A 70,448-nucleotide genomic window follows, 5' to 3' on the forward strand; every position below is an offset into this window, starting at 1 on the left:
AGGGATCCCCTCGGGTGTCCTGGGGCATGATGTCGCTGGAGGGGCTTGTGTCCCTGGAGGGGGTGGTGTCCCTCGACAGATGTCACAGGGGATTGTGTCACGGCGGGTGGTGTCTCTGAACGGGTGGTGTCCGGCGGGACGGTGTCGGTGGACGGATGCTTTCCCGGGAGGTGGTGTCTCTAGATGGGGCGGTGTCTCTAGATGGGGCGGTGTCCCGGGCACCCTCCGCGGGTCCAACCAGCCGGCTGGCAGCCCGTGGCCGTGCCGCCCCGGAGCCGCCCAGGCAACGCACCGTGGGGGCCCCCCCAGGGCCGGGCGAGTTCCCCGCTCCGCCGTGCGCGGTTCGGGCCGGGCCCCGCCGCTCCGCGCCGCCCGCGGGGGCCACTAGATGGCGCGGTTGTACCTGGGAAGCCGCGACGCGGCCGGACGGCGCGGCCGGGGCCGGGCGGGGGCCGGAGCCGCCGCCGCGGGGGTGCTCGGGCTGTGCCCGCTGGACGGCTGCACCGGCGAGGCGTCCGCTCGGGGCCTCTGCCGCGGCAGCTCCGCCCGGGTAGCTCGTCCCACTGCGTTCCCCGCCGCGGCGCCAGCTCGCCGCTATCGATCCGCGGGCTCCCGGGGCGGTTTGCCGCAGGGACGCGCCGGCACCCGGCGCCTTTTTTAATCTGGGAGTTTGCAGCTGAAAGGCTCCAAGCTGAGCGCCGCAAGCCGGAACCCGCCGGGAGCAGCACCGCCCCCGTGCCCCAGGCACGGCGACATCTTCCCAGTGCCCCGTGTAATTAGACCACGGAAACGTGAGTGCCGTGCGCTGGGGACTCGAGGTAAGGCACTGGCACACGGACAATGGAAGTTTTGTTTCATTTTTAAGAGAAGACGTTACTACGGTGCTTTCCCCAATAACTAGTAGTGAGCAGCCAGCGCTGCCGCCGCTGGAACCGCCCGGGCGACTCTGCAGTCCCGGGTCCCACGCCGGTTCTCGGAGGACCCTGCCCGGCGGGGTGGGGTGCGGTAAAGCCGGAGCGGGGCGAGCCGACTCCTGCCCCAGAAGGAAACGGGGGCCTGGGGGCGCTCGGGACGGAACCGGGGGTTCCCCGTTCCCGGCCCCGCGGCACCCACCCCGGTGCCCGCAGGGACCCACCGCCGCCCTCTGCGCGCCCGCGGCGCTGAGGAAGGAACCGCCGGTGACCGCGGCCACACAGCGGCTGCCGCGGCGGCCCAAAGCGCCGGTGGGCCCACGGCTCCCGGGCACCGAGCCGGGCTCGGCGCTGCGGGGCTACAGGCTCCCGGCACGGAGCAGCCTCCCCGCGCGGCTCCGCACCCCGCTCGGGCTCCCGGCCGCGCCGCTCCGCGGGCCCCGCCCCGGCCCCGCCCCGCCGGCCGGGAGCACGTCTCAGCGCGACCCCATTGGCAGCGGCGCTGCGCGCCGGCCCCGCCCCCGAGCACCCATTGGCCGCCACTCACGGCCGCCCGCCCCCGCGCCGCCCGCCGGCGCTCCGGACTGCGGGCAGTGGCGTGCGGCCGCCGCAGCGAGCGCCGGCGGGAGCGGGCTCGGCTCGGCACAGCTCGGCTCGGCGCCCCTTGGCTCTGCACCCCGCTCCAGCTCCTGCTCCCGCACGCCATGCCCGGCCCATGCGCGGCGCCGCCGGCTCGGAGCACCTGAGCGGGCGGCGTGGGCGCGGGGGACCGCGGCTCCGGTGCCCGCACCCGCCCGCCGTCGCCGGGGCAGCCTGGCGGGCGCTGCCCGCATGAGGACGGCGGGCCGCTGAGGCGGGCGGCCAGCGGCCGTCGGGGCGCGGCTGGTGGCCGGTGGGGGCGGCGGCGGCGATGGGGGCTCTCCCGGCGCTGCTGGGGGCCGCCTTGCTGTGGGCCGGCGCCGGGGCCCTCGTCAACCTCAAGTACTCGGTGGAGGAGGAGCAGCGGGCCGGCACGGTGATCGCCAACGTCGCCAAGGACGCCCGGGACGCCGGTTTTGTGCTGGACCCCCGGCAGCCCACCGCCTTCCGGGTGGTCTCCAACTCGGCCCCCCACCTGGTGGACATCAGCCCCGGGTCTGGGCTGCTGGTGACCAAACAGAAGATCGACCGGGACCTGCTGTGCCGGCAGAGCCCCAAGTGTGTCATCTCGCTGGAGGTGATGTCCAGCTCCATGGAGATCTGCGTGATCAAGCTGGAGATCAAGGACCTCAACGACAATGCACCCAGCTTCCCCACCGACCAGATCGAGCTGGAAATCTCGGAGACGGCCAGCCCTGGCACCCGAGTGCCGCTGGAGAGTGCCTATGACCCGGACTCGGGCAGCTTTGGTGTACAGAGCTATGAGATCACTCCCAATGACCTCTTTGGGCTGGAGACCAAGACGCGAGGCGATGGGTCCCGCTTTGCCGAGCTGGTGGTGGAGAAGAGCCTGGACCGCGAGACCCAGTCCCACTACAGCTACGTGATCACGGCGCTGGATGGTGGTGACCCGCCCAACTTTGGCACGGTGGAGCTCAGCATCCGCGTCATCGACTCCAATGACAACAACCCGCTCTTCGAGGAGCCGGCCTACACTGTCAGCGTGCCTGAAAACGCCCCACCGGGAACCCCGGTGATCCGCCTCAATGCCTCCGACCCGGACGAGGGCACCAATGGCCAGGTCCTCTACTCCTTCCACAGCTATGTCTCTGAGCGGGCCCGGGAGCTCTTCCAGATCGACCCCCAGAGTGGCCTCATCACAGTGAGTGGTGCCATTGACTATGAGGAGGGTCATGTCTATGAGCTGGACGTGCAGGCCAAGGACTTGGGGCCTAACTCCATTCCTGCCCATTGCAAAGTGACCATCAGTGTCCAGGATGCCAACGACAACCCACCCCTCATCAACCTGCTCTCTGTCAACAGTGAGCTGGTGGAGGTGAGCGAGAACGCCCCGCCGGGCTACGTCATCGCCCTGGTGAGGGTCTCAGACCGTGACTCTGGGGCCAACGGGCGGGTGCAGTGCAAGCTCCTGGGCAATGTGCCTTTCCGGCTCCAGGAGTACGAGAGCTTCTCCACCATCCTGGTGGATGGGAGGCTGGACCGGGAGCAGAGGGACCAGTACAACCTCACCATCCAGGCCAAGGACAATGGTGTCCCCTCCCTGCAGGCCACCAAGTCCTTCACTGTCAAGATCACTGATGAGAATGACAACCATCCTCACTTCTCCAAGCCTTATTACCAGGTCATCGTGCAGGAGAACAACACCCCAGGGGCCTATCTCCTCTCAGTCTCGGCCAGGGACCCTGACCTGGGCCTCAATGGCAGCGTCTCCTACCAGATTGTGCCCTCTCAAGTCAGGGACATGCCTGTCTTCACCTATGTCTCCATCAATCCCAACTCTGGAGATATCTATGCTTTGAGGTCTTTCAATCATGAACAGACGAAGGCCTTTGAGTTTAAGGTCTTGGCAAAAGATGGGGGTAATCCCTCACTGCAGAGCAATGCCACTGTCAGAGTGATCGTCCTGGATGTCAATGACAACACCCCTGTGATCACAGCCCCACCACTGGTCAACGGGACCGCAGAGGTGTACATCCCCAGGAACGCGGGGGTCGGCTACTTGGTGACGGTGGTCAAGGCAGATGACTATGATGAGGGTGAAAATGGCAGACTTTCCTACGAAATGGTGGAAGGAGACAGAGGATTTTTTGAGATAGACCAGGTCAATGGAGAGATAAGGACCACCAGAGCCTTTGGGGAGAATGCAAAGACAGCCTACGAGCTGATTGTAGTGGCTCATGACCATGGAAAAACATCTCTCTCAGCTTCTGCCTTGATTTTGATATACCTGTCTCCAGCCCTGGATGCCCAGGAGTCCATAGGATCTGTTAACCTCTCCCTGATTTTCATTATTGCCCTGGGGTCTATCGCAGCCATTCTTTTTGTCACCATGATCTTCGTGGCAGTCAAGTGCAAAAGGGATAACAAGGAAATCAGGACCTACAACTGCAGGTAAAGACATCTTTGTTTCTGTGCACCTGCTGGGTCTGCTTTGATTTTTGCAGTCATAGTAACTTTTCAATTTGCTGCTGTATACTTGTGGGGGGGAGGCTGGTGGGGTGATGTTAAATTTGCTTTCGGAACACAAGTGAGGTTTGCGTCCCTCTGAGAAAATTTCCTGCAAAGCTTTAAAAAAATTCTTCTCTGGGAGAAGCACAGAAATCTGTGCTGAGTAGTGAATCGACTTAATTGTGTAGCTCGACAATCTGTTGCAGCAGCATCTCTGATTTTACGCGCTCCGTCGCCGGAACGGGGGGAGAACAGTGTTACGGTGGCGTGGCTGGTTCCCCTGGGCAGCCCCTCCGTCCCCAGCACGGCTCCCCGGCCTCGTGAGGGGGGAAAAGCCCCCCCAGCCCACCGCAGCAGACGGGGCGAGCGGCCGCGGTGGCACCCGTAAGCCCTCGCTCGCCGTTCAAAAGAGCCATTGTGCACCCGATGCGGCTCCTCGCCATGGCTGGTGATGGGGCCAAGCGGATAAAATAGTGGTTGAAAATCAGCCGGTTTCCCCCCGACGCGCAGCTCCAGCAGCCGCTTGGGCTGGGAGCGATGGGGCGAGGGAGGATTTTTGCAGCGCTGCGTTATTTTTTGCCCTGGCTGGATGCGTGTTCCCGGGTCCGAAATGCCGGAGGGGAGGTCAGCCCCGCGCCCGGAGCCGCTGAAAGGCTGGTAGGGGAAATCCAGTCCCCTGAATATGTAACAGCCTGGCGATTATTGTCTCTCTTTTACTATTCTCTGTGTTACACAAGTTAGGAGACAAATGCTAACCACACATGAATATCAATCAGATGCCATAAAAGAGCAGCTGCAATGCCTCATAAATGGTTTAATCCTGTTACTAGTGAAATAGCCATGACTTCTCCATTCCTTCGGCACCGAGTCGTTTCAGAGGGGAAGGATGGAAATTAATTTCGCTCTACCTTGGAAACGCATGCTGGCCCCCGGCGATTCTGCGGCGCAGGGGGATGTGCGGTCTTTAAAGTTTTATTTGCGCAGAAATAATGCCGGACGGTTTGGTTTTTACACCGCGTTTTCACAGCGTAAACTCCATTTATAAACCTTTTTGCTCCATGGGGGGAAAAAATCTGCAAATAAAGGTCGGTCTGTGTTGTATTATGGGATGTCTAGCTTCAAGTGAAAGGTAATATACCAGATTTCTTGCCAGCTCGGCCCATTAAATGAGAATAGGACATGAATGGATAAAAATCACATTGTGGTGGTGCCACTAACAGCTTCTCACATATGTATAAGCCTTGGGTTTACTGTGATGGCTTAGGGATTAATGAAGTGCAGTTTAATTAAATAATTGGTCAATAGAGAAAGGACAGCAAAATGAATGCCTGCAGGAAATAATTGGGCTCTTGCATTGCCAAACTTAAACATTTAGGTAAACAAAACAATTAAAGCTTCATCAAGCATTGTTAGAGGAGTCAGCAGCATATAGATTGTTGGCACAACAGAAATCCCTGCCTTCCTCTGATTTATTTGCACGCTCAGGGGGATGCTTGGGCTGTTATCAGGGTGCATCTGAGCAGGAAGAATCAGCTGTGGAGGTGGAGGAGCACCAAGTAGGCTCAGCCGTGGCCGTGACCGTGGGGCACCCTCTCCCCGGGCTGGGTACGTGCCTTTAGCCTTTGCCAGTGCCTTATTTTAGAGGTTCTTCACAACAGCTGCTGGAGAGTCTTCATAAAATGTGTTAATTTATGAGGCACATAAGGTTATATGAGAGCTGTTCGGCTTGGTGGCATTTTCATGCTCAGGCAATTAGCTTTCTGGAACAAGAATATTTGTCCAATATTTGCCTTTCTAGATAAACTGTATTATTTATTCATCCCATTATTTCTGTTGCAGCTATTGGATTTTCTTTTTTTTTTTTTTTTAATGCTGTTATCATAACAAGAAGAGCAGCAAAGTCCTGACTTTCAATTGTGTATTTCTGACTGTGGGTAGCATTTGATGTGCTTTCCTGGGAGCTGCCCAGCACTGAGCACGCACAGATTTGTCTGTGGGGCATTGGCTGGGGCTATGTTGCTCCCCATGGAAAGAGGAGTCACAGTCACTCTGAGCAGAGCACACCCAGTGAATGCAAGGTGCAGTCATATTTGTCATTATTTGCTTGGGTGGTGTTTTACGATAACTTTTTTCCTCCGGTGTTTTTGCAGAAGACAAACAAGGCACTTCATCAGTGGATTCTTTTGATAGGTGGGAAGCAAAGAGGAAAAGAAAAGCAGAGAAAAACAAGCTCGCAGTAAAAAAAAAAGAAAAAAAAAAGAAAGGTCAAAAAGGATCGTTTCTCTTTGCAAAACACAGTTGTCGTTCTCCAGTTTCTAGAAGGCGAATACATTTCCCAGCAGAAAGGGATGTGCATGTCAAGGGGTGAGGGAGGAATAGGATGCGGTTGGAGAAAAGATTTTGAGTTATCAGGTATTATCAGGAGATAGTCAAAACACCAGCAACTTGGATAAAGCATTAATAAACAAACAGCCTTTGGAATGTGAGAGAATAGAGCTTGCCAGCTAGGACTGCTTCTGGGTCTGCTTTATTTACTGCTGTGGAAAATGAACTGGGAGAAAAATCTGCTCTTCATTCTGAATTTTCATTAGGGGACCAAATTAAATCACTTTTAAAATCCTTATTATGCATGGAAATGAATGCAGGTACCCTTTTCAGCTAATGTATTTCAACATCTTCGTTTTTCTCTTCTGCAGGCTGGACTTCACTCCTAGTAACTAATATCAGCAATTATAAGCACTAGAAAATAAGAGAGACATTCTCCCTTCCCGTTATTTTTCATATTTGACCTGAAAACTTAATTCATATGAAAACAGGCTAAAGACCGTGTTGTGCCACCAGACCCAAATCATGACGTAATGTGCGTGACTAAGAAGCCCATATGGAGATGGGGGCCAAGCCCTCTGGGTTTCCGCGTGTGTATTTAGCGGGGCAGGGTTCGAGATGCTCTCAGCTATTCATTTTCCTTCTATCCCCCAGAATCGCAGAATACTCCTACGGGCATCAAAAGAAATCAAGCAAGAAAAAGAAAATCAGCAAGAATGATATCCGCCTGGTACCGCGGGACGTGGAAGAGACGGATAAAATGAACGTCGTGAGCTGCTCGTCTCTGACTTCATCCCTCAACTACTTCGACTACCACCAGCAGACCCTGCCGCTGGGCTGCCGCCGCTCCGAAAGCACCTTCCTCAACGTGGAGAGCCAGAACAACAGGAACGCCGGCTCCAACCACATCTACCATCACACCTTCACGGGGCAGAGCCCCCAGCAGCCCGACCTCATCATCAACGGGATGCCGCTGCCGGAGGTGAGTGCGGGTGGGCAGCCCGTGCCCCTGGGGCATCTCTAATGACTCGGCACGTGGACCGTGGCGTGCGGGTTTGTTGGTGTTATCGGTGCCGAAACGGGGCACCGAGCGAACGGGCAGCGGTGGTTTCCATGTGTGCGACGCTCCGGGGCGAGGGAGCAATGGAGGACAGGCTTGTGGGTTCTGGGGCAGCCCCGACCTGTGGTCATGGGTGGATGTTTCACCCCCAGACACCACAGAGACCCCCAGAAGTGTCCAGGCAGGGATGCTGCCGCTACCGGGCCAGGTCAGGCTCTCTCCGTGCTGCTGGGAGGCTGGATGTGGCTGTTTTGCAAGTGAATTTTGAGCGTGGTGATGCTCGAGGGAAGAGACACTCATTGCCTTCGTCAGAGTTTTTTTTAAAAGGTTGTTGAAAGTGGTGTTGGTGGCTGTTGCTCTGGAGGCAGCGGGTTGTGCTGGGACACAGGCAGCACAGGGTGCCCTGGCGTGACCGCCTGGCCCGGTGCTGTCCCCTCGCCACGCAGGGCTGGGGCGCACGCCCATGCGGGAGGGATGCGCGGTACCTGCCAAAGGCCGCTAAGATCCACGCCATCCTCATCAGGTTCGTCTAATTCATGGGCTTTCCTGTACATCACAGGCATCATTTAATGTTGCTTGTTTGTCTCTCTTTGAATTATTGTTTGGTATTAAGCAAAACAATCAAAGGTTTGTCATGTTTCCTGCTTTGAAGAGAATAACAAAGCTGAAAAAGCAGCTGAAATATTTATGGCTTGCTCTGTTTTGTGTTCAGTGTGCTGGTGTAAATGCAAAATGATGCTGCTGAAGACAGTGGAGCTGCTTCAGATTTATACTTGTGCTATGAAGAGCAGAGCCTGGCCCTGCGGGAGTCTGCAGGGCTGCTGGAGAAGGCTGGTGCCGGCGGGCCCAATACTGCCACATTCGTATTGGCAAAACACTCGCTGAACTCTGGTGTTTAACCTCCGCTAAGGCTATAGACCCAGCTCTCGAGAGATCATGTACTGGCGTTAGCCCAGTTTTGGGGTACTCCCAGCCCAGATGCCCGTCACTCAAAGCAGAGACGAGGCTTTTAGTGACTGAACGGTTGGGAAGGGATTGTTGGGATCTCCGTGGCAGATTGTGGGCACTTGGCTCCTTTCTTCTCCCCAACCTGCGTTCCAAGCTTCTCCTGCCCTGGGGTGTGCTGGTTCCTCACTGTACAGCGTTGCCTTTTCCAGGTTACCTGCTCAGATGCTGTGTGAAGGCAACTTCTGCACCACAGGTGCAGCAGCACGGACCAGTGCAGCCGCCTGTGGCTGCGGGGCTGGGAACCCGCCTGCCTTTGGGAGGGTACAGCAGGGCCGACTCAGTGCTGGTCCAGAGAATTAAAGCTCAATTTAACTTCTGGTGTTGGGATAAAAGCTGTAATAGAGTTTCTTAGCAATAACTGAATGGGAATGATGTGGGTATAAGAACTCATATGTTCTGCTTGCATGTATCCAGCCATAGAGCTGAGTGGGCTCTGCTGCTCCCAAATGCCATGATGGGGAGAGGCTGGGACTTTGCATCCAAGCAGTTTGGGTTAAGCCTGTTTCTGGTCAAATAAAGCAGAAGAGCTGCTGCATAAGCCACCTGCTCCTTGTGCTGTGCCCGAGCAGGCAGAGGGTGGGAAACACCACCTGTCCCGTACTGAAGGATCCCCATCGATGCTCAGGTTTGCCTGAGCTCTTTGCCGAGTACCAGCTGGGGCTCAGGCTGCCCAGTTGTCTAGAGGGCGCGTCCCAAGGCTGTGGGTGACCAAAGCTGTTGGGATGCAGGGGACAGTGGTCCCTGAAGAATTCTCAGCCTTCCTGGAGCTTTGTCCTTTGGAGAAGGGTCTTGAGTGCGTCTCTGGCTGGTGCCTTGCTGAGGGCACCGAGCGGTGGAGCACCCTGTGAGCCTGTGATTCACTGACACAGGCAAAGTTCAGTCATAAAATCCGTCACACATCGGCGTTAGCCAGAAGTGCGTGCTGGCAGCGGGAGGTCTGTGGTGCCGGAGGGGAGGGAAGGACCATGGGGAGCATCATATCTCAGCCGATTAAAGCTAACAGGCAGCTGCAGGCAGAAGGCAGTGCTGCCCGTGTTCCTCCCCGACACAGCAGTTAGCCCGGGGTCCAGTGGAATGGGCTCCCCAAAGATCCCACCGCCTTGTGCACCCTCCTGTGAGGGAGCTGGGACGCTTGTTGCTTCTCCCCGTACCTCCAGCTTGCCCCATTTCCCCATCACTCGTGCAATTGGGATGCGCTACGAAGAGCTGGTGCCTCGCCTGAAGAAATATGTCTCTTGGAACGAGTGCCGTGGACTGTCAGCTTAAAATGTGTCCTCCAGCAGCCCCGTGAGCACGCAGGAGGGCAGCCGAGGGCTCTCCAGTCCTGCTCAGGGACCAGCATCTCTCGGGTGGGTGCTCAGGGAGATAGCAGCATGTCCTGGCGGGGTCTGCTCGGTCCCTGAGGATGCTTTAGGACAAAAGAGCAGGGTCAGGGCACAGGGAGGAGAAATCCCAAAGGGAAGTGTCTTGGAAGTTTGGTTTAGGGTGGGAACTTTTTTTTGGCAGAGAGCTTCTGTGTAACGCTTCCAGCTGTTGCAAGGGAAGTTATCCCACTGGCGGTGTGGGCTCAACTGGCTCCTAAAAATCCTGAGGGTTTGGAGGGTCAGCAGTGACCAGAGTGACAGCCCTGGGTGACACAGAGACTCCACAGAGGAGCATCGCAGCCTTGTACCCACTGCGGCTGTCGCTGCCTTAGCAGGTGCTATTGGTGTGATGATAAGCTTCTAAAGTGTGCTGTTGGTACAGCTCCAGGTGATGAGGATTTAATAAATTACATTCCTGCCCAAGTCTGGAGTTTCCAGAGCCAAACCATTCCCTGCAGTGCATCCAGCGGGACTTTGTCTGGGCTGGTTTGAATCGCCTCCACTGACAAGGCTGGTGTTTCCCCTGGGAGCCTTTACGAGGTGTCAGCATCGGGGACATATCGCTGCTGCTCCACCTAGGAGTGACTTTTCCTGATGGGAAGGCAAAGTATCGGTTGATAAAAGATAAAATCTGGAGGTAAACATGTCGCTGGCGGTGTCACTTAGCATATGATGGTTGTGGCTGGGAGTAAGCGATTGCCTCTGCAGACACGCGCTGTCCTCGCAGCGGTGGGTTTGCATTGGCTTGATGTGTAGCTGGTCTTTAATGTGAGGCTCGTTTACTTTAACAGTCAGGAACGTTGAAATAAAAGTCCCTGAGGACAGGTTGTTTGTGGAGCTTCAGGAGCCGTTTCCTCGGCGGCAGGTCAGCAGTGCCGTGCTGGCGGTTATTGGGTTCGTCAGTAATTGGGTTCGTCGGTGCTCCCCACCTTTCCCTGCTGATCCAGAAAGGATTAAACAGCGGCATCTGCAGGGGCTGCAACCCCACTGTGAGGATGCAAAAAAAAGTTTGAGACAAGCCTTGGAAAGCTTTTCCCTTCCAGTGGGGGCCGGGCTCGGCTGCCGGCTCTGCCTGTGCCAGGGCACGGCTGCCAAGAGAGCATCGGGAGGTGGCAGGGGACATCCGGGGGGGTTCCTGGCCCCGCTGGGGTTCGGTGGTCCCTTGGGTGCTGGGGTACCTCTCCAGGATCCCTGCCTGTGGCCTTTTAGCATCCTCATGTCTGTAGGCAGTGATGGCAAAAAGCGTTTGTGAGTGTCTCTGGTGAACGTGGCTGACAGCGGGAGGCTTGGCCCCCGTTAGCGTTTCAACTTGTTTTGCAGGAGGGAGAGTGGGACATGCTGGAGCTGCGAGGGCATTGCCGGTCAGAGGCTTTGACTCTGCCCAGGGCTTTTTATTTCTTCCTGCTGAGCTGGAGGAGAAGTCAGCTCTGAAACTGAAAGGGCTTGCTGTCAGTTTTTGCATGTGTATTACTGGAAGTTGTACCAGGAGATTAAAAATCAAAATTAATAGGAGCCATTAGGCGGCTTCCTTGATAAAAATGCACATTGCACTGGGGTGGTGTGGAAACCGGTCTGAATGCTGAGCCTTTTAGGATCCCTGGGACACGACTTGCATGTAGAGCAGCCGCCCTTGGGTAACACATGCCTGAATTTTTACTTTGCGGTTTTCAAAGACAGCAATCTGCATGTAATGGCTGCATCCGTGTTTTCAGAGGTGGTTTTACATCCAAAATCTGCAGTGCTTTTGGAAACGGTGCTGAAGCATCATGTGCTGCCCCAGGACGGGGAGCATCCCCAGGGCACGGTGGCTTCTTCTGCCCTGTGGTCTCAGCCGGGGCTGTGGTGGTGGCCGGTCCCCGGCAGGACCCAGCGCGAAAGGGGCGAGGAGATGTGAAACGGGAGCGGGCAAGCCTCGTTTGAGAGGTTGGACATCCAAAGGTGGAATTAACATGGCGGTTCAGGGGTGCCCGACGGCTCCCAGACCTGGGTCCGGCGCTGGGGGGGATCGTGGCTGTGATAATCCGCTGCCTCCTGAGCTGGTGGCCACCATCAGTAAGATGGGGAATTACTGGTTTTAGTGATAATCCTGGTCTAATCCCCCAACCTTGATACACTCCTGCGTAATCCTCACTCACACTGATTTCGTTTGGGCTCCTTGTGGCAGCGGGGATTATTTGAGCGAGCAACAATTGCAGGATAGGGCCCCGGTGGTTCCAGATATGCTTTTTACTACCTGGAAAGCCTCCTCCTTGCTGTAGGAAATGGTTTTCTAAGCACAATGGAGCAATTTTCGTTTCAGGCAGCTCCGGCAGTTTCTGCTCTGGCTATCTGCCGGTGTTAACTAAAGCACATTTCTACAACACACAAAGATTTTTGTTTTGTAAGAAATGAAATCAGCATGGCTGTTCCTCTTTCTCTGTCCTTTCTCTACTTGTCAATTTTTTCTTCCCCTCCAGCTTATCCTCCTCTTCTCCACTAGCCTTAAAAAGCCCCCAAAGTGTCTGTTATAATCACATTTTGTGTGTTACAACCAGAATGAATGTACTCGCTTTAATATGCTGGGTTTGAGGAAATCAGTTTCTGTCTGGTATAACAGACAATTTGTTATAAACCATGCCATTTAGAAGTGAAGGGCCTTGCTTTAGTGTAACGCTAGGGAAACGTCAGGATACATAATTGGAATGGATTTGGCTTGCTTCTGAGTAATACTGTGTATAGAGCAGGGAAAGAAAAAAAGAAAAAAGGAGATAATTTCCAACCCGGAGAAAGTTTGTGGTGCTGAGGCATGCCAGGCTGTTGAAATAAGGCTTATTTTCAGCAGAGATAATAATTAAAGCGATATCAGCAATGATGTTCGACTGGTCGGAAGGCTGATTTCGCAGCGAGCGTTGCCAGTCTTGTTTTCTCCTTGGGAGGTCACTGTAACTCAGCACTTTTTGTGCCTGCGATGCACAGCGATGGGTAAGCACAGGTCAGGGCTCCCATCAGTGCCCTGCATTTCCCTGCCCCTGCATCCCTGTCTGGGAGCTACTTGCAGCTTTTATTCTCTGTGAGGCAGCCAAAGAGGAGCGATGCTTCCAGCTTTAGGTAGCGACTGAAACCCCAAACCTCCCCACACATGCTCTCCCTACTCACTCCAAAATCTGCCCCGAAATCACAAGTCCCATTCAGCAAATCCCTCGGCTTAACTCCTCCCAAAGCGTTTTGTGTATCGCTGCACATGCCCTGACCTCTCCGGGTGTCAGAGGCCAACACGATGGAAATCAGCAGCTTTTTATTCCATTCCGAGGTCAGCCGGACCACATCATACATCTCCTGATGTAACCGCTCCAAGCTCTCTGTTTGGAAAAATTATTTTGAATACCTTGCGACAGAGATAAATGCGTTACCTCCTGTTCACGTTTAACCACGTCTCTCACCGATGGCCACGCTCGCCGGGCTGGGTCTTAGGCGAGCCTGTAGTTCAACACTGTTTGGCTTTTGGATGGATGATACAGGGTTGTGACCCCATCCCAGCACCTCTTTGGGTTTTCCAAGGGTTTTCCAGCCCCTAGTGGGGTCCTGGCAGGGTGGGACCAAGGGGGTTTGCTGCAAGGGTCCATGGAGGAATTAGGGCCGGTGTTGGATGTGGTGGCAGTAGCCAAGCCATATTTACAGTAAAACCCCTTTCCTTTGATGGCAAGACCTATATATAATGACGCAATTATTACATAGTTATGTATTACATACTGTATATTACGTTATATACTATATGTGATATAATATACACAATATTTTTATAAGCATATAAAAAGTGTATATAGGATGATTATATGTTGTACCTGATTATGTAAATAAATATACAATATGGCATATAACTATATAACTAGATATATATAATTTGATTTTATGCGATTAGTTTGGGTTTTGTGGCTCACTTTTACTGAAAGTAGAGAGGCTTGTCTTGTTTTCCTTTTAGTAAATTTGAATTTCTGATGCATATTTCTGATGCCTGTCTTACTTGTCAAGTCTATAGAAACAGCAAACAGCTCCTGCAACTATATTTATGTGGCAGACAAGAATTTTTCCTTAAATTAGGAAGGATTTTTAGGAAGTTTGGGGTTTTTTTTAATTGCATCAAGAGGGTTGTCTCACACACTATTTATGGCCTTTCTTGTAGCAGTTTCCAAATTAGCTCCTGTTGTATTGAGCGATTTGAACTCTGTGGTTTCTCCCTGTCTTTTACTTTGCATAAAGCACACACTGGATGCACAGGCATCGTTAAGGCCAAGTGCAGGTCGCCTTTGAACAGCCTTGTGCACATCTGCTCGGAAGAGCCGTATTTTCCAGCTGCCATCTCCTGAAGTCCCTCCTGCGGGCTTTGAGCCAGAGAAGCTCCTCAGCCAGGTGCCCTCGCGGGTCCCTGGGCTCCTGCCCTCACCGAGGGTGCCCTGCTTGGATCTTTCCTAAAATCCCATTACGGCAAGGGCAGAGCCCTGCCTGCCCTTCGTCCCCTGCCCGCCTCCATCTGCAGGGGCTTTTCCCCAGCACAGGTTGCGGGTTCTCCAGTGATGAACCCTCCATCTCTCCTGGGGACCTGTCACCCCTCTGACGGTGGCTCCTGCCCCCATGCGAGGGCTCAGATTTGGGGACCCCCCGCCTGCTCCCCCATCCCTGCCAGTCTGCCTGCGGGGCTGGGCATGGCCTCGCTTCAGTAAGTGATTAGGTATTGCTCCCCGTAGAGGCTATAGTTGAGTTCCAATCATTCTCTGTTAATTAAAACACAGGATGGTCTTATTTGTAGCATAAATAGTTGTAATCTGTGTACTTATAAGTGTAATTATAATGTAAATTAGAGCGTGCTCCGAATTGGCGATGGATGGGGTGCTCTGCAGGCAGTGCTACCCTTGCAGGGTTGTCTACTGGGGTGCCCCATGGTCCTGGTCCCCACTGTCCCCAGGAGACCATCGCCCAGGGCTCAGCAAAGGGACCTAGAGGCTGCAGGCGGCTCCCAATGTCCCTCTCCCTGCTGGGGCAGAGCTCGCCCCTGGCACCCCTTGGAGGTTTTGCTGGAGAAGAGACCGCAGCTTCATTGCTTCAGTGTCTCCCTCTAGTTTCTAGTCTAAATTTGGAGTGAAGTAATGGCTTCTGTCAGCTGGACAAGTGATTAGTACTTAGCCTCGACGTGACTCCCTGTTTAACACGGAATTACGGAGAGTTCTCGTTAGGCTGGCGAAGGCGTGAGCGTGATGGCTGCGGATGCTGCAGCGGACAGATGTGCATGGCAGGTATTGCACTTCGTGCATCCTCTGATAGAAACCTCAGCACCCTGCAGGTACCCCCTGCCGCTCCTCCTCCTGACGCCCAGTAAATCAGGTAGGTTTGGCATAAATAGTCTAGGTTTCTGTGCATGGGAGCTGTGTAGATGGGATCCTCGACTTGACACCCTGTTGGCCACTGGAGATCTGGATGTGAATCCCTCCTGGTTCTCACGGGGATCTGGAGCTTGTTGGATTATCCTGTTGTTTGTAACGGCAGGTGTATGCCACAGGGCAGGTTTTAAAATTCCCGTGTTGGTGGATTGCATTAACCCATCCTAAGTCAGGTATGTAAAATTCCATTAAGCGAAAACCCTCTGGCATTTTCTCACCCGTGCTCGAGCTCTGCAGGCTACGCTAATGCAGTGCGTTTGCTCATCTATTAGGAGGATGATGGCTTTAAAATAATAACATTTATCTTTGGCAGCGGACTTACAATAGTGCATGCCGAGTACAATTTTGTGAAAGGCTCTGCAGATGTTGCTTCATTCAATCTGGGTCAAAAAGAGTGCTTAGAATCATAAAGGTTAGAAAGAGATCAAATAATTCGGTGGTTTTATTGCTGAATAATGTACTTGGAAAATATCATTCACCATTATTAGACTAAGTGAGTACAGAAAACACAGGACTCAATAGTCATTTCTCAGTATTGGCTGATTATACTGTTTTTATAATGTAGCTAAATTCCCTGTTATTGATTCTAGCATTGATTATAGATCTGGAAATCTAAATGTATGTGCTGGTGGGAGCACAAGGGAGTCGGACAATTAGGGAATTAGGCTTCCGCACCTCCCTGCAGCGCCTGGCGGTGGGCAGCACACCCGCGGCACAGATCGATACTGCTTTTGGGGAGCCGTTGGGGTTTTGGGGAGCTGTTTTCACAACCAGATATTGTAGAAACAAAACCAAAACCCAGGAAAACCTCCCATTTTATGTGTGTTCTTTTCCATGCCTGCGAGCTTATGTAAACTCGGTCACGCAAACCCAGATGGGCTGGGACGCCAGCACCGGGATGGCGGCTCAGTGCCCGGGCCTGCGACTCCTGTCACCTGCTCCCTCCCGGACTTTTCATATTTAGATTCACATCTGGATGCTCTGGCAGGGACCCAGCTTCGGTGACATTTAGTAATCAAATCCACGCGGCTGTTGGCTTAGAAACAGCATCCAAACCTGCGTGCCCGGTGAAACGTTTTTCCAGGCGTTTGCGAGCAGTTCCTCTGCTTTCTCGTTCAGCCTCCCCGCGAATGTGTCCCCTCTCTGGGGTGAAATACCGTGCTTGGGCTGAGATCCTACCCCGTATGTGGGTTTGTTGCAGGGACTGGGTTAGTGAGAGACCAAAGCCATGGTCCCATATGGGCTCAGCATCCCGTGGTGAGCTCGTGGACCAGAGCTGGCAGCATCGCTGTGGGAGCCACAGGCTCCTGCCAGGCTGGGGCTCACTCAGCCGCACGATGGATTCCTTTCTTTGGGGGGGGAAAAAAAAAAAAGACAAATTTTGGAATATATTAATCTCTTGTTCTCTGCACTTAGTTGTTGTCAGCATTAGTATGCCATTAACACATGCTCATTAGGAGGAGAATGATTATACCCTGCAGAATATGGGGGAAACCTTCATTAGGCACTAACATATTGAACCGAGCTGCAAACTTCACTTGGGAAAACTGGGGAAGGTTCTGCTCAGCATCAAGTTTCCCTAATTTCTCCTCGTTGGTCTGATAAAAGCACCTCATCTTCTAGCACGTGCTTTGGGCCAGGGTTGCGGGCGATGCGCAGGTGAGCCTGGGCTCAGGCTGCAGCACTGAAATCCTCGGGACCTCAAATCCATCTTCTCCTGGGTTGAAGATGTCCTCACGGGAGCTTATTTTGGCAAACAAAGAAGATGCGAGCCCTTGTCCACCCTCTAAGGGCTGTACTGCCTCTTTAGCCTTAACAAGATGAAATCTCTGCAGAGCTGGGAGATGCTCCGGGAGCAGATTTGTTGAGAAAGGAGGTGTCATTTCTACATCCTCGCTTTTCACACTGTAACGACATTTTAAGCGTTCATCTGGCCTTGCTGCCTCCAGTCTGAAGCCATAACCTGCCATGTGTGACAGGGCAATTGCTCGCCCCGGTGATGATTACAGCAGAGCCCGGTGTTGCTCCCTTGTTTGCTGGGCTCGAGGCGTGTGCGTGGTGCTCTCTTAAAGTCAATCAATAAGAATAATTGCAAGTTCGGGTGGGGGTGAGGGAGCAGAGTGCTGTAGCAGGCAAATATTTGCAGATTAAGACCCTGTTTACTTGCACATGCCTCTTGCGATAGGTAACAAGGGATGGACAATAAGGACCATATGTGGTATTTAATCAGAAGTTATTCTAAATGGGGTGATTTCATAGATTTCCATGGAGCTGACAGCTGTCCCCTATATTAAATGTGAGTGTACTGCCTCTGTCCTTGCCCCACTGCCCTTTCTGCCTGGGGTTTTGCAGGATTTTACAGTGTTGACGGTGGGGTGTTGTGGTCTTGTCCCCCCTCACTTCTGCCTAGGTGCGGCCAGAAAAATGGTATTTGATGGGCCTGGTTTTCCCGTTGTGAAGGTGAATTGGAAGCGTACCCAGGTCAGGAGCGCAGGAAGCCTCTGGGTGACGTAGCCCTTTCTTCTTGTGCCCGAGCAGGCTCCGGAGCAGTGATGCTGGGCTGGGCGATGCTGAGCTGGGCAGTGCAGGACTGGGGGCTGCTGGGCTGGGTGATGCTGGGCTGGGTGATGCTGGGCTGGGCAGTGCAGGACTGGGTGATGTTGGGCTGGGGGCTGCTGGGCTGGGGGCTGCTGGGCTGGGTGATGCTGAGCGTTGATCTTGAAACCTGATAATGGGGAATTACACCAAAACCAGAGAGGTGAACTGTGATGGAGTTGGAAATGAGGTGGCGAGGTGAGGTAGCAACACGTGACAGGTCAGACTTGGAAGCTTTTGGTGTCTACCAGTGCCTTCATTAGAAGTACAGTACCATCTCCAGGCTTGTGGTGGCTGGACAGACAGATGGACAGACACCCTAGCTGTCAAGGAGGAGGGTCAGTGACCATGCCAGCTTCACCCAACTTCTCCGTGGTTGTTTCTTCTCCAATGTTAATGAGTTCTCCCTCTCAGCCCGCTGTACTGTCCGCAGGCAGAGCAGCCACAGGCTCCATCTAATCACATCTCGCCACACTGGAAACGTGGCTGTGTCCGTTTGCTGGATGCTGCGTGATTCATGTAATCACCATGCGAAATGCATCATTCATAAACTGTTTAGCGCGACCTTTTGTCCAGTAGCACTAATTATTATTATCACAGAAGCCCAGTAAACTAGACTAGTAATTATCAGGGATTTATTTGAATGGACAGCTAAGCTATTCTTGGCAAGTTAGTCAAAGCAGTTGTCATGACAGCCACACAAATGTGTCTTATGAATTGGGTTAATTAGGGTAATTAATAACTGTTGTTTTGCCCTTTTTAACAAGGTATTGCCTAGACACTATCAAAAAATAGCAATTGTACCTAACAGAAATAGTCATCTTCTAGCAGCAACCTTCAAATCACAAAATCAAAGTAGTAAATACCCGTTGGGTTGTTGTTTCACAAAGCAACGTGTCATCCTTCTCCTTGCGCAAAAGCGAGGAGCAAAAGGCTCTGTTGTAATATTTCTGCTGAGCTTCCCCTGCTGCGCAGTGTTATCTGGAGACTGGTCGTCATCATTATTGTTATTATTGTTATTTATTTTAATGCCATGCCACTCCGAGCTGTAGTCACAGAGGGGTCACAGCTGTGCCCAGCTCCGTGTGGGTGGCGAGGGCAGCCTGAAGGTTCTCCTATCACTCGAACTCTGCAAGTGGCAAGACTTAAAGCCAATTTTAAAGTCATGACCATAAATTATCGTTGTTTTCTTGGTGCAACGTCACCATCCTCATCAGTCTGGCTGGTGCCAAGGTGCCGAGTCCTCACTTGGCAGAACATCTGCTTCCTTCAAAAGAAGGGTTTTGCTGAATAAATGGTTTTGGTTTTGTCATGGTTGTTGCTGATATTGAGTAATGGTGGTGACTAAAGCTCTTAATAACCAAGTAGCACCAAAGAGCCTCAAAAAGAAAAAAAACCAAAACCGTGTTTCCCATCCCAGGGAGCTGCCTTGTGGGGGGTTTGCAGCTCGTGGTGGTGACGGTCCCTGTCCCACACCAGTGGGCTGGATGCTGGTTGGCGCAGAGCACCGTCTCCCCAGGGGCTGCAAGATTTGGTGCTGATTATTATAAATGGCCCAAGATTACAGATATGACTGAGGAATATTACGTAAGTTTTGTAGAAAAATGACCTGAATAGATGAGTGAAGGCTCTGGCTGGTTCTCCAGCTGCACCAAGCCCGGTCTATTTATATCACCTCTGGGCTTTCGAAGCCCTCTTTTAACTAAAGCTTATTTGATAACACACATCTTTTAAAAAAGAAAAGACTAAAAAAGAAATGAAGAAGAAAAAAGGGGGGGAAAAACCCTAAAGAAAAACACCTCTGTGGAGAAGGTAGGGTTTTAATGAAGAAATATTTTACACCATTCTCCTACAACCTTAGGGCTAATAGCCTGGAACTGGTACTTTGGCTCCTTAAAAAGCCCAACAAGACAAGCCAATTACGGCCTCTGAAACATTTTTATTTTTAGTTCCTTGTAATAGCAATTCATCCTCGGCTATGGTACATTAACTGGAAGGAACAAGAAGTAGTAAGGTTTTGGCGTCTTTGTAATAACCAAGGGGCTGTGTTTACCAAGCTGTTCATAATGCGGGTGGCTGGCGGGCAGGGGCAGCGGGCAGCGTGGGGATGGAGAGGAGACCCAGTTAGCACCGGAGCAGAGATCCGCCATCCTGGCCAGTGCTTTATCATCATCTATTTCCCTACAGTTTATTCCGGGAGAAAACACGCTCTTGTTGGACTGAATTCCTCAGTTTCCCAGCACCTTGGGGTTCGTGGTGAGGCTCAGAGGGGAGGAAGGGCTCTTCGGAGGGTGCTGGTGTGTCCCCAAGGATGCTGGAGCCAGAGTGGCTTTTTTGGGGACAGCAGGTTTTGAAGGGGAGCCAAACCGAGCTGGGCTTCGCATCCCATTCCGCGCCTGGGCTCTGCACATGATGCTGCGGCTGTCGAGGGTGGCGATGGCACCAAAGCCAGTCCCGCTCAGTTTTTCTGTCAGTCTCATGGCTGCAGGGGAATTTTGTGGGCTGGGGAGCTGCATTTTCCTGCCCAAGTAAGGAAAAAAATTAAAATAGGGGAAAGCTGGTTTTGATAAATAATTTAGTTGTAGAGCAAAATCCCCTTGAGGCTTGGAGTGGGAGCTGGCTGAGGCTATCCTGATTGCAAGCCTTCCCATGCAATTACAGCCAAACAATGTAAATGATAACACGGTGCGCAGTGTTTGCCTCAGTTTTATTATCCGCCGTTGCCGGAGAATTTTAGCTGAAGCCAGGCGGGAGCTGCTGATGCGGAGGTTTCACTGCAGAGCTGGGCAAGGGTGCGTGTGGCCACGTGCTGGGGTGAAACAGTAGTGTGAAGAAGTCTGTAGGTGATATGGGAAGCACTTGCTGCTTGCTCAAAAATCAGAAAAAAAAGGGCTTGCACTGAGACACGCGGGGCAGGGACGAGGTCCCCGTGCACCCGTCCTGCACCCTCTTGCCAGATTTCTCCCTGCTAAGCCACGAAGCGTGGAAATCCTCTGACCACCGCTGTGAGCCCCCTTGCCCGCCGCCCTGGGGTGCCTTGGGGTGTCCCCGTCTCCTCCGGGATGCCGAAGCGGAGTGAGGTGCCCCTGTGGCAGCCGGCACCACCTGAGCCCGGCTGCCCCTTTCGGTGCCCAGCCCCATTTCAGCGAGACCGTGTCCCCCCAGCCGCCCCGGGGCTTGTGCACCCTCAGGGATGCAGCAGTGGGGTGGCCGCCTGGGCATCCCGCCACTCTGATGTGCTGAGCTGGCGGCAGCATCTCACGCCTTCTCTATTTATAGCTCATCTGCAATGATTTTTTGGGTTTTCTTTTCTTTTTTTCTTTTTTTTTTTCTTTTTTTTGTCTTTCAGTGACAAATCTGTGATTTCTCCTGTTCCCTACAAAACGCATCAGTCTGACCTGCTGCTCCAGAAGGTGAATGACAAGGAGTTTTATTTAGCCCTAGCGAAGGGAACACTTAAAAAAAGGTTCCTCTGTTATATTTGTTTTCATCCCTAATGGCAGGAGGCAGGGAAAGGACAGTTCTGAAAGGTTTTTTAACAAATCTGTAAGTCATGCCCCATTACCCTGGGGCTGCTGATTAGATCCAGATTGTTTCTCGCACTACTTAGGGAGGGGTGTAATCCACGCTGGGAGCTGCATGCACAGATCCATTATAAATCTGAAAGTCCCAGGCATAGGTGATGGGGAAAAAAAACCCCTTTTATTAGGTTTATTGCCTATTGTATCCCTACAGGGATTTTTCCTTGACGTATCGAGGCAGCCTCCCTGTGCAGAAGGCTGTGCCCCAGGGGGCTGGCAAGCTCAGCCCCGTGCCCATCAGTTGGTGCCCAAGAGGGAGGTATTACCCCCAGTGCCCCAAAATCCCTCCTGTCCCATCCCTGGGGGGCCACTGGGCGATGCTGTGGCGTTGCCAGCCTCCTGGCTGCTCACGGTCCAGGGAAGGTGTCTGTACACTCTTGCCTAGGAAGCAACTCTTTTGGGTCAGTATTTTGCTTTTTGATTGATTTTGGGGTGGTGGTGTCAAGTGGGTGCCCAGCTGGAGGTGCCTGCCCCGGGTGGTGCTGCTGGAGGGACCCTTGTGCCACGGCCACCAAAGAGCTTTGGGTTATAGGTGCTGTCTGAATGTAAGGCAGGTTTTTTATTACTGCATTTTTGCTCTTCATAACCATACTGTAGATTTTCTGATATGTTGACAAATTCAACCGGGTGACACTATTTGTGGCTTTCAGGAGCGTAATTATGGCTTCATTGTGTGTTGCCGCTCTCAGGATTCAGTCTGGGTTTCTAATCCTATACCCTTTTTTAAAATCACATCACAGCAGATCCTTTCCTCCTGCCTCTGATCCATTTTCAGGAAAAAAAATGAGAAAGCCTGTATTTATTTGAGGAGGGGACAGGAGTTCAGTGTGGATTAGTGGGCATGCCTGTGCCATAATACAGTCTAGTTTCATACTGCTCATTCTGATGAGTGAGGTGATGCTAAAGGATGAACTCTCACAGTGATTTCTCTGCGATGCTTTTTATTTCATCAAGAGAAAATGGAGGCTGGACTCAGTTCCTTTCGGTGTTTAATAATGTCCATCAGAACCAAATGCCTTTTATTTAAGCCGCAGTAATAATTAGAGGGTCGGTGGTGTTAAGCAGCCATGGAGTCTGGCTCTGAGGAATGTTCATTGTGCCTCATTAAATTTGGAATTAGTGCTTAAAAGGTCAGAAATAAATATTCTGTTTATATTTCGGGGATAGTAAATCTAAATGGATGCTGTGTTTGCACATCCTCGTCTCTGCTTGTTCCTGCTGAACTGCGCGAGGCACCGCTCCATTTGGTTTAGGCAGCAATCAGAGCATCTGCAAAAAAGCTCAACCCCAAAACCAACCCTGGTTTCATTGATCAAGGGCAGGAAAATGATCTGCTGTATTACATCTAATTATAAAACATCAATATCACATGCTAAATGCACTTACTTTTTCAGAGGCACTATGCTGCTGGTTTACAGTTTGCAATCTCCTGTATTATGGGCTTTAGCAGTGAGCTGGGATGTAGGGAAATGGCTGCGAAGCGAGATGCCAGAGGTCAGATCCTTTTAGCCTTTATTGAATGCCTCCAGGTGACTGCCTCTTAAATGCTCCTTCGTAAGAGTCAAGTTGCTTCACGTTTTCTTTCCGTCTTGCCTGGGCTGTTGATGCAGCAGAGGTGCATCCCGCTGCCCCTCTCCCACGGCTTGTGCTCCAGTGCCCATGGAACGGGCTGGAGCTGCTGGTGGGGACTGGTGGCCAACTGGGTCCTTTCCAAAGACCCTGACCCCACGGGGTTCTCCAAGCCACAGCTCAGCTGATGGAGGGTGCTGGGCTCCTTGGGGAGCCCCATCATGTCCATCAGCATTTGCTGACTTTCCCCCAGGGTTGGAGCACCTGTGGTTGTTTGGGTAGAGTTTGCACAAATGTTTAACCCAAAGCTTTGGGCTGGTGCTGAAATCTCTGCCCCACACCATGCTGATGCTGGAAAATGGGAAATATGGGTCTGTCTCCTGCTACCTCTTACCAGGCTGTGGCCAGGAGGCTCAGGACCCTCACCCGTGGGTGCAGACATTGCAGATGCCATCAGCAGCCAAATGGAGCTGGTGGCATCGTGGGGACGGAGGAGCAGAGGTCCCCAAGTGGGTCAGGCACCGGGCAGGTCTCCAGCCGCTGGTCCTGGCCCCTGCCCGACGCTCCGAGGCAGCTGTGTCCTCATCAGCAGCCGGTAGCGCAGGGGCTAATTATGCGGTGTCACATGCAATGGAGGAAAATCTCTCCTGACATCCTTTGTGATCCTCTCCAGCCTGGAGCTGGATCTGATGAGTCTCCTGCTGGTGTGCAGGAGAGAGACCAGCCTTGCTGGGCGTGAGAGCACCAGGACGAGCCTGGATGTTCCTCTCGGGGCCACAGGGCTGGATTTTGGGTCTGTTTGGTGGGGTTTTATACTGCACCTGCTCCCAATGGAAAGCAGTCTCAGACTGCTTATTTATTTCCCACAAGGTAAAAGCAGCTTGCTAAAAGATAATGACTTTCCTTCATTGCTGATCTAGACTTCATTTGACCTGGTCCCTACTTTGAAATTTTCCCTGTTTCCCAAGTGCAGCTGGAGTGTTTTTATTTAATTTGCATGAATTCTGTATCACCCACAATATAATTCAAACCGTAAGAACTAAGTGCTGGTGAGGTCTCCTAACAGGCAGCAACAGTTTTATTGCAGATGCTGGAGCCTCTGATTGAGTGGCCCATGGAGAACAAGACCCAGGACACAGGAGGACCAGGAGAAGTGGTTTTACAAGCCCTGCCCTTCCCACCAGGGAGGCCCAGTGGATTTTTTGGGAACGATTTGCCATTTCTGTGGTCCCTGCTGATGCCTATAGCATGGAGGGAAGGTCAGGAGACTGGTGCTCCTGGTGAAGATGCGCAGCTCAGTGCAGAGGATGAGAAGTCGTTGAATGTTTTGAGAGGATTTTCTGAAACCCAAAAGGAGACATGCACATTGCAGCCTTGGAGAAAGGTCCACTTTGTTTTTTAATAATAAAGAGTGACATGCAAGCTTTATTAACAAGGCACGTAGGGGAAAAAGAAAAGGCTCAAGGGATAACCCTGAAAAAGTGGCGCTAAACGTGTCATTTTTATGAAGCTGATTTTGTGAAGGGTCCCTACATGCTTTGGCAGGAGGTTGCAGCAGGTTTACAATAATTTGTAGAAAGATAGAAATGTTTTCACCCTGAAGTGAGAAGAAGGGCAAAAATCCCGAGCTGAGATGCTTTAGAGTCATCTGCCGAGGTGGAGGCTGGCGGTGGGACCGATACCTGTCACTTCGGGTCGGGAGAGATGGGACCAGCTTCGAACAACCAAGGACCTTGCCGGGAGGCTGATGTGTGGACCAGGGAGCCAAACACTCCGTCAAGAGCCTGGATCCAGAAACAGCGGGGAAAGCTGGATTTTCACCTCCACAGAGTTTGGTTTGAAAAACTACACGTTTGAAATTGCTGAAAAGTGGGAAGAATGGGAAAGAGCCAGATCCTGAGCATCCTCCCTGATGTGCAGGGACACGGCTCAGGACACGTCCCCCCACGCTGGGGACCGACCGCAGCCGGCATCCTCTGTTTCTCCATCAGTCCGCAGCCGTGGTTGTGCCTGGAGTCGCCGCAGCCTGCTGACCTTTCCACCGGCACTTGCATTAATTCCCCTTAAACCACCTTCGGATCCTCTGGGGTTTATTTCTGTTTTTAAGGCAGAGAGTGAGCAGTCGTTAGAGCAGCGCCCTGTTGCTAACGGGCCGTTTGCTAACGGGGAAGTCACCCCCCTGGATATCCAGGTCAAGCAGAGTTGTACTGACGTTTGTACCTCTTTTTTTTTTTTTTTTGGTAATTTAGTGGAATTGGCAGTCCTCAACCGAAAGTAACCATTGGGGGAAAAAAATGTTTAAAATTTCCCTGCTGATTGCTCAATTCTGAGTGTGTCTGTTGTTATATTTATGTTGCTAAGGCAGCAGTTAAAAGCACTTTTCAAATTAGGCACTGGTAAGCTGGATGCCGAGCCAGGGCTCTCTCTCTGATGGCATCGACACCAACATGCCTGCAGCTGGAAAGCAAATCCTGAGCCCGGAGGACAACAGGGACTTCTTTCCTCAAAGAGAAGTGCAGGGTGAGACCACAGACTTTATGCTGGGTGTTATTTGGCGCTTCCTGATGTCTCGAATGTGTCGCTTATTTGTAGCACAGAAGGTCTGGTCCTGACAATCGTGAGCGTGTTTTATTTGTGTTACGATGGGCAGGAGATAAGAATTGGCAGCGCCGTTCAGGAGGTCCTTACCATGCCCAGCTCTGGACGTGGAAAGGGGAGGCTGGGCTCAAGGCTGGGCTCCCTTTGATTTTTACAGGAGCGATACTGATCAATGAGAAAGTAACAGTTTGTCTGCTTCTGCCAAAATAACGAAGAAGATGAGGGCTGGCCTCTCGATGATGCCCTTTCATCGGCGCCAGCCAGCCTTACCTTTTCCCTCTTTTTTGTGCTTTGACTTTGTTCTTTGGGCCTCATTAAGAGAAGGAGCGGATCCTTTCCCAATTAAAATGTTGACATGTTGGAGACGTTCTCCTTCCCTGTCGTTTTGCCTCTGTTTGTAAGTGATGGCGCTTCGCAGGATGAACTAGAATTAAATCAAGTGAACTTTGCTTGAATAATGCAAGCTATAAAGCAGCCCTTCTCCATGAAAAATCTCATTTCTTTTTTATTTTTCTGTTCTGATCCCCTAGCCTGCGTGGAGATAACCTTGATGGATAATCCCATAGCTGAGGAGAGGTCTCGTAAACTGCTGCGATGACTTGTGCACCGGCGGGAACGTGCTGGTGCAGCAGGACAGGCAGCCCTTGCCAAGGGTGCAAACCCCCAGCCCAGGGAAACACATTTCCCATCCTCGTGGCCACATCACTCCTTGTCTTGTCCAAAATCTGCAAGTAATTAGCATCAGTCGTGCTGCCTTCGGTGGCACAGGGAATTCACAGCCTGGGAACGGATGCTGTGACCGACCCCGTGGGAGCCCAGGGCCTTGCAGATGGACTTGGGGGTCGTGTCTGTGTTAGTGACGTGGTACGGAGCATCCCAAGCTGGGGGACACGTGGACCAGGGAGTCAGACTTAAATCATGGGTAATTTGCTTGTCAGTGAATGATTTCAGCTGGGCCAGGATCTGGACTTTTCTTTCGGTCAGGAATCAATAGCAAAGCTCCCAGTGGTGTTGGTCGGAGGGGAATTCAGCATGAGGTCTGTGTCTGGGCTGTGGCAGGAGATGTGATGGCAGCACGTGTGGTGTTTCCTCAGCCTGCAGTGGGGTTTTGGTGACACCAGCTGAGCGTTCCCTGCGGGTGGCCCTGCGTGGCCCTTGGCTCCTGAAGCCTGGGCCATGCGGTGTCAGTTCTCTGAGCATGTGAAGCTCTGTGTTGTACCTGTATATATTGAAATTTGCTCTCCGTGTCCTCCCACCCACTTGTTCTGCTCCTGGTTTTTCCAGGGCTGAGATGCACATGCATGGGGATGAAGCTGATGAAGGTGGTGGTGGGTGCAAAGGGGTCTCATGGTGCCGCTGGGCACGGTGATGGGGCTGGGGACATGGGGACAGAGCCAGCTGACACTCAGGGCTTGCTGGAGCTGTTCCCATGTCCACCAGTGCAGGGTGATGGAGGGGGCTCCCCGCCGAGCAGGGATTGCTCCGAAACTGGCTCCGATCCCTCCTGCCCTCCAACACTTGGCTGCCCTCGGAGCCCGTTTGTGAGGCTGGGGTCTCCTGTGGGGCTGCTGGGGGGGGATGCCATGGGTGGTATCCTTCCCCCTGTGATGACAGCACCAGGATTGATGGATAAACACAGACAGGATCAGGCGTTTTCTGTGGTATTTAAGGTCTTGGGCGTCGCATATTTTAAAAAGACACATGTCCGTTTGCTCCTGAGCTCTAACCATCAAAGCCGTCCTGCAGGACTGAGGATGCAGGAACTGCAGGGACCAGTAGTTTGTGCAGTAAATCTCCTGCGTGACTCTCCAGCAGTAATTACTATGTGAAAGTAATAACCGAGCTGTGCCGAGTGCTCGGCCAACTCCCCCAGCTCGCAGCTCCTTGCATGTTTCTCTCTGGGAGGCTCCTGTTTGCTAAATTAGATATTGTGCTGTATTTCAGAAAAGGTCACACTTAACCAACGCTGCCTTTGCTTTATTATCTTGGCAGAGCAGTGTAACCTCTGCTGGGGTACGATTGGATTTCACATTTGGCTCTGCTGCAGCGGCCCCGCTCCCTGCATCCTGCCGTTGTGATTACGTTAGCAGCAGACTCTGCTTTCCTTTATTTATCGAGGCATTAAAGATGCATGCATTTATTTTTACCATGTTCATAATTGCCATAAAAACAGGCCATAGTATCCCAGCGTGGCTCTTTGGGAAGCAGAGCAGCCGTGGGGCCGGGGCGAGGAGGAGCTGTGGCAGCGGAGGCAGGACAGGGCTGCTGGGGCAGGTGACTGTCCCCACTCCTGTCCTGGAGGATGCTGCTGTCAGCCCAGAGGAAGGGGGACAGGGCAGAGTCTGCCTCTTCTGCTGCCCGGGGTGCCTGGTGAGGACAAGGAGCAGCCACCAGGCCAGGGGTGATGCTGGTGGGGAGCCTGGGTGGGATCCCTGCAGATCTGGGGGGGCTTTAGGTGGGTGGACGGATGGACTGGGGTGCTTGACTCATGCAGAGAGTCCTGCATCCTCCTGTGTCCCTGAAGCTCAGGAAAGATTCTGGCCAGGTCATGCAGATCCCACCATGTGTCACCACATGTCTTCTACTGTGGCTCACCATGCATCGCCCACCACATGTCACCATGAAACTGCCGCTGCATCCCACTGTGCAGCTCCCACCGCGTCCCACCACCCAGCTCCCACACATCCCACCATGCAACAGCCACTGCATCCCACCATATGGGTCCCACCTTATGGGTCCCACCACGTACCACCGTCCATCTCTCACCATGTCCCACCATGCAGCTCCCACCATGTCCTTTTTTTTTGCCTTTTTTGGTCCCTGTCCTGCCGCGAGCACCAGAAATCCAGGGCTATGTAATCTGAGGTTAAAAGACAGTGTTTCAAGTGCAGAGTGAGTTAGTGGGTTTTGCTTGCAAATGACAGATCCATTGACTTTTCTCCCCCGCTTTCACTCCCCTCTAACTTTTAAGCATGTCACCCATTGTTTGCTTTTTTATTAATAACAGAGCCCACTGTCTCTGCAAATGAAATGATGTAAAACAAAGAAAAGTGCCCGCATTAAATTCTCTGGCAGGGGATTACCTTGCTGGCATTTACATATCTATGCAATAAATATTTTAACATGTTAATTATACACTAATAAGAAAAATACCTTTTGAACTTTCAGTCAAATTGACACACACGGAACTGAGTCCATCAGGGAATTAAAAGCAATTAGTTTTGTAACAGAGCATGGTCACATTGTTTCTTCTCTGCAAATTGTTCTGTGGTCACCAGGCAGCCTTTTTTTTTAGCGAAAGCTGGTGGAAAGACTGACAGGGACTGGAGTTTTGTGTGCCAGGCTCTCTCCCGCTCGCTGGGGTCTGCCCCATGCCAGGATGCTCCTTCCCTCCCATGGGCTTTTGTCGTGGCCCTGCAAACCCTCCTGTTCCCAGTCATGGGGAAATCAGACTTGTAACCATCTCCCTTTTCTTTTCCTCCTTCCAGACTGAAAACTACTCCTTCGATTCCAACTACGTGAACAGCAGAGCTCATTTAATAAAAAGGTACGTAGGCTCACTTGAAATCACTTGGGTTTGCCCAGCCAAATCCTGATTATTTAATGTTCTTCCTTACTGCGTTATATACTACTTGCTTTTTTAAATATGCAAAACGTTTCGAGAGTAATCATTTGATTTTTAAAAACAGTATTTACTTCCTATTAAGCCCCATTGCTCTTGGTTTGCAATAAAAGCAAGTCTTTTTTCCTTCTTTTTGGCTCCTTCGCACTGGGAAGTGGCAGTGAGTTAGGTGGAGTGCTGTTACCCTGACGACTTTCAGATTCATAGAGTTTATTCTATTTGAATGCACAAGAATAAAATGATAGATTTGGATGGTGAAATCTCCCTGCTGTGTGAGGCGGGGAAAATAAAAAAAAAAATCTCATTTGGGAGCAGGTAATTGGGTTGGATACACACTCACTGTTTTAGTTTGAATACCGAGGCAAAACAGCACTTTGCTCGGCTTTTCCAGGGCTAAAAAGGAAATCATCAGTTCAGTTGCAACCTGGCAATTACCCTTGAGGGAATTTAACCCTTTAGATAAAGTACTGGTATCCTCCGAGCTTAGCAGCGGTGAAGAAATGTCTCGGGGAGGTTAATGCCAGGGTTACCCGGTTGAACCCCCCTGGGTTGTGTTAACCAGAGGTGAGCATCCCCACATGGGGCTGGCGGCCAGAGTTGTCCCTGTCTCCCCGGCTGTCCCCAAGCAGGGACAGGCACCGACACAGCACATCAATGCTCACCAGGAGGCAGGAGGGCTGCAGGGCAGGATGGGGATGCAGGAGATGACCATCAGCTCGTCGCCCACCTCTGTCCCTGCTTCTTCCCCAGGACCAGCCGAGGTATTTGGGGACAAGCCATGCCTGTGTCTGTGCTGATGGCTCTGCAGAAGCCAGCGTGGTGGCAGGGGCGTAACGGAGAGCCGGAACCGGCCCTGAACTATAGAGATCTGATCTGAGCAGTAAAAAAAATCCAATTATCTGCCTGGCTGAGATCCCAGTTGTTTACATCTTAAAAATATAAGGAGGAAGGGAGCTGCGAGTGCATTGTTTAAGCAGCTCGGGTTGAGCTAGCGAAGGGCAGGTGTATTTGCCTGCGTGGCTCATGACGTTTACCGATGCTCAGACGATGGCTTGCCTGCGCCACGCCGCTCCTCGCCAGAGAGTCTGCAGGCATACTGAAAAAAAACCCAAATCTATTAATCTTTCCTCATTCACACCTAAGATAAAGGCAAGCGGCGCTCCCGCCTGCCGCAGCAGGGCTTACTCCGAGGCTGTACTGTTTGGGAAATGCTGCTGCTGCCGATTCCCCGAGACCTGCCCATCTTTCAGAGAAGTGTCAGCCGCGGAAACGTGTCTTGTGGCTGCTGCATTACGGTCTGGTTCACTGCAGGGGAGATAAATGCGTTTTAACAGGGGTTGCCTGTGCATTGTGAACGGCAGCTCCATGTAGGACAGCGTTTCCCCTCGCTTTCTGCCTTTGTCTTATACCTTAAGTACAACGGGTGCCGGGAACGCTGTGCAGACATGTAAGAACAAAAAATATTTTCTGTAACATACTGTGGCATCATTTTCATCCTTTGCCTTTATGAACATGTTGCAGCTCTTCTATCTTTGGTGAGTGAATCTCCTCAAATCCAGCACTTTAATTAATCTATTTGTACTTTTCCTGTGTTGTCTGCCTGCCTCTCCCGCTCGTCTACGTGCACACAAATGAATTGTAGATTTGTAGTGCTTTCTTAACTTAAAATTCTTTGATGTTGCCTGGAATCAAAGTCAGTGGCTTCAACAGGGACATCTTTATTTAAAAGGTAACGTTTGAAGGTTTACCAATTTATATGTATTTCGAGCTCCCCCCTTGTGTGCTTTTGCAAAGCATCAGATGGTAGGTGGTCTGCTTGGTTTCCGTGGAGACGCAAAAGGGCTTTTCAAAGTAATGAAAATCTCCAGCTCTTTGGGGCTTTGAAGCACAGGCTGCTTCTTCCATCAGCGTTTCACACCAAATCAGCCAGCGAGAAAGTTTGGGGTTGTGGGTGCAGGTGGATCCCCACTGATGGGTGTGGATTTCCCATGCCAAGGCTGGTGTGGAAGGAGGTGCAGGGCGGGTGACCCCAGCACATCCTGATGGCTGTGTCTCCTGGGGCAGGCACATCTGGAGATGTCCCTGTGGTTCACAGCTGGGTGTCCAGGGGCATCACCCCTCACAGGGCAGTGGGAGCAGCAGAAGGACCCTGAATGCAGCCAGAAATGAAACTCTTCCATCCCTCCGGCCTGGAAGCTGGGTGCCATGGGGTGACAGAGCCGCTCAGCCCTTGGGGGAAATTTGGGAGCAGTTCAGCCCTCAGGTCTCCCCAGCAGTGACTGTGCTTGCTGGGCATGTCAAAGAGTTCAACTGTGTATCAGCTCTCCTTAAAGCTGTGTGAACTTGGACCTGGAATCACCGGATTATTTTTAAAAATAAGAACGGCATCGTCATCATGAAAAGAAATTCCCATTTCTAGGAAGGCGTTTGTTTTCAAACTTTAAGCAATTAGGATTTGGCCTATAACCTAAAAAATTGGGTTTAGATACTGTGTAACTTCAATATGAGGTAATATGACTTGAGGGAGCCTAGTTATACAAACAGCTTATTTAATGTATATGTTTAATTTTTTTTTTTTTTTAAATCCTGCTTCACTCCCAGCTTCCATCATCCCCACAGCATCCTGGCCCCCAGGCTCACACTGTACCCATGGGCAGAAGCAGCGTGTGAGGTGGTGCGGGCTGGGTGCTGTGTTTCAGGGTGCAGAGGTGCTGAGCAAGCGGTGCCCCTTCGTGTCCCCAGCCCCAGCTCTCCATGCTGGGGGAGCAGTCCCAGCCTTGCAGCTGGGTACTGGGGATGGCAGGGGACCTCTCTGTCTCTGCGGGACACAGGGCTGAGCAGTGACAGTCGTGCCACCACCGCAGGTCTCGCTGCAGTGCTGCGGGGTGGTGAGGACCACCTTGTCATACCCAGTAAGTCATGTCTGTGTCTCCCCCAGCAGCTCCACGTTCAAGGACTTGGAGGGGAACAGCTTGAAGGACAGTGGCCATGAGGAGAGCGACCAGACGGACAGTGAGCACGACGTGCAGAGGGGCCTCTACTGCGACACGGCCGTCAACGACGTGCTGAACAGCAGCGTCCCCTCCGTGGGGTCCCAGGGCCCCGAGCAAGGTGAGCCACCACTGTGTGTCCTGGGGGGCTGCCCACCACCCACCTGACCTCTACATGCCCCAGCTGCTGGCTCCAGTGCTGCCTTGGTGGGTGCACAATAAGAATGCTTAGTGCTTGCTGGGGATAACGATGTACATCAGCAGAGCTCTGGGTAGATTGAAATTAATCTTCACGCCACGCCTGTCAGGTAAGCGAGCAGTTAGGATTATCCCCTGTTTCACAGGCAGAAAACCCAAGGCCCTGAGCATCTGCCTGACAGCGAGTGAGCGGTGGAGCTGGGATTAGGGCTGGAATTACCGGTGTTGTGCTCAGGACTGGTCCCTGGGCTCCTCTCTGGAGCACAGACCAAGCGCCCATCCCCGTGTGCTCCGCTTCCCGTCTCCAGAGCTTGTGTGCTGTCCGGGCAACTTTTCCAAAAGGTCAGAGAAGTGTGCAGGCAATTAGTCAGGCATCCCATGAGGGATTAGCTCAGGCCAGCGGGCAAGGGTTTTGTATCTTTTCCCCTGAAAAGGCGGTGGGGTTTCAGCTCTTACGCATCCCCACATGCAGGGATGAAGTCTGCTGTGAAACCAGACCGGTATTAGCTAGAGGAAAGAAGTCAGAGGAGTTCAGCTGAGCCCAACCCGTCATTTGTACTTGGGCATGAATGTCGCTTTTAATGTCTGACGGATGCAAACATCCTATGCAAACATCCTGTCTTTTTCAATTAAGAAGCCTGAATGCGGTTTGGTGCTCCGGCTCAGGGGAGCCTCGGGGCTCTTGGCTATATCTTGAGATAAGCTGTAGCTGAGGCTCAACTGGGAGCCCCACTGCTAAAAGACTTAAGGATATGAAAACAAAATGCTGTGATTATGAACTGGTCTTCAGCTGTTTAATTCAATTCATGGTAAACATCATTAAAAGCCTTTGTTTTGCTGTCATAAAAGAGTCAAACCGGGGAGAGAGAGTTCTCGCCATCTGTGCTGCTGAATGTGGGGTTCTTTTCTGGAGAGAAGCTGATCGCTGTATTAATTCTCGATAGAGTCTGTTAAATGGCCATAGTTAACCCTGTAAGACTCCGCAAGGAGGGGAACACAGAGGTCACCTACCCATTCCACGCTGCCAGCCACGCTAATTGGAGAGGGATGGCATCTACAGCGGTAATGTATTTCCAGCCAACCCTACTGTGGCCAAAGATGAAAAAAATTAAACATTTATATAACTGTACAGTGGCAGTTTAATTCTCCGCGGACTGGCGCCGTGTCAGAGAATGCAGGCTGATAGCTATCATTTATTATTCTTCTATTACAAAGAAATGCTTTTTCATTTTGATCAGGAGAGGGTTTCCTAAGGATGCGTTTGTAGTAAGGGATGACTGTGGGAGCAAAAATACTCATAATTGATTCCTGTCCTGTTGAATGGTCTGAGCAACATCTGTTAATTTTTTGTCACATTTCTTCAGCAAAAAAGGCCAATCTCAATGGGCGGCAGATAGGGTTTTACAGAGATTTCATTTCTGATAAGTCTGCGTGCTGGCTCTGTTGTGTACCAGATAACAATGCAAATAAGTTTAAGAGGATGAGTTGGAGGCAGAGCTCATTGGAGGAGTCAGATGGAAATAAATATGGCCCAAGCCACTGTAACATGAACTCAGTGAGTGTAAAATACCCCCCCCAGGCAGACGTGCTGGGGAGGCAGCTCTCCTGTCCTCTGGGACCCACGCTGTCTCATGCGGAGGAGCAGGGGGGACTCGCCTGCGAGGTTATTGGGGTATTCATGGAGCAAAGAGAGGAGCAGTGCAGGCAGGGAGGTTAGCAGTTACTGTCACAGAAGCTGAGAAAAAGGTTAAAGAGAATATTTTCTGAGCTGATTTGTTGAGCAGGGACTGCAGAAAATAATCAGGAAAATCAAGACACTGAGATGATGGTGATAACAGCAGTTTCCGCATGATTAAAGCAATGGTTTTGGCATGGTAATTTTTACTCAATTCTGGGTCAGAGCGGCAAGGCAGGGAGGAAACACAAGTTCAATGCCAAGGATGCGCAGGACCAGGGGGCTGACCACTGCTCCGAGGACACAGTCCACGACCGAAGGGCAGCTCATGGCCTCATGCTTTGCCTTCACTCGCCGTCCCTGCCCAAACCGCATCTCACGTAATCCCAGGGAAATGGGGTGGGAGAGTCACTGGGGTTTGCTCGTCGATGTTAATGATCCTGCATGGGAGCCCGGTGAGGTGTCCCCATGGCCAGCCTCTGCTGGGCTTGCTCCTCGGCTTGTAACACTACAAGTCCTCACGAGCGGCCAATTCTCAGATAATTTGGGAGTCTTTGTCTGCTTGGTGGGTAATCCTGGATCTGCCAAGGCAATACGCTGGTTGGCAGAAATCTTTGCAGCTTGGTGGTAGAGGACGATCCCTCTGTGGTGGCACCAGGGGTTTAGCATAGACCTATTTGACCAGCCTTTGCCTACTGACATGCTGGATTCCTGCAGAAGGAGGTAGGCATGGGGTAGGCATGGATGGCTCCAAGCTCTTTTAGTGTTCTTAAACCAGTACATGAGCCCAGCACTGGTGGTGAGTACGTGGCCATGGGAGCCTCAGGGACCTGCTGCAGATGCTTAGGTGGCCTCAGGGCCATCTACCCCTTCGCTGTCCTGGTGCCACTCTTGGGTGGGAGTGACACCAGCTGCCAGTCCCACTGGCAGGAGCCCTTGGTCTTCCTTTGGAAATGACCTAGATTTCCAGAAAAATTGCAAACTAACACGTTGGGTGTTGAACTTTAGTGGGCAGCAGCAGGTCATCAGAAATACCACCTGGAGCTCAGCCACATTGCTTGTTTTGGGAGCAGGACTTCTGCCCAGTCCCTCTTTACCTCAGGATCTTAATTATTGATTATAAATTCTTCAGCTGAAAATATTGCTCTAATTGCTCTAATATGTACCCAATTTGGAGTTCATTATCACCCAGAATTGTTTTCCTTCCCCTGCTAATTGATACCAAAAGGGATGCTGAGGAAGGCGGGCGCCGGTGCTGCTCCACCTTTCGCGATTGCCTCGCTGCCGTTTAATTGTTTGTTTATTTGTGGAGGTGTTAAGCACTGCTATAAGTTTATGTGCACTCCTTTCCCAACGGCGTCCTCAGCTGAACTTCCAAACGGATTTGTTTGAGAACCGGGGGGGTTTGAAGCATCTGTTGAATCTCGGCGACGTTTTGGGTTGCCTGGAGAAGTCTGTTGGAAGGTGGGGGTAAGTCCTGCCGTCTCCCTTTGTATCTTGGCCTATTTCGTCTCAACATGGGGCAGATTTTCTCCAGGTCCTGGTGTAACTTTGACTCAAAGTCCAGCACTGGAGGCAAACGTGATTTCCAGCAAGGGGGTGATGTGCACGGTGGTGCCGGGCAGGAGACCCACCAGCAGCATCGCCTCCGTGGGACAGCGGTGGGTGACACTGGTGGCCGCGGGGGCTTCGCTGTCAGGTTGGAAGCTCCTGATGCCGGTTCCTCCCGGCAACATGGGGAAATCTCAGCGTGAAATGTTTTACAACACTGTTGAGCGCGGCGGTGCTTTTCCCGGGAAATGGCAGTGCAGACCAGATGTTTCGCAGGGTAATTGAAAATTCCATTTTATCAGAAAGCATTTGCTGTCAGAAAGTTTTATCTTTACTTCAACAAAGAGGTTGATTAGATCCCTCAGGACCTGAATTAGCATCTTTGAGGCTAGATACTCTGTTTTGTGATTCAGGTAGTTATTCCTCCCTTGGTTTTGCTCATACTGGGACTTTTTTTTAAAATCCCTTTGCCCTCTTCCAAACAGAGCATTTGTGCAGGTTTGGCTTGTTTTCTTTGTGTGGATGGATACGGACACCTGGATCTGCTTAAATCCTTTCTATTATAATACCTTTTTCACCTTGCCTTGAGCCAGAGCCATTCTTGTACCCTAGAAGTCATAGGAGCTCTTGCCAGCATAGAAATCAGAAAGGAACTATTTCAAATATGTGGTTTTAATGTTAGAAGCAACAGATTTCAAACTTATCTTAATTCCCGGTGCTGGCCAGTATTTTTAACATCAGTTGTAGAAAGAAAATCATTGTCCCAAGGAAGCAGTGACTTGCTGTTTAAGATAAAAATAGAATCCAAAAGAAAATATAAAAGTAATAAACACACACTAATAATAAAAAAGCCAGTGTTAGAAATAGTCACCACAGCCATAAAATAGTGAAAAAGCTCTAAAATCAAAGTGAGAGGGTTTTTAAGCAATGTCAGTAATGTGTCTCTTCAGAGAATTGCTTCTAATAGCGTCACTTCCATTTTTCTGGTGCCAGATCAGCAGTAAAGGTTGGCGTGAAATGTCATCTGGAAAGACCTGATCCTGCATACATTTCCACATTTGAGTAACTTTGCTCACATAGGTGGTTTAATTGTGTCTGACTCTCATAAACTCCAGCAAGACGAAGGGTTCTTTGAATAAAAATGGGTTATATTTAAATGCTTATGTTAAATCTTCTTTATATCATCACACAGTATAGAAATAGGCTTGGGTGTAAAGGAGAGCCAGGCACATGATATTCACTGAAACTTTTCTTGCTGGTTGCATCCCGAATTATGCAGATACATTGTCATTTAGGGGATCAGGTTTTATCTAGAATATTCCAATTGGTTCTTATGCTCATCTCCATAGTATCTGAGTGCATTTCGGGCATGAATTGAGAACACGACTAATGGTATTAACTGGAGGCAAACACAGGTATTAGTACTGTTGATTTTTTAAGCTGATTTCCAGCAGTTGTTCCACCGGCAACTCCCTTTTACTCTGCAGAAAGGCTGTACACAGAGCTGTATGAAAATGAAGACCTAAGTGACATATTCTAGGGCTTTGGAAGCTGGAAATACAGCTACGTTTCTCTGGAAGTTTATACAAATTAATAAAAATACCTACTTTCTTGTATTCATATATGCAGCACAAGACATACAGTGCAACATTCATCTGTGAGTGACAGCACATCCCTTAAGATGGATAAAGGCTGTAAGCTTTCTTTACAGGGCAATGTCAATTATTGCAGCTCTTTTGATTTGTGTATTATTGCACGGATCGCTCAGTAAAGCAGCCTCGGAGCTCAGTGGTGCTCCTGCAGTGACCAGCCTGGAGGGAGCAGTCAGCTTCTCACAGTGCTTTGAAACCCCAGAGAAGGATTTTTATAATGAGTGGGTAAGCTGGGCTTTGGGAAGAGGAGTTGGTTGTCTTACGATTCCTACACTTTTAAATTATTACCTACTGAGCATCTCTGTCAGCTCATGGATGGCTCTGTGCCGGTTACTGATGCTTTTGTACACACAGGCTTTTTAGCAGGGTCTGTAGCAATAGGGCAAGGGGTGATGGTTTTAAACCAAACGAGAAGAGATTCAGGCTGGACATGCGGAAGAAATTTTTTACAATGAGGGTGGTAAAACACTGTCCTAGGTTGCCCAGAGAGGTGGTGGATGCCCCATCCCTGGAGACATCCCAGGCCAGGCTGGACGGGGCTCTGAGCACCCTGAGCTGGTGCAGATGTCCCTGCTCATGGCAGGGGTCGGACTGCATGGGCTGGGAAGGTCCCTGCCAACCCAAACTATTCTGTGATTCTTCCTTAGGTTGGTAGCTCTGTAGTGCTGAACTTGCCTAAGCACAGCTTGGCGAAGTCCTCCCTGGAAACTGGTGGTGGGGCAGGGGTGATGCTGAAGTCACATCCAGAGCAAAAAATGAACACCAGTCCCTTTCTGCAACAGCAGAACTAAGTAGCGGATGTGTAACCTCCTTTGTTTGCTTAAGGAGCATTATCATATATCCCACATTCCTGGCACTCTTTCTTCAGTTTTTAGGTTCCTTCCACCAAAGATAGTTCTTGCCGTGTCTCCACTACTCAGTTTCTCAGTCCAGGGTCACAGGAGTTATAACGTTTAGATCCTCAATCCTTCTCATCTAAGCACAGAAAACACTCACCAGATGTGAACATTTTGGCAACTTTGAGAGGAAAATTAAAACTTGGATCTGTGCCCCGTTGTATAGGTTTGTAATGGATGAATGATCAACCCAGAAAGTTGGAGGATTTCTAGTATTTTATTGTACTTTTTAATGAGATTTTGTCAAATTTAGTTATTGCTTACCCATATTTTTTCCGGGTGACTGGAGAGCAATTTATAGGAGATACGAAGGAGTTATATTTCTGATTAGATAGTTTCAGCTTCTATTTGTGCTTAGTTTTGTTAACTGCTCCTAAACTCCAGTTAAAGCGGAAGATTCACAGAGAAGATCTTTGCCAGGGTTCGGCTGAAGGACGGGGCAGTGCTAACCCTGGCTCTCCCCAAGCATCCTTTTCCAAAACCACCACACAATACTTGGATTTTCAAATATTTCTAAGATAAATAAACAATTCAGTCAGGCTTGCAGCTTCCTCTTCCTTTATAAACAAGCCAAAAAAAGGCTCGTGTGGACTTTTTTTTTTTTCCTTTCCTTTGCCAGTATCCTCTAAGGAAGCCATTAACACTTTCCGTCTCACAGCAGTTAAGACTAACAAAATGGTCAAGGTAATGGCCAGCATATTTAACAGTAGGGAAGGTATATGAATAAAACCTAACCTTCTGCTAACGCAGCAAGCCAGCACTTCCCGATCTCCTCCTGTAATCAATCTACATTGTTAATGACTCTGAAAACAGACTGAACTGCTGGGGCTGGCACTGGGAAACTTGCATTACAAACTAACCATCTCTTATTAACCTTTCAGTGTTTCCTTCACAACACTAATTAGAGCCAAATAAAACTGCTGTTTGTGAAACTCTTAAGTTAAAATACAATTTTCAGAGGAAATATGGTAAACTCCAAAGCTCCTGTTTGCTTGGCCTTTCTTTTTAATTATGATGGAGGATGGCTGTTACTTGTTTAACAGAGGCTTACATGATTAATGCTGCAATGTTACTGTAATTAAAACGGCAAAAAAAGATGTGATTGGAGCCCGTATAATTTAGAGACATCTCTGCATTCTGGTGGCAGAGAAGCTCTAAGTGTTGCAAAGAGGAATCATAAAAATTTATTCTAATTAAAATTGCCAGATTGACTAAACAACAGGTGACTTATGTAACTTGAGCGACTTGCTCTTGGGGTGAGAAATCATCTGAAATCATTGAATTATACAAAGCTGTCTATTATTCTGCTAAATGGGAAAAGTGTGTGCTTACCATAGCAACCTGCATCAATTTTGCAGCCGCTGGAAAATACAGGGCCCTTTATTAAACGAATAATCACCACAAACAGCGTGCTGACCCTCAGCTCCGTGAGCATGAGATATACGGTGAGTTTCGGAGCAGCTTTTTGGGCACAGGCGTTGCCATTGGGTTAAATCCCGTCCCGCTGTATTGAAACACGTGCCTGGCAGCTCGGGGGTGATTGGGGTACGGCGCTGGACCGGCACCTCTGGAGGGGCTGGTGTGAGTTGGGTGTCTGTTTTCTATTCCCCAAAAAAGTGGTGCAAATAACTTTGTCTGCGCAATGAAGGTAAATAATTTGGGTCTCTCTTAATTACGTTTGCATGCTGCAGAGAGCTGTGGGGCAGGGGGCTGCGTCTGCCCTGGGTGCAGGGGAGGGAGCCCACCGTTTTCTAAAATAAGGTGTATATGGGTGAGTGTCTAAACTGCTCTGCTTCCAGCAGGTAACTGCTGAAGGGAAGACATACCACTGGGTTTGTATGTAGGTTGTTTTACTAAATGATCTATGTAATAATATATAAGTCAAAACTCTAATAATTGGCACCAAACAGCAAAGAGAACTTGCGGCTTTTATCTGTCTTAAGGGAAGTGCTGCCACTCAAAACTCGCGAGCGCTATGTTTTATTTCTCATACAGCATATATGAATGTAAGAGAGTAGACATTTTCAAATGGGTCACAGAATTATTAAGGAGTTTGGCAGCCTTTCCTGACGGTAGACGCGCAGGTGTGCGGTGGAGCGGGCTGGGATGGAAGCGGGAGCGCAGGGCTGTGCCAGGCTCCGGCTGGGTTTGCCTTGCCCTTGCTCAGTGATTTCCCTTTCCATCCAGCATTTAACCCCCGCGGCTGTTTGGAAAATACGTTATTTAGAGCAAGCGTATTACAGATATATGCTAGCCACAATGTGTATAATCACGGTAAGAATAACATGGCCCCATTTTTGCTGAGTATCTGTAATAGTAATGATCAGCTTCCCCACTCTCAGCATTAGCTCTCTCAGTGTTTTTATTTTTCAGCAGAAACCCTTTTTTTTTTTTTTCCCCATTTTCCTTATCGTATTTTCACCCTTTTTCAAGTGTGGAGAATGACTTGCTTTGTAACCAGCTTCATTAGCTACTCGCACGTTGTGTTTCATTACAGATACCCAGAGCTGGCTGCGGGTGACAGCACGTGGCAGTGGGTGACCGGCGGTCACCGCTGTGACACTTCACCCTCGGGCAGTGACGGTCACACTCGGGGCAGGGCAGGCAAGTCAGGTCGACATGGGTTGGGCTTGAGGTCTGGGTGTAGTAAATTGGAGGACATATGGGTATGTGGAGTGACTAGCTTTAGTGAAAGCAGAGCTTTACCCTGAAGAAATCCTGGGTTAACGTCAGTCCCTGTAGGAAAAGGAGAAAATTGAACCACAAAAAAAAAAAACCCAACCAAAACCCTTCTCTGAATTGAAGCAATAGGAAATGAAAATTGCTGAGATATACTGTCATGTGGGTAGTGGTGCTACCAACCTTGTGCTGCAGTAATTACCTCTATGCATGCAATTTGTGCTCAGCTACGACTGATTTCCCACATCATCCGGTGCCCAGGCGATATTCAGTCAGTCCCAGCTGGAGAAAATGATCTTGGATTGTTTGGTGAGATTTCACCACAGATGCTACCTTGTGTCTTAGGGAAGCACTCGGGAGCTGTACCCCCAAAACCTCCCTGGCAGAGGGACGAGGGGGCGGATGGTCACAGGAGGGTCCCTCGTTGAGGGGGGGCCTGGCTGCGCGGCAGGGGGTGCCACGTCCTGCGGGTGCTGAGCACCCACAGCTGCTGGGCGTTGGAGACGAGGAGCTTCTGGCGCTTTCTAGAGAGCAGACTTTGCTCTGCTGGGTGTGTGCTGAAGAGGGTAGGGTTTGTGGTGGTTCTTGCGCTGTTTTATGTGAAAAATGAAAGATTGAAGAGCGTTGGTTGGAACTTTGTGAGAAGCCCGAGGAAGTTAGGTGTCTGCATCACTTGCAAACCAAAATATGTCGGGCACTTGATTTCCTCTGGCTGCTTTGGAAGTGTTGGTTTCAGTAACGATACGAGGCTGTGTGAGTACAGCAGACGGTGCTGCCTCATCTGCTCGTTAGCTGGCTTAATAACCGAACTGCTCCCGATCCAGGTGAGGAGTAGGATTTGCCTTGTGAGAGGAATGGCTTTTGCAATTTAACTAACTGCACTTGTGGATTGGGTACACCTCAGTGGGAAGTTACAAAGGGGCAGCTCCAGTTTGGGAAGAGGAATTTGGCTAGAAACCTGGAGCCAAAACACAATAGTAATTCAGTAAAAGTCAGCCAGAAGGATTTTGGGGAGTAGTAGGTGTGTTGGTGGAGGGCGTCAATACATTTGGGGAGGGTCTGGCACACCCAGGTGGTTCCTTGTGTGGGCACTAGGTATGTACCGGACTTTATTCCTTGTTTTTCCCTCTCTGCGTTTACCAGCTGAGTTATCTGTGCCGCTGACATCGCTGCTCAGCAGCACGTTTCAACGGGAGCCGTGTCTTCTCGATGCTCCGCTCTGCCCGTCCTGGCTGCGTGTCCCGAGGAGCCGTCCCCGGGAGTGCGGGGCTGCCGGCTGCTCGCCGCTTGACTTCCACGTCCTGCATCTGTTCTGACAGGCGATGCTTTTGCAGCAGCTCTCTGATTAGTTTTGGTCCCTCAGATGCATTGATTTACAGACCTTTCCTCTGCAATACAGCTTTTCTCGATGACAGTCCATGAAGCACATGATAACTCAGCAGCCTAAATTATTCAGGCAAATTGAACGTGTTTGGCTTGTTCCGAACTTTTGTTTCCTTTCATGCTGTCAGGAGAACAGGTAGCCGTGATGCTTGTATCCAACTCATTCAAGTGCCAGGGAGACACAAAGGACTCAAGTATAACCCATGTTTTACCTTGTTTGTCACTTATTTCCACCTTCAGCTGAGATTTTTCTGGGCACCTTTGTGCCTCATAAAAATGTTTATCTTGCAGATAGGATTGCTCCCCTCTGGTACGTTGCTGGGCTCTGGGAAATCACTTCATCTTGTGCTAGAAACGCCCTTGTAAAATCCAAAGAAAATTCTGTGTCTGTTCCACCCTTCAGCCACGTGTCCTTTTGTAGAAGTATATTCACTCATGCAAATATTTTGCCCCATTAGTCATCACTGTAGGATCCAGGAACCTCACATTAATGAAGACAAGTAATTAAAATGAACAATTCCACCTGCAGTTCCCTCATTGCCTCACCTCTGCTTTGTCAGTCTTCCTTCATTGTTATTGGGTAGATAAGTTCAATTAATTAACTATAAAATCCATGCAAGCCTTTCACTGGGCAGATGTGCCTTGCAGGGACCACTGAGCTATGGCCCCTCAGGTGGAGAGGAGATACTTTGTCAGGGCAAAAACATCCCCTTGCTTTCTGGAGACAGTTCTGCATCAGGAGCTTCTGGGTATAGCTGAAGGCATTTGCTTTCATTCTCCAAACAAGCGTCTGGAGATTTAGGACCTGACTCCAAGCTCGTTGAATCCAGCAGGACTCTATCAGCGGAGACCATTGGGCTTGAAATAGGACCCTCGAGAGATGGCATCCTCGGGGGATGTGCTCTGGACTTTGCTTGAGACATCGATCGTCTCAGCCTGTGTTCAGAAGTGAACTCAGGGAACAGATACCTGCTCCTGAGCATCTCTCTGATTCAGTGAACAAGGCGCAGCTGCTGCTGGAGGATGGAGCTTTGCCTCGGAAAATTCTAGCTGCAAATGAGACGCGTGATTTTAGGAATTAGAATAATTACCCCCTGGAACAGGTTCCCAAGGGATGTGATATATTCTGTATCACTTAGAGTCTTTAAATCACATTTGCATGTTTTTCCTAAAAGCGTGCCTAGTCACTCAAAGTGAAGGACTGTGCTTGAGAAGCGCGGTGTGACAGAGCTGAGCGTCCCCTGGCTTGCAAGGGAGCGGAGCAGGGAGTTGCGGCAGTCCCGCATGGATTAAGCTCTGCAGATCCCTCGAGGAGTGGGTTTTGGCACATCCTCGAGGAGAAATGCTCACGATCATCCCCTTGGCCGGCACTGACTGCCGTGCAGGAATGTGCGGAATTGAGCAATTGGGGGTGATTCAGGAGTGAACTCCCCCAGCCAAAATCTGCCTTCCCTTTCCCAACACACACACAATCCCTTCCTCGCTGAATCAGACACCCCTAGGGCTGAGCAATCCTGGCTGTATCAGTGTTTCCAGGATCTTCCCTCCCACCGCTCCCTAAATGATGAGAATGTTTTTGAAGACCTCATTTCCTGGACTTTCCCTTTTATCTCTCCAAACAGCAAGTAAACGAGCAGCCCTTTAGTTTTTAGTTACTGCTCTGCACCCGATGAGCTATCAGAGGCTGTTGACGACGACTTTTTTTTGTGCTCCTGCCTGCAGGATTTGGGGAGATAATTCATTTGGTCCTGGTGCTTTGTCAACTTTCAGCAGTTGTAATTGCCTAATGATCAGTGCCGATGCTGTTGTTAAGCCTGTTAAAACTTTTGTCCTGCTGAACAGCCAGACTGCGGCTGTCTCATCATGCTGTGCCTGCTGTGGCGGCTGGGGCCGCCTTTGATGCTCCCTCCCCATCCCAGGCTTTGGTTGCTGCTTCCCACCCACCCTCAGCTGCCGCCGGTGCCTGCTGAGGGGGGATGGATGCAGCAGGGTGCTCCCCACGCTAGGGTGTACAAATAACGGAAGAATAACCCCATGGAAGGGCAGATGCTTTGCAGGATGAATCTCCTCTCGCCTGCCCCGGTGCCTGTGTGGGTCCCGAGGAGCCCGGTGCTGGGTGCTCCATCACCCCGAGCCCGTGCGGGGCATCGAGAGATGCTGTCTGGAGGAGGCTATCACTGGTAGGGCATTGCTATTTAGCAACCTTCCTTCCATTTTTGTTCTTCCATCTCTTTTCCACCTTCATTGTGGTTTTTTTAGAGCCCTAATTGGCCATATTTCGTGCTATCACCTTAGCTATGCATCCGAGGTGCCCAACTGGCTGGTGCCGTCTCTCGAAGCTCCCGTCGCTCGTCCTTGCCTCTTCCAAGGCTGTTTCTTACTTAATGGCACACACTGAACATGAGTGCATTACCATCCCTTTTCCAAGAACAGTCTCCATCCACTCTTCTCTCGTCCCCCAGTGCCTCATCCAATTTAATTAATTATACTTAGTATATTACGCATCCTGTCAAAGTTTTTCCTTTCCGAGGTTTAATGGTTTTTTAATTCTAATGCATGCTGCATGTGTAAGTGTTTTAGAAAGGAGGCGAGCATGCAGTGGCAAGGAGGCAGCATTACAGCTGTGTGCCGCAGACAGCCAGGGTGGATCCCTGTGGAGAGGCTCCAGCAGAGTTACTGCAGGACCGCGTTGCCTGCCTTCCCCTTGCATCCCCCTTCTTGTGCTCGGGGTGGAAAACCAGCCTGATTCCCACTGCAGAGGGACACGTTTGGGTTAAACCTGCCCGCTTATGGTCCATCTCGTGCTCCTGCCGCAGAAGCAGGCGCCTGGCCGGCGGCTCAGCCCCAGCACCGGCTGCGTCTTCGCGGCTGCTGCAGCCCTGTGGTGAACTCCGGTGTAATGAACTTGACTCTTCTCCGTGCTCTAACTGTGCCTGAAAGCACCAAATTACATCAGTCATTTTGGCGTTGCTTTATCCTTTTGAAGAAAGGCTGTGTTAAGGATGTGGTGGGGACTAGACTCATCAGGTAATGCTGGCTGGGGGTGGTACCTATCGCTCTTTATTTCCCAGTGACAGTTAAAAGGTTTGGTCAGAAAAGTGGTTCAGGAGGAATGACTTTGTGGGGTCTTATACTTACTAGCACTGGATGTTTCCAGGTAAAACCTGCTCAGACTAAGAGGTCTGTGGGTTGGTGTGTTTTAGTTTGTTTGGGGTTTTTTTTGCCTGTCAGTGTTGCAAAGTGCTTAGGTTTTGAAAATCCAGCTGGGCTCTGTCTGTCTGTCACACCATCACCGGCAGTAACGATGCCGCGGTGCAATTGAACTGACAGCCCTGTGAACCGGGGCCAGGAGCCAACACAACCCAGCCTGACTTCGGGGCAGCGCTGCAGAAACGCGCCTCGGAGAAATGGGAAATCACGGGAGGCTGCACGGGCAGAGGTTGGGGCAGAGGTTGGGGCAGAGGTCCAACGCGCTCCAGCTGCACCGGAGCAGCCCGATTCGGGGAACAGGAGCCTCCTGCCCCCTGTGTTGGAGACATGGGATGAGAACACGTGGCGGGACCCCAGGGCAGCGTGAGACCCCCCCATGTCGGACTCGGCACCAGTGCCCAGGTGCCCATGGGTTGGCATCAGCTTGGCCGGGAGGGCTGGAGCTGTGGAGCTGCCTGCTTTCCCTGCAGTACTTACACAGGGCATGAAAATCGGGTTATTTTCCATTCCCATTGCTCAGCCCTCTCCCCATGGGTCTTCAGTTTGCAGCCCCAGACAAACGCAAGGGCTCGTTCCCCATCTGTCCCCCACGGCTGCGAGGCCAACAGGATGGGATGGGATGGGTTGAGGTAAGGTGGGATGGGACCCCACCTGCCTTGCTGGAAGTTAAGCTTGCCCATGACTTGCAGGTAGTGTATTCTCCCTAGGCTTATAATGAGGTTTTAGATTTGACTCTTGACCTTATAGTAATTTTATGTGTATATTTATACACTATGATCACTCCCTTAATTAAAGAAGGTAAACTTAATTGCCAGAACAGAGCTTCTGCTGAGTTAAACAGGCCGGATTCCCAGGCTTTGCCAATGCTATGATCTCTTCTAGGGCCGCTCTAATCTGTGGCTGGTGTTTTCCTGGCATCGCTGTTACCCCTCCTCGGTGTGGAGATGTAGCCCCGTTTGAGCCCTCCATGTAGACCCGTGGCCAGGGCAGAGCCACAGCACTGTCCTTGTCTGGTGGTAGTCACGATGCCGGATCAGGCGGTGGGTGCTGTTGGGTGCTGGACAATGTAGAGCAGTTTTTGCAGACGCGTCCCCATGGCTGTCCCGGTTCTCTGTGAGATTTTCTGATGCACTTGCCACCCAATGCCGGCATCTTTATCAGGGGACATCCCTGTGCTTCAGAGAAGAGGATCCAACAGCGTGGAAAAGCCCCATGTTCATCCAAAAAAGAGTTAAAGTACAACACCAGAGAGAGGATAATGCTGGGCTCCAGAGTGGAGGAGTGAGAGGTCAATGTCCTGATGAGGGATGGCCAGCAACAAATGTTTTTGGTTTAAAAAAAAAAAAAAAAGAGAGGGGGAAAAATTCCCTAGTTATTTCCCAAGGGTGGGGAACGCCCCATCGTGCTGGGAAGCCTTCCAGCTCCCTCCGCTCTTCAGAGCTGCACCATTTTCAAAAGTACAAAGAGCTTCTCATAATGTTTTGCCTTGTGGGTATGTCTATGATTAATTCCGTGCAAGCATTACTGGTGCAATAACAATACTGGAGGTCCTAAAACTGAAAAAAGGAAACACATTTGGCTCATGCTTCATACACAATCACTTACACTTAAGCTATTGATAGTTGATTGGGATCTGTAGACTGCTGGGCTGGTGCCACTGGGTTTCTGAGCGCGTTCAATGGCTGGAACAGACAGCAAGGCTGTAGGTTTTGGCAAGCTGGAGGTCTCATTAGTCAGGCTGACTGTATCTGACACGAGAGATTCCCATCCACCAAGATGAAGCTCACTTCCCTAGGCTTTGGCTGACGTCCCAACAATATTTACATGAAGGACAACAGAGGATCAGTGTTAGATTAAGGCTGCGAGTTTCCAGTAGGCAGACAGTTAAATATTCTATTGAAATACTCTTTTGATTATTTAGATAATAATGAAGTTTATGCATGTCCTTGAGAAATCTGGGAAAGGCAGTTGTTTTATGCTAAGCATGCAAAGATGTGTTTAATCTTGATAATAGGAGTAAATTATGTATCAGCGTTTATAACCTCGGCTCCTTTATTTCTCACTTGTTGTGTGGAAGCACCAGAAACGCTGCAGTGAAGGCAGAGGAGGAAGAGGAGGGGCAGGTGGGGGTCTCACCTGCATCCCCGCTCCTGCTGGCACCCTGGTCCTCCACATCCCGCGGGCAGAGGATGAGGATGGGTTGTTCGGCTTCCTCCTGGCCAAGGGAAGTGCTGGAGAAGGCTGTGGTAAAACGTTTGCCGTGAGCCCCCTGAGGGCTGTACGGTGGTGGCGAGGGCAGGGATGCTGCTCTGACAGGCGCTGAGCCAGGAGTTGGCCCAGTGCAGGCGGCTGGGAATTGCTTCTTATCTTCCCCAACTGTAATTTCTATTTTGTTGGATTTTTATCAGAATCGTCGAGTAGTTATTTTCTGAGCAACGCCTAGTTTTGAATGGGACACGGTAATAATCCAATTTATTGCTGCCATTGGAATGTGGTTGCCTGGCTGGTACTGCGTTACCCTGACAGAATGCGTGAATTTGTCTGTTTTGGATTTGACAACAGTGGAGAAAAGTAACCTTTGGATTAATTTGCTTTAGCAACTAAAGTCCCATTAAATGGAAGGCAGCTGGTGTCAAAGGCATAAATGGAGACAAAGTTTTGCTCCCAATTGTGGGAAATGTGTTTAAACAGACTAGAAATGTTTCCATCTCTGCAGGGTATAATATACTCAAATGGTTACATTAACATGAAAAAAATATAAGAAAGAGTGTATTTAGGACAATCCCTCTGTATCCAGCGTTAATGAAATTGAATTCCAGTAATGAAGTCAAAGGGTTGTATTCTGCGCTCGTGCAGGCGGCACAGTAACTGCCATTAGCGTTAATGGGAGCCGTGCCTATGAATTACAGAGCTGTAATGGCTGGAGATGGAAAAGGTCTATCGAATCCCGGAGTGCAGGACCAAATCCTGTGTCCTCACATCAGTTGGGATGCTGATGAGCCCAATATTGAGGCGTGAGTAGAGGAGTTTCAGAGGTGAAGTCCCTACCACTCAGGGGCCAGCAAGAGCTCTACGGAACACTTAAGAAAAGGATTAATTGGAGTTTAAATGGTGTGTTCCGCTGGCCCTCTGAATGGGAATTAATTTTGCCATGTGAATGAGGTGGGGATTGGCTCGTGGTCCCAGATAAAGGGGTGCAGCCAGCATTAAATTGCATTCCAGCCCAAGAAACCTCCTGGGTCTGGCTCCGCTGTAGTGCTCAGTGTGCCCAGGCACCAGCTCCTCTTGCTTCAGGTGGTCGCCTGCCTTCCCACAGCCGCTTTCTCATCCCAGAGGCTTTGGTGTGAGAAGCACCGGGGAAGGTGTTTTTCCAGAGAAAATCTTTTGCATCAAATAATTCCGTAGTTTGCCAGGCACCCTGATGTGTCGGTCTTTATTCACGATCCAGGGACCATTCTGCAGAGGGAAGGATGTTATTAATGGCAATATAGAGCAGGAGAAGAGGTGAATGGGCCAAACCCCTGTCTGGTGTAAATCAGCATGGGTCTTTAGCGCTTTTCGAGAGCTGTGTGTATCTGCAGCGGCTGGAGCGAGCCCCATCACATCCCTGCATTGACCATGAGCTGCATTCAGCCATGGGTCCTTAGCAGCAGTTGCCTGATAAATTAATCTATTTCACATCCCTTATTTTGTTAAAATAATTCCTTGCAGGCATTTGCTTTGTCCAAGCACTGTTGACCTTCTGTGTCGGGATAGACAATCCAGGATTAAAAATACAGCATTTTTTAGTTTGCATAAATCTTGAACAATGGCGAAAGAGAGGAAAAGAAAGGCTCCTCGTTGCGGTAAAGAGCATTTGTCACTGTCCCTGCTTATTAGTATCCTCCGAGCATTGTGCAAGGGAAGCCACGCCAGGATTACATTTCTGCATAGACTGGAGATTTCTTATTAGGAAAGGCGAAGAAGACTCTGTAAAAGCCAATAGGTCAAAAATATAATACACTATTCCCCACCTCTTGTTTCCTGATATTATGCTATTACAGGAGATAAAGGAGAGGTACAGAGTCTTAATTTACAAGCAGATGATGAACCATGGCTGGGGACTGTTTGTGTTTTGCTCGAGCTTATTATTTTATCTGGAGCGTGATGCAGTGGATCGCTGCTCCCGAGCCGGGAACAGCCGCTGCCGGGGGGTGGAGGGGAGGTGGGGTCCCTGGAGTGCCCAGGGTGCTGGGTGCTGCACGGCGGCTCGGGGACATGCCTCGCACCTTGCGGTGTACGTTCCCGAGAAAATGAAGGTGCGGGAGTTTGAAAAGAAACCCCGAAGTAGCTGGAAGAGGAGTGTTAAATAATGCAGTTGCGCATTGTCCATGAAAGATGGCTAACCAAGAGTAAACATCAACAGCAGTGTTTGATCCCTTCATGTTTGCTATTTATTCATATTTATTATTCATAAATTCCGTCACAAATGTTAGGCCCGCACCCCAGTGAGACATTTGCATTTTATTTTAAGTTTGATTTTTTTTTCTACCCCCCCCAACCCCTTAGTTTCGTGAACTGAGATTTAATGATTTGCTTTCCCACATCATTCCTGTGCTGGTTCTCCCTGGCTCTCCTCTTCTTGTTTCAGGAAGAGATTTCTAACATGGAAAAGTGATATTTGAATAGATTCCCCTAAGGCAATCAATTTACTTTTAATTTGTCTGGAACTAAGCTTTTCTTTGTTGCAATGAGAAAGGATTGAAACTGCTGTAAAATTTATTAGCTTCCAGGAAGATTTTGAAATGAATTTTTTAATGATCGTGCTGTTTGCTGTACCCAGGAGCAGTGTCATCGTGATTACAGTATAATCATACGGTTGCTGAAGAAACACCGAAATGTGGAGATAAAGCCTGGCTCCCACACCAGGGTCCCCGTGGTACCAGCCCAGGCAGGGGCACATGTGCCCCGCACGGGGCTGGGGGCTCTGGGCTGGGGACGCTCGACACAATGCTCCCCCTGCACCCCCTGTCCCGGGCACGTCTCAGCCGGGCTGCGATTCTTCCAGTTGCTCTTCTCCTTATTTTTCATTTTCAAGCGACTCCTCCGCTCCTTTTCCTTGCTCCCCATGTAATAGCACAAATGAGCTCTACTTACTCACCTCGGCAAAGCTGCTTTGACATGGATTGGATTGAACTGAGCGGCTGTTTGAAAATGGAAACTCCAGGGACTATTGTCATCGCCCAAATTGCACCTTAGATTGTATAACAGCACATGTCATCTGGCCATTTATCAGGAATATTACATTCCCAGGCACTTGCACCTTGCTACGATTTAACTTTGTCTCTTTGGCCAGCGCTGCGATTCCACTGGAGATAATTCAATTGCTCTGAGAGCTGAATGGGCACCTTGTGCACCGGCTTCGTGTTACTCTGCCGCAGGTACGCAGGCTTTGAATAGGAGACTAAAAGCACTTGTACACCCTGGATGTTCGTTAATCCTTGCTTTTAATGAGAGAAGGCCCCGTGCAGGGAGGAGCTGGAGGCTCTGTTGCTCCAGCATTCACCCCATGTCCTCTGCCAGCTCCTTCTGGGCTCCACGTGGCCCCCGGCTCTTGGGCATCCATCCCACCTCCCTGCTCTTCTGGCCACGAGCTTTCGTGGTAAAACTGGGAGGCGCTGAGGTTGCTCGGACCCCATGGATGGGTGCTGTGCTGGGCTCAGCCCCGGGGTTTCACGTCACCTCCCTGCTTCTTGTGTCACTGTGCTGTTGCCACCAGCTTCCATTCCCCACCCGTGACGTGGGCTGCTGGATGGGCTGCGGAGGTTGTCGTCTCTCCCACCAGGTCTTTCTGCAGATGCTGGTTCTTGGCAGTGTGCTGCCTGGCTCGGGCAGCGCAGGCAGCCCGGGCAGCGCGGGCAGCACGGCGGCACAGGCAGCACAGGCAGTGTGCAGGGCTGGCTGACGCCTCTTATTAGTTGCCTTTGTGCTGGTCCCCCGAGGTGCAAGTACAGCAGGTTTGAAATCTGGCGCTCAACATCGGTTTTGCTGTACTTGCTGAGGACCACGTTTTTTCCAGAGGTGGCCGTTGGTTTTATTTTATTTCACATTTGCTATGTGAGAGCTTACGTTTAGCAATGTCATTTAGCAGTGACACATTTTTTCTGCCAAGCCTGACTTCAGGATAACCGCTCACCTCTTGGTGGTGAGGCTTCTGCTGGGATGTTTTGTACCTAGGGAACATTTTAAAAGCCACCCTGCCCTAAGGTGCTCTGAAACGGGATTCTGGATTTATGATGGGTGAAGAAAGACTGGCTGAAAAATGGGCATTGCTGCCGTGGGACCCACGCAGCTCATGTGCCAGACTGCAGGGAAGTCACCCGTCTGTGGCATCTGCGCTCGGATGAGCTGCTCAGCATCTCTCTGCACAGCTTGCGTGCAACACAGGTATCCCTGCACCCTGATTTGTGATGGGACCCCCCCCTCAGCATGCACATGATGTGCTCAGCTTGTTAGAAAGGCCAGGGCGGCTTGCACAGCCCCGAGCCATGGTGTTCCCCTTCCCCGGGCCGTGCCAGCCAGTGGGTCCTTGCCAGCCCAGTGCATTGGGCTCCTTGGGGACTTCTCCCAAGTAGGAAGCGATAGGATGAGAGGAAATGGCCTGAAGTTGCACCAGGAGAGGTTTAGATTGGACGTGAGGAAAAAAATCTTCACGAAAAGGGTTGTCGGGCACTGGAACAGGCTGCCCAGGGAAGTGGTGGAGTCACCATCCCTGGAGGGGTTTAAAAGATGTGTGGATGAGGCTCTTAGGGACATGGTTTAGTGCTGGGGTTAGGTTAATGGTTGGACTCGATGATCTTGAGGGTCTCTTCCAACCAAAATGATTATATGATTCTGTACAGGACGAGGAGTTTTCTCGGTGGCCCGTGCAGAGCAGCACCAAAGCCGCAGGGCTCCTCACCCAGCGCTGCCCCTCCGTTGTTTCTTCCTCCCTTTGCTCCCACCAGGCCCCAGCAAGCAGTAGTTTCACGGCATTTTGCTTAAGCCCGTGCCAGCGTGGAGGTGGGAAGCCACCTGTTTTGGCTGCCTGCCACTCGTCATGTCGTGCATGGTGCGGTGGTTATTACCTGGGCTTTGCTCTTTGCATTAAGAGCGGTTTTTTAGTGCAGACAGTGACATTCGTATTGACTAGGGCAGGTCTAGGGCTGTAAAAGAATTTCCTGTTGTCCTATTTCCGATTGTTAAAGTAGTAAAAACCAAAGGCAGAGCAGTGCAATAAAGAGCCTGTGGATGTGAATGACCATCCTGGGTGCCGTTAGGGCTGGTGAGTCAGACCCCGCCGGGAAGGGCAGCGCCAGGATCGTGCCCGGCAGCTCCCTGCCCGCCTCTGCGGAGGAGGAGGATGCGAAGTGACATCCCTGGGCTCAGCCCGCCAGAGGGGCCCACACTCCTCTGCGCTTCCCTTCTTGGGACCCGGGATAGCTGGGCTGTTTGTGTGTATCAACAGGGCATGCTTGCAGTGTAAAGGTAGTATTTTATATCAACTACAGGGTTAAGACAGTGATGGGTGGGTAGCTGAAGATGCTCATTCTGCCGTGGGGAAGTGGCTGCTGCTCAGGGCTGTGTGCTGGTCCCTGGGTGTCCTGCTGGACAGCCTGGACACATGTTGTCCCCGAGAGCGGGATGGTTTCTGGCTGCGGGACCTGGTCTTTGCAGACCAAGGCTGAGATGTGTGGTGGGGACGGGAGCAGGAATGCACAATGTGCGGTGGAGCTGCCTGATGTCTTCAGCTCTGTGGGTGCCTGGTGACTCCTGCCCCTCTGCCTGTCAGCCTGGTGTCTTTTGTACTTGTTACAGTCCCTTCATAAAATAAAAGATTGAAATGGTATAATTTAATGTAATGCTTTTCATATCTTCTCCTGCCTGCATTTCAGCTGGCGCGACTTGCAGACAAGCGTCTTGGTGTCCAAAGCAAATCATCTGCCCAGCAGATAGGCACCATGCCGGCAGTCTTTAATAAAACTGCTCTTAAAGCACAGGTCCCTTTCTAGGGTTTGAGGAATATTCACTTACAGTGCAGTAATCGGTGAAGTCCTTGATTGGTTTTTAACTGTAAAATGTGCTTGGAATGAGTCAAGGCAAAACAAACATACCTGTGCTCCATCCAGACTGAGTTTTGCCTCGGCTGCGGTGGTCCCATGGATTTGGGGCTGAGCTGATGCAGGGGGGGAAGGTGAGGAGCAGCAGCTCCCCCCATGCTGGACCAGCCAGCCCAGCTCACACCCAGATCTGGCCTTTCATGTTTGCGGAAAGACTGAAGTGATGTGTGCTCCGGCAACGCGCCCAAGGTCACACAGCACAATAAATCAGTGTCTCATCGGGGTTGAGAACCCAAGATATTTCTGTAGCCCCTCCAGCCATCACCAAGTCTTCTGCTATCACAGCCAGACTACACAACCTTGTATGCCTGTAGCACCCTTTTGAAGTTAAGCTGTGGATAAATAGACAGACAGCAACACTTTCTGGGCAATTTTTCTTTTTTTTTTTTTTTTTATTTTGCTCAAGTACTTGAAAGTAGCAGAATCAAAGTATAAGAGCATGGGCTTTTAAATTGCGGTGCAGGTTGTTCTGCATGTAAGGCTCAGAGCATCCTTCTCTCCAACTGCTGTAAAGGCGGCTGCAGAAACCCAGGCCTCCTACACAGCCACCCAGCGCTGCGCTCCGCACCACCGGGGAGCTGCTCTGATGTGGAGAAAAAGATAATGTTTTACCCATAGATTTTTTAATTAATTGGCTTCTTCTCCTTTAAAAAAAAAAATCCTCTTTTTTTTTTTTTTTATTGAGGTCTGCCTTTTACTCGTTTATTCTCTGTGAGTGTTAAGCTGCTCATATTTTGGTGCATTGTGTTATGTGCTGAGAATTTTTATCAGCCGCCCTAGTGCTCGAATGTGGTGGAAATACCAATGTGGCTGAGGAGCGGAGGTTATGCACACAGATGTACAAAGCATCAAAATGAACGGTTTGCAGACGGATGGGAAGCAAACCCAGGCTGAGTCTGCACCTTCGCAGGCTTCGATCCATCAAACTGGCACCAACTGAGCGCGGTCTTATATGGATAATGGCGTTAATGCTTAACGCTGCTTTGCGTGTATATAGGTGACAATAGGAAGGAGCTATGTCTTTGTGTAGGGAAAGATTGTGCTTTATGATGGCTTGCTGCAATGACACGTTCTTATCAAATGAAGGAAAAGTCATAAGCCGAGACTGAGAAGCAGCCAGGAGCCTGCAGTGTTCGGCGGGGGCTGCGGTCGGATGCTCAGCAAAGGCTGGGGAAGCTGAGACTCCTGGATATTCTTTCCAGCTTTGCACTTGGCTGAGCCTGGCTGCTTCCCTGGGCCCCAGCTTGTGTTTGCACTGCAGTCCTGAGCACAGGGCATGAGGGTTTGCACCCAGCTGGGAGCGCTCAGACTTGGGCATGGAAGGGCCTTGGGAAGGATTAAACCACCACTCCATATTTCAGCCCTGTGAAGTGGTGTCGGGACAGCCCTAAGTCGAGAGAAGGGATCTTTATTGCTCTTGTATGAATAAGCCCCAGTGCTGGGGAATGGCACATTTAATCTTCAGTGGAGTGGGCAGTCTTGGAGATTTATGAAGCCTCTGTTGTATGGGAAGCTGGTGGGGATTAAGCAAAAAGTTAAAACATACATATATCCCAAGAAAACAAAAAAGAAGGAACCCCCCTCCTCTGTCTGCTTTCTCCTGCCCTGCAAAATTCAAGCTTAAATGTTACATCAAACCAAGCTTAAAACATAGTGGCTTTTAGTGCTGGTTACTAAACCCAGCAAGTGCTGACTCGGAGCGGCTCGGCACATGGGACAGACCCACTGGGGTGGGTTTGCAGCCATAACCCCTTTCCCCAGGTTTGGTGGTGGCAGGTGACACACACCCTGTTGAACGCTGGACTCCAGGCTTTAGAGCAGCAGAGAAATGGCTGTAATAAAATCCTTCTTGTGAGCCTTGCCTTAAAAGCGATGGCTGTTTGGGGTTGGGATAACGCTGCTCGGGTGGAAGTGATGGGCAGCGTGATGGGCGGGGGCTCCCCCGCCCCGGGCAGGCCGGGGGGCAGTGGGTACCCCCCACTGGGGCTCCCACCTTCACCGTCCCTTGTGTTTTCTCCACGCAGATCAGAGCGAAGGATTCCATTGCAGGGAGGAGTGCCGCATCCTGGGCCACTCGGACAGGTGCTGGATGCCCCGCGGCGCCGTCCCCAGCCGCGCCAAGTCCCCCGAGCACGGGAGGAACGTCATCTCCCTCTCCATCGAGGCAACGGCGGTGGACGCGGAGCCTTACGCAGACTGCAGCACAAAAAGGACCTTCGCCACCTTTGGCAAGGAGGGTGGCGAGCCCCTCGCCGACGAGCGGCTCGCCAACCCCAAAGGCAAAAGAACGGTGGACCCGGCCGCCGGCAGCCCCAAGGTGAGCGGTGCCGTCCGTGAGGCGGGCAACGGCTGCGAGGCTGTCAGCCCCGTCACCTCGCCCCTCCACCTGAAGAGCCCTTTGTCCGGCAAACCGGCGGCACCCTACGGTGCCGGGCACTGCGCCGGTAACCGGGAACGGGAGCCCTTTGGGAACAGTGGCCCTTCCCGGCCGATGGAGGCAGAGCCCCGGGGGGCGGACAGCGAGGGCGGCGGGCAGGAGGGCAACCCGCTCCTGCAGGAACGCCGGGACAAGGACTCACCCGGCGCCCGGAGACTCAAAGACATCGTCCTCTGAGCATCACCCGGCGAGAGGATGGGGAGGAAGAGGAGGATGAGGAGGATGAGGGACCGCACGACTCCCAGCGCAGATTGTTTTTATTGCTTACCAATGGTTCACAGATTGCTGTATTTAAAAAGCTTTCCCTAAATGTATTGTTTATAAATGAAGCTATCGTTAATGTGACAATCCCACGTGTCTCGACAGGCGGCAGGGGTGTGCAGCCGGAGCAAAGTAGCTGGGGTTTTGCTTTTGCCGGGAGGCGGTGGGCGGCGGGGGGCAGAGGCGAGACCCCCCCGGTCCTCAGGAGCGCTGGGTATTCCCTCCTCGGAGTTTACATATTTTTATATCTCAAAACGAAGACAAATTTCCACTCCTGGAAAGAATGGAATGGCAAATTCCTGATTCAGACATCTTCAGTGATCACCCTGGCCGTTTTGTAGTCTAGACAAAATCGCGGCCATTTCTTGTGTGCGACTGTTCCAAATGACAGTCTGGTGAGTTTTAATATTCGCCCAACACGAAGCTGTTTGTATTTCAAGATGTTGCTATTTTGCTATGGACACCCCTGCATTTATGAATCCTTTTGCTGTCACATGCTTATCTGTACTATTATTGTATTTGATATTGCAAATTACCGTATGTCTAGTGATGGCAAAAGGCTTTCAAGCTTAAAAAAAGAAAAATCACAGTCATCTTACTTAAAACTTGGGGAACCTGCAGTTTTCAGACCTGGTGGAGCAAGCGCTTCTTCCAGCCGCCCCCATCGCCTGCAGCCTCCCTGGCTCTTGCAGGGCAGCAACAGGGCATTACGGGAAGATGTTTTGGGGAAAATTCTGCCTGGCTTGCAATTGTCAGATGCACTGTGCTGAATTTTTTCCCTTACCTGTTTCATTTGCATAATTTCAAGGCAATGCATGGAAAGTTTTTCCAGAAGTTGGTGTTTTGTTGTTTTGTTTTTGGTTTTTTTTGGTGTTTTTTTTTTTTTGTTTTTGTTTTGTTTTGATTTGGTTTGGTTTTGGGTTTTTTTTTTTTCCAGTTCCCAAATTTAGATATTCCCCATCTCCAATCATATCCAAGTCAAAGTGATGGAATTATTTAAGAGATCTAAATTATCTTCTCAATTAGACACACACTTCCACGTCAGCATTTCCCAGTTGTGATTATGCCAAGTATGTGTGTGTTTGTATTCTAATTTCTTTCTCTCCCTGCATCATACATAAGTATGGAATGAGCAATAGTGATGTTAATTTAGGGGCAGACAGGTGATATGTAACAACGCTACTAATTCAATTAATGTGCCTTCTTAATGGAGAAAATATTAAAGCAATTCATTATTTTTTCTCATAATTAAAGACTTTTTTGTGTGGGTACAAATTTACTCATATAAAATTGATTTTAAAATTGAGCTACTTTAATAGCCATCTTGTAGAAAGGAGAGAGGGAAGGGGTTTCACAGCTCTCTGCTCTCTTGCAGTGATAATTCCTCAGTGAGGTATAAGTAAGGTAGGTGGATTTCAGTTAGTGTATTATTACTATTAACCCTTCACCAAACAGATTTTCCTACCCTAAATAATGTTTCCTAGAATTTAAAAGTGATTATGGAAGGGAAAACATATAGCTCTTGCCAATGTTTGCTGTACCAGCAAGTTGAAATTAGTGGTTTCTAGAGAAATAGTCTTTCTAGGTCTACATATCATGATAAAATATTTGTTACTTGGATTTATTTAAATTAAAAACGTCAACAAGAAAACAAGCTCCAGTCATTATTATCCTCAAAATAAAATTAAGCTCCAGCCATTTGTTTCTTCAGGGCAAATGGATCCTGCCTGAAGTCGTAGCCGTTCTGAGACAGGTCCACAGTCAGTCTGTTCCCCCTGCCACTTGCTAGGGCCAGAAATTGGGAAAGAACCAACAGAAAACAGTTGTCTAATGAAATTTGTGACACTTCCCTTGCTGGTGTTAAAGACTACCTCATTCAGCTCCCATCCCACATGTTAACGTGATGTCCTGCATCACTCTGGAAAGCAGACCGGGGATTTTCCCCTCCCTTCTGGAGTTTGAGCCCATTTTTCAGGGATATGTTATTTCTGTTCTTGCTGTGTTTCCTGCCTGTGTACTGTTACTGCTGTCATTTATTTCTGGTGTTGTTTTTGTGGGTTTTTTCCTTTTTTTTTTTTTTTTTTTCCCCAAAATGTGTGTATTATTATAACACAAGCAAAGAAGAAAGGGGTTGGCTTGGAGCTGTTGGAGTAACTGGATTTTCTGTAACTGTTAGGCCGGGTTTATTCTGATGTTACATGGTTTTGCCAGCTCTGGTTTTTCTGGGGGGGGGGGCGCTGGGGAGGAAGCTTCTCATGTGTGTTTGCTGAGTGACAGAGCCTGCGATGCCCCGTCTGTCAGATCATCTTGGCTTCGCAGGGCAACAGCCCCACATCACCCCATCATCTGCCCCACCTCCGGCAGCATGGACCCAGCTCCCCCCCTTCCCCATCACAAGGATGGGGGGCGCGGGTCCTCCCCAGCCCTGGGCACCCCATCATCATCCTCAGCCACCCGAAAGCACCAGCCATTAATTTCTGCTGAGCGTTGCCCTCTGCCCGCAGAGCTGCCACCACCAGCCCGGCGTTTCGGATGAAAAATAGATGCTAACTGAAAAGGAAAAAAGAAACAAAAAAAGAAAAAAAAAAAAAGAAACATTTCTCTAATTTACCCAGAGGAAACGTTCCTTGCCACTCTGAATAAAAGCGCAGCCGAGAAGGAATGTGAAATAATTCTATATTAAAAGGGGGCATTAAAGAGGTCAGCAAACCCTTATGCCTGCAAGAAAATCGTTTAAACACCAGTTTTCTGGGCTGACCCGGGCTGCAGCCGGGGATGCTGAGCGAGGGGCCCCTCCCCGGCCCGTCCTTGCTGTGCGAGCCGAGGGGAGAGCTGGAGAGCGGCCCCGCTCCGCCACCTCCTCCCACTTCTGAATATTCTGCGTCTCCTGTCACTGTCCCTCTGTGTCACTTGAGATGAGTTCAGGGCTTTTGGGTAAATCGCGGTCTCTCTTGGTTTTTTTTCCTAGTTGCATCGGAACAGGCCATGCAAAAACGAGGCTGCAGGGTGGGTTGGGGGGAGTTGGAAGTAGGGGGTGTTCCAGATGTCATTATTGTGTTTTTTAGTAACTTAAACCTGTCCTCAGATTTGGTTTAGGAAAAATCGCTGGGAACTGTCGATTTCCTCCAGGCAATCTTGCTCTGCTCCCCTGTTTATCCATTTTATCCAGGGCACAGCGACCGCCTGCGGCTCACCCCGGGGCATGACAGGGGCCCCTCTGGAGCGGCCCCGGGGCCGGGGACCGGGGCGATGAGCCCACCGTGTGCTGGCCCAGGGACCCCTCCCCGCTCCCTGGGGAGCCCCTGGCCTTTCCCACTTCAGGGGCTGCTGGGTTAGGATGATGGAGGGGTGATGGAGGGCTGGGGACAATGACTGACGGCTGGAAAAATACCCCCCAAGCACCATCCCGCTGAGGCTGTTGCTGTTCCTTGTTTGTTGTGAAGCTGGAGGTGGCCCGTGGATCACACGTTGTGCATAAGTGAATTCCTTTTTTATTTTTTTCAAATAGGAAACAATTTGCTTTTGTAAAGAACACTGTCTGATGAATATGTTGAAGTTATTCTTGGGGGGAGGGGGGAAATCTAATTATGAATGGAAACACATTTGTCTGTCATTGGGGAAAATTGATGATCTTGTTACTACAGCTGCTTTTGCAGCTCTGGGTAATCTCTGGTCCAACCTGTGAGTTGCGGTTCCCGTCGAGGAGAAGCCCAGCCGACCATGCTGCTGAGACGGATCCTCTATCGGCATCAGCTGATGTTCAGCTGATCTAAACCGGGATATAATCTTCAAACGCGCCTAACGCAAACTGGTTTCCAGCAGCACGCCCCTCCGTGCAGGGCGGCAGGTACAGTCTCGCACCGAACACCGGCACCTTCCCGTCGTGGGGAGAGCCGGCGGCGGTGGCACCGTCGCGGCTGCCGCAGGCGGGACTGAGCGCGGTACGTCTCGTCATGGTGTCTCCGTTGCAGAGTATATGAAGAATAAATTGTTGTATATGCTGATATGTATGTTATGTACATTTTTCACAGTGATTGAATCATTGTAAACAACGAAAAGGAAAAAGGAAAAAAAAAAAGAATCACCATTCTGTCTATTTTATGAAGATGATAAAGCAGCTTTATTAAATTATTACAATTCTGTTTCAAAATGGTGTACCTGGGACATGGGGGTTTTTTCATCTGATGAAAACTTTGTTTTCCACCTAAATGTGATCTTTTTTTTCTTTTCTCTGCTTTAAGCATCTAATGCATTTTAGTATTAAAGCAATTATTGAATAAAATGGAAAGTAAGTGTTTGGTTAAATATGCCTAAGTGGGTTTGCTTTGAGACGCTCCAGGTGCTGGTCCTGCAGAAGTCCTGCGTGGTCTTCTGGGTGCCAACCCAGCCCTTTCCCCATCTGCTTCTCCCACAGCTGATCTGCTTTGGCACCCGGGAGGCTGCAAACCTCAGGCAGAGCCTTCCTGGCCCTGAGGAAGGGCTCTTGCTGTCCCTATGGGTGACCCACTGGAGGGGGCAGGCTCTGAGCCCCATCACGGCCATGGCAAAGTCCTTCTCCTCGTCCATGTGAAACCGGGCATGGTGCTGGTTCTTTGTGAAAACAGAGCTCCAAGAAAGACAGGTGTGGATAGGAAACACTTCCAGCACACGCTTCTTCTCTACAGAGGCACTTACTGTCCCAGGTTTTTCGGAGGGCATGCTGGAGGCTGTGGGGAGATGGTGAGGAGCATCTCCTGCCTCTGAATTAATGGTCTACTCATGGACCACTCATATGGATGGAGCATCTGAGTGCTTTGCAGCTAGCAGGGGTACCTGTCCTTCCGTAATGGCCTCTGCTCATTCAGTGGCTCCGCTGAGGTCACAGCAAGGTAGAACTGGAAAAAGAGCAACGACATGGGAAGCCCCTTTCCTGGGGTGGGAAGATGCATCACCCCAGATGGCAGGGGCACACAGGGAGCAGCTGGGGTTAACCACACCTGGGTGGGTCCTCCACCACAGTAACCACCCCACCCTCAATAAAAGCTCCAGTAATACAGCAGGGTCTGGATGACCATATGGGGTCAGCTCCAGCACAGGTGTGTGTTGTCATAGGGAACCCTGGCAATGGTTTGCAGCCAGCCCAGCAGCAGGACCCGGGCCTGGTTGCACCCTCGTTAGCAGGTCGTTTGGCAGGTGGGTGAAAGGAGATAAAGCCCAGCTGTGGAAGGAAGGCTGGTGGTTGACTGGGGGTTTCTGGACTTTGTTTCACCTGGGTTGGTTTGCAGCCTGTTTGGGGTCCAGTAGTGCTGCTGCAGATCGATGCCTGTGCCTGAGGAGGTGGCGGGCTGTGCTGCAGCATCCTCAAGCTGTGTCACCTGCTTGTACCCAGAACTGATTGCCAGAGCTGTGCCGGCACTGTGGGCTCATCTCTCAGGTAGGAACTGAGCCTGTTCTGGGGGAATGGCCTCGGTGAGCTGGCCCTTGAGCAGCAGCGGTGGGAGGCAGAGGAAGGGAAGGCAGCGGCTGTGGGGCTGCACAGGCTGCAGTGGGGCTCACAGGGGGGCGATGCAGAGCCCCAGCCCGGGGTCAGGCTGAGAGCTGAAACTGGGCTGCTACCTCCCCAGAGGGAGAACTCTCCTTGTGGCATCTCAGACCAGCTCTCACCCAGAACCTGCGGGGACCCTGTGGGCACTGGGCTTGCTCCTGATTCAATAAACGCCCTCCAAGGCAAGTCAGCTGGCTGCAGGCTCCTGCTTGCAGCAAGCTGGGGGCTCGGAGATGTCAGGTTGGTGATATGTCCCTGCCATGCTCCCCAGCCAGCTGTCGCCGTCCTCTGTCCCCGTCAGCGCACCCCAAAGAGCTGCAGAGTCTCCTCTGCTGAGACAGCAGCGAGCGGCGGCATTGAGGTTTGCATAAATAACTGTGCCAGGAAGGGCTGAGGTGGGCGGTGGGAGGGAGGGTGATGGAGAGCCTGCTGCAGATATGAAAGGGATTCTTCTTTCACGCGTGTCTGTCTGGAGTGGCTGCTGGCCCGTGGGGGTGTGCTAAATCTTGCTGCTCGGCAGGCGGCCGTGCTCAGGGGCCAGATCCTGAGCTGATGCAAGCCCTGGTGAGGCCCCTGGGGCTGAGCTGGCTTTGGTTGGGCAGGTGTCTACCCGGCACTGCTGAGCTGGAGGCTTTGGTCTGTGCCACGCGCGGCTGATAAATATGAGTGGTGCTGGGTGCTGTGGGTTGACTGGGCTTCCCAGGGAGTTGTTGCCCCACCAGGACTGACCCCAGAGCCAGGAGGATGCAACCTGTGGTCTCCTGAGCCCTCCAGTATCCCTAGGAGAGGCTCTCTTGTCTGGCTGTCCCTGCTCTCCCATGGGAGAGAGCTCATGGGGGGGCTGTGCTGCACGCTGGGGTGCAGAGCCCCCCCAGCCCTGCTGTGCCCCCGGCTGCGGTGAGGGGCTCGGACACCAGGACTGGCTCAGTGAAGCCAGAGAGAGAATGAATTAGCAAAGAAAGCAGCCAGCCCTCACTGGGCAAGATTCAGAGCTGGTTCATAGACGCAGATCTCATTTCTGTTTCTTCTGGACGTTCTTTTATATTATATTTGATGTTAAACTGGAATATCTAAATAGAGCCAAATTGGATTAACAAGCAATGAATTATCATACGCTTTGACTGTTAAGCCCACAAAGACAAGAACAAATAAATTGGAGGGATCAAAGGCCTGAAAGCACAGTGCAAAAATATGTATAATATATTTCTGTATAAAGCATGGCTCTGCAAACACAGAGTATTGTGGGTGGGGAAGGGGAAAGGCAGGGGACCAGCTGCTTGCAGCCACTCGCCTTGGGCAGAACCTGGAGTTCAACCTCATTGGCAGCCCCAGCAGACCTTCCACTTGTTTAACTTGCATCTGTTTTTTTGTTTTGTGTTGTTGTCCTTTTCTTTTGATCGTGATGTAACCGAGCGTCCCCAAAGAGCCATCCGAGAACAAACACGGGCAGGTGTACAATTATAGAGCTCACCTCTGCTGCTGTGCTCAACCCTGCACAGCTCCGTGACAGGAACGGGCTGTGGCAGGAAGGATGGCTCTTTGGGGACAAATTCTGGGCTTTAGGGTAGACATCATGCCCTTGGCGGGGGTGTCTGGCATTTTCTGTGGGGACATGGTTGGTAGCTGCTGTGCTGCGGTGTGATCAGTCATTGCAAGCCAATGTTGTTTTTGGTGTTTTGGTTTGTTTGTTTTGGTTTTGATTAAAAAAAACCCCAAAAAACAAACAACAAAACCACAGCAAAACACTACTGTAGCCCTGCTGTAGCAAACCCTGCCGTGGCACTTTCCATTAATACAGATAAAAAATGGAGACATGTGGCAAACAATGTTAACCCCATCACTGATCAAGCTTAAAAGCTTTTCCCAAGAAAAATTGTCTCTGGGTTGCAGTTAAATAATGGGCATGGGTCCCGTGCCTCTTGCTTGCAGGTGCTTCTGCCCAGGGTGAGAGAAGGTGGCTGAGATGGCAGCAGGGAGTCAAAGACAAACATGAGGCTGATCCCTTGCAAAGCTTTAGGACAGAAGAAACTCAAATTTGGCCTGGTGCTTAATGGGGGGTTGGTGCAGGAACATACTGGCAGTCTTGGCAGGGACCAGTCTGTGCTGCCTGAGAGTGATGAATTGTCTTCCAAGGCCAAAATAAAAAGGAATTACGATAATAAAACCTCGAAGAGAGGGAAACTCAGTGTGAGGGTTTACAGCTTCCCGGACAGGAGGGGCAGGGGTTGCTTGGTGGGAGCCCATGTCCCCCAGACATGGAGGTTGCTGGGGGTCAGGAGGGCAGGAGGCTCCAGCATGGCCCCACTCCCCTGCTGTGGCAGATCTGCCCCAAAATCCAGCCCCAAATCTCTGCCCTCCCCCCGGCCCCTTTTGTAGGCACTTCTGCTGCCCGTGCAGGTGGATGCTGTGTCACCAGCGTATTTTGTCATCTCCCATCACTTGTGGCATGTTTTGCAGACCTGAGCCGCCAGCACACTGGGGCAGGGCCCCCCGGGAAGGGCCGGGTGTGGGGTGGGGGAGTCGGGGCGGGGGCTGCAGGGTTGGGGACAGCAGCAGCTCCATCCCAGCCCTGCTATGAGAAACCTGCTACTCTGCTGGTGTCCATTCAGAAAGCAGACAGAGGTGGGGTGGTTTTGACTGGAAAAGGAAAAAAGAGCAAACAACGTTCTCCAGGTTCCTTCCTTCCTTTCTTTTTTTTTTTTTTTTTAAAAACTTTCCTGATAAGGAAAGAACATTATTTTTTAAATTTTTTTTGACTCCCCTCTCTGCCTTTGCTGCACACCAGCTCAAAGGCTGTTCTTTATCTATTTGATTCTCTGTAAAATTGACCTTATTCTCTTTGGAGGAGTTAGGTTTAAGTCACAGGATGAAATCTTGGCCCCACTGAATCAATATCAAATCTCGCATCAACCTCAGCCTGGAGTGGAGATTTTGGCCATGGGGCTTTGGTTCCTCTGCTCCCAGTGGGAAATGTCATCTGTTGGTGGAGGATGTTTTCATCCTCAGCCAGCAAGCTGTTCCCAAGGGTCTCTATTAAACCACGTTGCTTCTGCTGCCATCCTGCTCCAGTGCCACCTGCCCATGATCGAGAGGAGGCTGAAGTCCCCTGCTCTGAGTTTTGGTGGAAAACCTCCAACCCACCTGCCAGTCACCTCCCCAGCCCTTCTCTTGCTTGCTGCCTCGGTTGGGAAGGTGCTCGTAGGTGGGAAGGTGTAGCATGGTGATGGGTGGCCTGGCCGACTGAAGCAGATATGCCTGGGGAGGAGTGAGCTCTGGCTGGCTGCACCATCCTTCCTCAGTTGTCTGTCCTGGCCTTCCAGCCCTGGCACGGCTCTGCAGCCCCTGGTGTCCCTTTCCTAGTGCATGACTCAGGGAAGGTGCCCAGTGCTGGAACCCATGGCCATGCTGGGCGTTCTGGTGCTGCGCCCACTCAGGAGGAAAACCTAATTTAAAAATACTTTTTTTATATATATATTCCCTCCCCCCCCCCCGGTTGCCATAGCAACCACATCCCACCTTTTCAGTGGGCAGCCTGAGCACCCACCGGGGCCATGGGCAGGATGCAGCCCCCGGCAGGGCAAGGGTCCTGCTGGCTCCCCGGCTCCTGCAGCGGGTCCAGGGGCCACAGTGCTGGGGTGGGACGGTGGCAGGGTCCCTACGGTGGCAGGGTCCCTACGGTGGCAGGGTCCCTACGGTGGCAGGGTCCTTACGGTGGCAGGGTCCCTGAGGCAGCCACGTCTCCTCTTCCCGCTGCCGGTGGTGCCAGGTTCCCCCGAGGCAGACGGTACAGCAAAGCTGTGTCTTTATCGGAGTACACTGGTAGCATTCAGCTGCTTTTGAAGTCTCCAAAGAGAGCTGGGATATTTCTTGATCTGCTCTTAAATAAGTCATCGCCACTGCTGTTAGCTCGCATTAAGCATGGGAAGATGCTGGGTATGTGGGGAAAGTCGTGCACAGAGCGGGGTGTGCAGCTGTGGGGTGTAGCCCAGGGAAGAGACTTTGGGGTATTTAAATATTTGATACGCAAAGTTTATTTTAGCCTGAGCCAGATCGGAATTGTTGCGCCCCCGGAATGCTGTTGGGCAGAGGAACAACTTTGGCTGGTTTCGTGGTGGTTTTGCACCTTGATTTCTCTTGGTGCTGCTGCAATTTCATTTCCACGTCACTCCCAGCCCTAGTGTGTCCCCGGCTGCAGGGGCTGCCTGAGCCATTCCCGTACCCACATCTACACATACATGTTGAGGCATCTCATCTCTTTCAAAGGCACAGAAAATGGCATGACTTGCTGGTTTTGTTTGAACGTGCAATGGTTTGCACCCAGATATGCTTTTTCTTCTGGTTCTTTGCTTATGCTTAACTGCAGGAGGATTGGGGTTTTGCAGGAGGCTGAAGCGGTGCCTGGTGTCCGGAAGGTATTTGGTGTTAACAGAAATGTTGACAGGTCAGACTGTGTTTTTTCAAATGCTACTTTTTTGCTTTTGCCCATTCCCCTTGGACTCTCTTCCCACCAGCAGCACCTTTCGCATTTATCTCATTCGAGCCATCTAAGCAAATCTTACCTCTACATTTATTGCATCTTTGGGAATAGTAATTTTCAAGTCAGCTTTCACATTACTCCATATTTGTTACTACTCCTCTGTCGAGGGAAAACCTGGCTCCTTATTAGTTCTCTGCCTGATACAAAACATTTAATTTGAACAGAAACCACCAAGAGAGAGATACATATTGCTTTTCATAACCAAAGTGTCAACATCTTGACCAGACTGTAGCTGAAGCAATCTTTACCATATGGTGGATTTTTATACTTTAACATCACATCTGCATCCCCGCTGCCTCGCCTTTCATTCCAGAGATGCCGTGCTGGTGATAAAAGGCGCTTTCTGCATGTCCTTCCTCAACACAATCACAAAAGGACCCCTCAGCAGATAAGGAACTAAACCAGAGATACAATAGCTATGGCTTCCCACCGGCTTGCTGCTCAATAGCTTTCTGCTATGCAGTAAAAAAAAAAGTAGTAGCGATGAGGGAGCATGAGTGGGGAAAATAAGCCCCTGTAAATCCCAGGGAGGGCATGGCTGCAGAACATGCTGGGAATGGCGACTAGAATGAAGCTGAAACAAGATGAAACTGTGGTGTTTTTTTTTTCCAGATTCCTGGTAAATGGAATGCTAGAGAGCTTCACTGAAGATCAGGGGCTTTCAAAGAACCCAGACTTCTTCTTTAGGAAGAAAATGGGGCTATGTTAGTGTTGGCAAACATGTATTAGACTTGGTTTAATTTTGGTAGGGATGGGTTAGTTGTTAGTTTAAATGCTTGTTTGAAGCCACGGTGCAGCCAGCAAGCACCTGTACCTGCCAGCAAGCAGCAGGTGAAGGTTTTGAACCGTGGGCTGGAGTCAGGCCATGCTGATGGTGGTTGAGAGAGCTCAGAGCATCACCTCTGCTCTCTGCTTGCTCAGGTACCTGTTCTAGCTCCTGGCCAAGGCATTGGTCAGTGCTGGTCCCAAACCCCTCTACCACCTCTCCCCATCCCTCCTGATGGGCATCAGGAGCTTCGTTCCTCGAAGTCTGCTGCGAGCATCAGTTCTCCTGGCAGCTGAATTGCTTGGTGTGCCCTCATTTGGCTACAAATGCCCACTTTGACTATATCAAAGTTGCACAGTCTTTGCCACTAGCTCTTTCTTCTTCTCTAGTGGGCTGTCTCAGAGCCCTGGCCTGTGAACAGGAGAAACAGGGCTCCCATCCCACCCCCATCCCATGCTTCCATGATGGATGTTTTAAGTCTTTTTCCTAGACTCTTGCCTGTCTTGTGGTAAAATACTGCCCCAGGTTGCCCAGAGAGGTGGTGGATTCCCCATGCCTGGAGACATTCAAGGCTGGGCTGGATGGGGCTTTGAGCAACCTGATCTGGGTGAAGATGTCCCTGCTCATGGCAGGGGTTGGACTAGATGAGCTTTGAAGATCCCTTCGACCCCAACTATTCTTGTTTCTACCCCCAGGAGCCTCAAGTCTTGCTCGCCTGCCTTTCCCCTCTATTCCCACATCCCTGGCAGCTTTGCCAAGCCTGTGGATTTTGCTTGGGTACAAGGAAGAATGGGGTTGGGCTCCATCCTTGGTACATGCCCTAAACTCCTGCCTCAGCATTTTGCATGCCGCATAGGATTTTATTGTATTGCTTTAATGGGAAGTCATGCAGCTCTGAACCCCAAATACACAGCTTTGTAAGAGTAGTGGCTGGAAGAATCCACAGATAATTCAGTCCTGCCTCTCTTAAGTGAAATAGGATGTTAATACAATACAGCAGAGAATCACTAATACAATCCTATTTTTATACTAGCACTTTCATGTCATATTAGAAGAAGATTCGACTTTTAGATCTTTTTTAGCAATTTAGCACAGTGAGGATTTCATTATACTGACAGAACTATTGACAAAAAGAAACACATTAGAATTGGGAGGATAATGGTCCTTGGGAAGAGGAAATTTTGCAAGGCTTTTCATTTAAAACTGGACTGGACAACGTAACAGGCACTGTGCTGTGGGGAATAATCCTGCATTAGTAAAGGGGTGGACTAGATGACCTTTCAAGTCTTGTCACAGACTAATAGAAGTCGGAGATGGAAGAGACTTTTAGGTCACATCAAATGCTTCTTCCAACCCAGTGCAAGATTATTTCTTGATCTATTTGATGGTGTTTTTTTCCACTTCTAAAAGTTTCAAGTCACGAAGCTTTCTATCCTAAGGAGTTGTCTTCACACTATTTCACCCAGTAAGTGTGTGCTTAACTTTGCGCACTATCATTAATTCCCCTGAATTTAAGTCTCTGCGGGATTTAACAACTTTAATTGGATTACTCACAGCCTGCAAAGTTAAGCACCTGCATAAGGCTTTGCAAGGGGGAGGTTTAACAGATCTTAGCGTTAAGTTCTTCTCACTTTTCCACCTTAATCTTTATTTTGCTTCACAGTCCTCTCACCTTTCCCTTCCCTGGTTTGGCTCAACCTCTCCTCCTGACGTGCAGACAGTTCTCACCTCCCTGACGTGGGTGATGAAGACCACGCCAACCTCTCCTTGCTGCGACTCCGCAGAGACGGAGAAACGCATCGTCCCCAGCGGCGTGGCTTCTGGCACCAGATCTAAATCGGGCTTGCTCTTGCTGCTCTGAACAATTAAAGCACTTTTTCCCCCCATCTCCCCACTTGCTTTGGAGCAAGAAGAGAAGTGAGTGTGGAGATGCAGCCCGGGACGGCAGCACCCCCCAGCAGACAATCTGGTGAGGTGGTGAACCTCGCTCCCCAGAGCTCTGCGACGAGAGGGGGAGAAACTTTTCCATTCCATCTGCTCCCAGCCTTCTCGACTAGGTACCCGCTTTCCACGCCGAGAGCAGATGTTCCTGCTGGAAATAGGCTTCTCTTCTGAAGTTGGAGCCATCACTTTGCATTAGAGCCTGCAAGCCTGCTTTCTGCCTTATAGTGCTTTCCCTGCTGACAGGGTGTGAGGCACAAAACATTTTAAATGAAGATCTTTACAATTGTGAACATGCTGCAATAAATATTAATGCTAACTTGTTAAATGGCGAATCAGCAATTTATATAATGGCTGGGGATGCCTCTCCTTAAGTGACATGGGGTGGCTGGGTGTTGCTCTGTGTTTCCCAGCCTTGGCTCACCACTACCTGGGTGTCACCTGCTCCCCTCCTGCCCTGAGGACATGGTCCCCGATGATGCCACACCGCATTTGCCACCCTAGGGACTGCAGCACAAGTGGTTTGCAGTGAGGGTTTGGAGCCTGAGCTACTCCAGCAGGCTCCAGCGGGATGCCAGGCATGCTGGGCATTTCTCTGTACGAACTGTCTGTGCGTGTTTGACAACCCTGCAAAGCCCATTTCAGCCCAGCGCTCCAGGTGTGTTTGCAGCCCAGATTCCTTCTTCCTCTGTTTAATTGTCTAGAAGGGAGAGACAAGACCCTTGCGTATGCCACTGCTGGGAGTGGTGGATGAGCATTAATAGAGTTGTCTTGATTGTTGAATAAAAGGCACCTCACAAGTGCAACCTGTTGCTATCTATTGACATATTGCATTAATATGATGGAGATCTGAATAGGCCGATCAAAGCAAACGCTCACGTTCCATTGTTTCCCTGGTGATCTGGGGAGGCTGGAAATAGAGCTTGACCAGGCTTCAGTCCAGCTCTCTGGGTGCCTCTTGTCTCCCAAATAGTTGTGGATTTTCAGAGAGACAAAGGCAAGACAAGTTCCACTTTAAGATTTTAAGCTTGAGTTCATCTGGAGGAGGCAATTTACTTCTCTTTGTTGTTTCCAGCATCATTCATCCCTTCTGTTTGTGCTCCGTAGAGGCTGAGCCTGGGATAATATCTGAAAGAAGTTTCTCTTTCAGGATCTTTGATGTTAGGTTTGTTATATGTATATTTGAAAGGTACTTCTGCGATGACAAAGCTTGGTACTACTCCTGCTGGGCTGATGCGTGTGTGAACCGTGCCAGTGAGTGGCAGTGATTAATCCAACAGCACCGTGTACTTTTGCTGCTGAATGGCTCGCAGTGTGGACAAAGCAGCAGCACATTGGATTTAAATTGGTGACAAAAGGGATGGAGTAGTTTTCCTTATCCTCAGGTGTGGAGGAGGTTGTGGGGGACACTGGTGTGAACCCCATGCCCTGACCAGGCTGTCAGGGATTGGGTCCTGC

At 50.7% G+C, this 70,448-nt stretch overlaps 1 protein-coding gene across 2 annotated transcripts; it reads left to right on the forward strand.

The window, feature by feature from the left end:
• The first annotated feature begins 1,821 nt into the window (after window positions 1–1,821).
• PCDH19 (protocadherin 19) lies at window positions 1,822–57,084 on the forward strand. Of its 2 annotated transcripts, none has more exons than XM_065643199.1 (5): window positions 1,822–3,962; window positions 6,999–7,326; window positions 29,019–29,077; window positions 32,091–32,263; window positions 55,549–57,084. In XM_065643199.1, the coding sequence occupies exons 1-5, from the start codon at window positions 1,822–1,824 to the stop codon at window positions 56,136–56,138; spliced, it is 3,291 nt and encodes a 1,096-aa protein (XP_065499271.1). In that variant the 3' UTR covers window positions 56,139–57,084. The 2 variants fall into 2 exon arrangements, with proteins under 2 accessions (XP_065499271.1, XP_065499272.1); XM_065643200.1 differs by having other exon boundaries at window positions 32,094–32,263.
• Window positions 57,085–70,448: the final 13,364 nt, after the last annotated feature.

This window comes from Caloenas nicobarica, chromosome 12 (genome assembly GCF_036013445.1).
Source record: "Caloenas nicobarica isolate bCalNic1 chromosome 12, bCalNic1.hap1, whole genome shotgun sequence".
NCBI classification, from domain to species: Eukaryota; Metazoa; Chordata; class Aves; order Columbiformes; family Columbidae; genus Caloenas; species Caloenas nicobarica.

What these genes read in the sequence shown, in the direction of transcription:
- PCDH19 (XM_065643199.1), top strand. Translation starts at nt 1,822, where the DNA reads ATGGGGGCTCTCCCGGCGCTGCTGGGGGCCGCCTTGCTGTGGGCCGGC. An exon ending in ATCAGGACCTACAACTGCAG is followed by an intron (nt 3,963 to 6,998) that starts GTAAAGACATCT and finishes TCTATCCCCCAG; the next exon opens with AATCGCAGAATACTCCTACG. An exon ending in AGAGCTCATTTAATAAAAAG is followed by an intron (nt 29,078 to 32,090) that starts GTACGTAGGCTC and finishes TGTCTCCCCCAG; the next exon opens with CAGCTCCACGTTCAAGGACT.